General features: G+C 38.5%; 4 protein-coding genes across 4 annotated transcripts; 2 read left to right on the top strand and 2 right to left on the bottom strand.

The window, feature by feature from the left end:
- Positions 1-5,676: 5,676 nt before the first annotated feature.
- Positions 5,677-6,663, bottom strand: LOC142446417 (olfactory receptor 5T9-like). Its single transcript, XM_075548169.1, has one exon. It carries the CDS (start codon positions 6,661-6,663, stop codon positions 5,677-5,679), a length of 987 nt encoding a protein of 328 aa, XP_075404284.1.
- A 19,381-nt stretch (positions 6,664-26,044) lies between these two features.
- Positions 26,045-27,014, bottom strand: LOC142446416 (olfactory receptor 5T3-like). The gene is given in 2 exon segments (XM_075548168.1): positions 26,045-26,068; positions 26,070-27,014. Coding segments are annotated over 2 exon segments (969 nt in total).
- Positions 27,015-41,270: 14,256 nt separating this feature from the next.
- Positions 41,271-42,314, top strand: LOC142445702 (olfactory receptor 5T9-like). The gene has a single exon (XM_075547637.1). The coding sequence runs from the start codon at positions 41,364-41,366 to the stop codon at positions 42,312-42,314; it is 951 nt and encodes a 316-aa protein (XP_075403752.1). The 5' UTR covers positions 41,271-41,363.
- Positions 42,315-56,267: 13,953 nt separating this feature from the next.
- LOC142446415 (olfactory receptor 8J2-like) lies at positions 56,268-57,140 on the top strand. The gene has a single exon (XM_075548167.1). It carries the CDS (start codon positions 56,268-56,270, stop codon positions 57,138-57,140), a length of 873 nt encoding a protein of 290 aa, XP_075404282.1.
- Positions 57,141-68,847: the final 11,707 nt, after the last annotated feature.

Raw genomic sequence — 68,847 nt, 5'->3', positions numbered from 1 at the left:
CATTTACAACAAGATCTTCTCTTTAGATTAAATTTAATGCTACATTTTTTTCCTAACATGCCTAAAGTGAAGTTCATCCTGTGTTTTAGGAATGAATATGAATATGTCCACTTATTTAAACCTGCTAATTAATTATTTAAATATTTTGATAAAAGATAATGTTTCTCTACTTTATTAATATAGAACTGTGCATTAAAATATTGAGGCTAAATATAATTGTTTAATGATAACTAATATTTTTGCTTTGAAGCCTGTAATGTTTGGATTATACACACATACAAAGGCTTGTGGAAAAATTAAAAGGTAGAGGGAAAATATAGAGAGTCGTATATATATATTCAGAATCTTGGAGCTGACACCTTGTGCATTAGTGAGAGTATATGGGGCTATCTTTAAAATAGCCACAAATCATTGTACTTTACTGGTGTCCCTGCCTCTTTGGCTATGTTCCAGCCAAAATGGCAACTTATGGTGCCTGCTTCCCTGGTGTATCCAATCGACAGCTTCCCTTCTGAATACTCCATTCTAACTTAGGTTAGAGCACCTGCTTCTTGATTCTGTGAAGACAAAAGAAGTCACTAGCCTCCATGAGGTTTGGAGTCAAGATGTCCTTCATAAGTTCTTCCCATCAAAACTCTGCCCACTTCTGTCCCCTGCTCCTTAAACATTGACCAATCCACACAGTTTGAACCACACACTACTGACCAAGAACTTGTATGCAGGATTAAGGGTTAGGGCTCATGAGTAACGCCCACATGCAGCCTTTAATTTGATCTAATGGTAACTTTGCCCCAAATCTGTTTCAAATCATACAGTGTAAGTGGAAGTGTGCATGTCCACTGCCATCGCCAAGGATGGCGTGCTTTAACTAGTCATCCCTATAGCAAGTATCTGCTGGCAAGGGAGCCTGGGGCTACCTTGCCAGGTGTGCTCTCATCTCCCTTGTGATCATCCTGACTGGTAGCACTTTCTATGTTTTATCCAGAATTTTCCATTTTTCCATTCTTGAGACTTTGCTACCGTTCTTTGCTCCAGTCCTGGGAGATACTCTTTTATTGCTCTATCAATGGAGTGTCCACAAGGACTGTGCCAAGTGGAGTATAAAGACCTTCTCATACACCAGAAGACCACAAAGGCTACATGAATTTTAGCATCCTACAGGTGTGTTAAGGGTGTACTTTAGCCACTGTTGCCTAGAGGACACACAACTATTATCTAACAAGACAAACCCAAGGAATTTTACCACCATTCCCAGCTTTAGCATTCTTTTATGGTTATCCTCTCCCCAAACACACAGATGATCAGACAATCTTTAACAGATAAACATTGTTAGAAGTTTGAATAATGTCAATGGACAACAGCGAAATAAGAGCCCCAGGTCCATGCTGTGGCTAATAGTAAGGCTGTGTTAATATATCTCCAGTTCTGTTCCTCCCTGGTGAAGACACACTGATCCTAAGGTGACAGAGCTAGAGGGATGCTAAAGAAGACATCATGGTGTTGTTAGGTACCTTCCCATTGGTTGTCAATAGGGTAGAGACCCAAGTAAAATAAAAATAAGCAATGCCCAGTCCTGCATCATTTCCCATTCATTCTGCTGTTTGAGGTCATTGTTGAAGCATTGTCATTAACATCAATCCTTCTAATGACTTTCTTCATCTTCTTCCTCCTATACCAAGCATGATGTCAATTTTCAAGGATTTGTCCCATTGCAATCCAGATCCACAAGATCCACAGTTGGAAACCCCAAGCTGCTCTGAGGGAGATAGACAAGGCTTGCTTTTCCCATGAACAGTTACACAGTTGGAAATCCACAAGGGTAGTTCTATCTTGTCCTACAGAGTCATTATGAGTTGGCATTGACTCCATGGCAGCGAGGTTCCTTCTGTTTTGATTGTAGGGAAGGGGGCAGCTTGGTCTCTTCTGACAATGTGTCCAAAAAATGAGCTACTGACTCTCACTGCCCTCACTTCCAAAAAGTGTCCTGGCAGTGTGTCTTTCAAGGCAGATTTGTTTGTTCTGTTGGTCGACCATGGTATGTTTAATATTCTTCACTAACACTATAATTCAAATGCATCAACTCTATGCTGGTCTTCCTTGTTCATTTTTCATCTTCCCATGCATATGAACTGATTGAAACTGACATGTCCTGGGTAAGTAGTACCTTAGCATTCAATGTGATCCTTTTTTTCTTTAACAATCTAAAGAGTCCTATTCCAGTTTATTTTCAGTGCAGTATATGGTTTGATTTCTTGATTTTTGCCTCCTTGGCCTTTGATTTTGGGACCATGTAAGATAAAATTCTTGACAAAATTACTGTTTTCTCCATCTATTGCAATTGTTAAGGAGCACTTGCAGTATATTATGTTACACATTAAGCGGCTAAACACAGTGCAGTGGTTCAGTCCCACCAACTCTCTGATCCCATAAAGATTTACAGCATTAGAAATGCTAGAGAGCAGTTCTACCATGCCCTATTTGGTCACTAAAAGTCAGAATCAACTTGATGCACTAGGTTTCGCTTGGTTTTATCACAATATTGTTTATCAGTCCAGTTGTAAGGGTTGGGTTTTGTTTTCTTTATCTACTGGTGTGATCTTCATCAGTAAGAGCTCCAAATCCGTTGTTTTCAGCAAGGAAGGTTCTGTCTGCTGCATATCCTAGGTTGCTAAAGAGTCTTCCTTGAGTTCTGATGCTGCATTATTTAAAGAGGCCAGCCTCTTGGATTATTTGCCCAACATACAAATTGAGTAAGTATGATAAAATGATAAAACTAAGCTTCACATATTTCCTGATTTTAAGACTAAATATCTCATTATCCTGTCTTCAAAGACCTGTCTCTTGATATAGTAAAGGTTCAATATGAAAATATGTAAGTTTTTGGAATTACCATTTTTTATAATGTTATTGATACTTTGTTACTGTTTACACATTCTAATGCTATTCTACATTTTAATGCAAGTTTCAGAGTCTCGTCTGACATCCACTTTTGTATTTTTTGTCCGGTTGTTGTGTCTTAGTAATATTTTGAATAATCTTTTGTTTTCTTTATTTTTGACATTTTTAATGTCATCACACCACTCATCTGGTCTTTGGCCATGTGTGGTTCAATGTGCAAAAATGTGTTCTTGGGATGTTTTCTAAATTGAGATGTTGTATGCTCAAGGTCATTTGCTCAAGCTTGAACTTGAATTTGTATGGACACAGTTAGTTATATGTCCCTAGTTTTGTCTTGGATAATGATTTTGGGTTTCTCCATCATCACATTTCACTGATGTAGACAATTTGATTCTTGTGAACTTCAACTAGCAAGATAAATGTGTATAGATGTTCTTTATGCCTAAGTTGTAGAAAAGAGTTATTTCTAGTGAATGAGTTGTTGATCTTGCAAAATTCTATCATTATATCTTTGGTGTAATCAAGGGCATAGTTTCCAACTACTAATTCCCCATTGTTTTCAACTTTTTCATTTCAACCACTAAGAATCTTGAATGCTTTTTGATTGCATGTTTGATCAATTTCAGACTGCAGAAGTTGGGATATTATTCAATTTTTGTTTTAAATTTTTACTTTAGCTTTCGATTTGTAGATGCTGTAGATATATGGATAGTTTTCTATAATTGACAGCAATTTATCTCAAGATAAATCTTGATATGTTCTTTAGCTTCTTTACACGCATCCTAGGGGAGGTTTTATGTTTGAGAAATTTCCACAACTTGTACCTGCATTTGGGAATTTTCCATAGAGTCTTTATCCCTAGAATGTATTTTGCCATGAAATGGCTCAGATTTTCCAAATATAAGAGTGAATTCAAAGATAAATGTATGAGGTCACCTGTAAGATATCTGCCTTTATGTCTGAAGCAAAGAATACACTTTTGTCCCCTACACTAAGAAGATTTTCATCCATCTTTACTGATTTTAGCTGTATGCACCAATATGGTACTGCTCCATGAGCCCTGAGGGGCTCGAGGGGGGCAGAAGAAAAAGGAAAGGAAAGGGCCAGGTGGCTTCCCTGCAGAGCGCATGCACTGGAGTTTCCCCTGTCTGATCACCTCCTCCTTTTGCTTGCTCTCTCATCATTATGCCTAATTTCATTGCCCTTAAAACCTGAGGAAGGTGGAGAGTCTGAGTCAATTCCAGGGTTGCAACTTATAGAATGGGATGTAGTGTTAGTACGAAGGGATGCTTACTAAAAACAAAAGACAAACTAAACTTAGAAAAATGAGGGAAATGAAAAAAAAATCTAAACGTTTTCAAAGAAGCAAAGTTAATGTCATAAAACAATTGAGCCAGAGCACCTCTAATTACCTGAGATTTCTAAGCAGCAGTATCTCTAAATGAAGGAGAGAGACTCTCATTTTTATTCCTAGAGAACAGTTTAGTCACTTAAGGTGGCACCTCTCATTTGTGTTTCCACTGGCAGACTGCTTCTAGTGGGGGGAGCAGCCCTTCGCCTTCTGGCTCTGACATGCCCTCTGGACACACACACACACACACACACACACACACACACACAAACACAGGCTATCCCCTACACTCCTTTCCTGCGCATCTGACCCTGGAGGAGAAACTCACTCTGCTTATTCTGGGATGAAGGCTACTCAGTTACCCACTGGGTGATATGACACCACTGTTTTGGCAAACCCTCCCCTTGCGAAGTCTCTGGTTTACTTACTTGCATGTGGATCCAGGGGTTAATTTCCTGTCACTCCTGACAGTGCCAGGGATTCTGTCTTCACTGTACCTCAATTTCATAGTAATAGCACAATATATGCAAAATTTTAAAAGGGCAGATGCATTCCACTAAAAAACTACCGTATTATGTTTCTGGTTTGAAACTACAGAATACTTATGTCATTGGAATTATCAAGTAGATTAATAAAAAGAAATTAATGTTCTTATCATTCCATTAATATGTACAAAGACTATTATCACATTCCTTGTTACATTGTAGTATTAGTAATAATGCTTTTTAAAATTTTGTCTTGGTAGATGAATAATACATTTTTATTTCATTTCTTTATTTTTCTGTTTCACTTTTTCAGATTTATTGATTTTTATTCTTCTTATTTCCTTCTGTTTTTTCACTTTAATTTATTATTTTTGTTTTGCCAAAATTTGCTTTGTTGATTTGAATCCTTTATGTTTTGTATCATAAGTATTCATTAAACTTTTCCAAACACCCTGCCATTGAATCAATTTTAATACTTGGGATCCTATTTAGTGAATTAAAATCAAGTCACACCTATATTAATCTTAGAAATAAACAAGCATCAGTTGTTATTTAGAATGGGTCAATTAAAAATAATCTTATAATTTAATAAATGATGCAGTTTATCAACACATAAAATTCTGTCTTTGGTTAATTACTGTTACATTAGGAGGTATTAGAGAAGATAGGGATATTATTAACTAAAATGCAGACATTTTTAATGAATTTTGAATTTGGACTAATAGCCAACAGTAAGCCCAGGGGTTCTCAACCTTCCTAAAGCTACACCCCTTTAACAGCGTTCCTCAGGTTGTGGTGACCCCCAACCATAAGATGATTTTTGTTGCTACTTCAGAACTATAATTGTGCTACTCTTATGAATCAGGCAACCCCTGTGAAAGCATTGTTTGACCCCCGAAGGGGTCATGATCCACAGATTAAGAAACGGTTGTTTAGGCAATGCTAAAAATGTACTTTATTTATGAACCAAAGTTTTTCAAACAATTTTTTTGTTGCTTCTTTTACATCTTTGTTTCTTAAACTGTAAATAATTGGGTTCAACATGGGGATCACAATAGTGTAAAATATAGATACTATCATGTCATGATTCAAAGAATAACTGGAGCTTGGTCGCATGTATATGAACAAGATTGTCCCATGATAAATGGACACCCCAGTGAGGTGAGAGCTGCAAGTGGAAAAGACTTTGCGTCGTCCTTCCGCAGAGCGCATCCTCAGAATGGCCAAAAGAATGAAAAAGTAGGAAATCAGGACAATCAAGATGGTAACTATCTCAATAGAACCCACAAAGTAGAAGAGGAGAATCTGGTTGATGTGCGTGTCAGAACAAGAGATGGCAAGAATTGGAGGGATATCACAAAAGACATGTCTAATTTCATTGGATGCACAGAAGGAGAGGCTGAAAGTGGCGACTGTGTGTAGTGTGGCATGCAGAATACCACCAACATACGAGGCCGTGATGAGTGGCACATAGATTCTGGGTGACATGTTAACTGAATATAAAAGTGGGTTGTAGATGGCTATATAGCGATCATATGCCATTGCTGCCAAGAGAAAAGATTCTGTGGTCCCAAAAGTGACAAACAGCAACATCTGTGTTGCACATCCAACGATGGAAATAGATTTGTTCTCTGCCAGGAAATTGACCAACATTTTTGGGGTGACAACTGAGGAATAGCAGGCATCTAAGAAAGATAAGACGCTCAAAAAATAATACATGGGATTGTGCAGTCGTGAATCCACCATAACTAATACAACCAGCCCCAAATTCCCCACCAGGGTAAAAATATAAATAATAAGAAATAATAAAAAGAGATAAACTTGGAGCTCAAAATCATCTGTGAAGCCCAACAATGTAAACATGGTGACTTCAGTCCAATTTTTCAAAGGAATCCTGTCGGACTCCAGTGCTGACGACAAAACTGACATTTTTGTTGAATACCGCTGTCCTAGATGCAACATCCTGATATCCTCTGAAAAGAGAACACATCCAGTTAGATCTTCATTACTTTTGAGAAGTGGATAATAATTTCCTAGTCAGTGATGCTACTGAAGACTGTCTTTGAGTTGATTTTCAACTCATGGAAACTCCATGCATAATCAGAATCGACCATTATGATCCACAATGTTTTCTACTAGTTTATTTCTCAAAATAGTCCAGCATGACTGCTGCTTCAGCTAGCTTAGCCCTGAAACTATGATGAACATCGCTGTTAAGCCAATGAACAATGACATATGGACAATGGTTACATTTGGAGTTCCTTGGCTGAGAATGATACCTGTATTTCCCATATAGAAAAAAAGCGTTTTACCAGTGAATCATCATCACTTCCTTCTGGAGATGGTATAGGCAGTGACAAAATAGTTGAGACCGCATGCTTGAAATTTTGTCTATAAAGAGAAGGAAGTGTTGGCTTTACTTTCAAACTTACAGTATTAAAAATAGCCATAACGAAAAATAAAACAAAATGAAATTTTAAGTGATCTTCGAAAATTGTATTTGATAATCCCCATTTCTCAATGAATAGGCAAATTGTAATGTTCAGAAACATCATCTTTGAATATGCACAATAGAATGTTTGTCCTGAATGCTCATGAACACCTTCCTTATGATCAACTGTTACAAACTGAGAGCCTCAGCACTTACTTTACAGGATTGGGTTAAAGTTAAAAAGGAAAACCTTTGTGAAATTATTTACCTTATAATATTCTCAAATAACTAGAAAATAGCATTACCCATACATACATTTCAAGTTGTCTGGAAGGCAGTCTTCAATGGCCCATTCATTCTATATGCTCTCTGCTATTACTTATTCCATACTAATGGCATTTTTCCATGGGAGAAAGGTAGGTCTTTCTTCTCCCATAAGTACCACAGTATTGAAAACCCAGATTCCTAACCTATCCTATAGGGTCACTGTGAGTCAACGTCGAGTGTGTTTTTATTGACATTTCTGAAATAGCAGTAAGCCGGGCAGGAGATGGCACTCTGAAGATACTATGTCCTGTGCATGTAAACAAAACAAGTGTTGTCATTTTATTTTTATTGATGTGTTTTCAACACTAAGTTGTCCATTTTTACCTTTGCAATTTATTGCATCACTTTCACCCACCCCCCAAATTTAACTTGTGACAATTTTAAGGTGTTTTCAGTTCACATCGGACTGGTGGAAAATTGATTAAAGACCTAACTTCTAAACTGAAGGTCACAGGTGTATACCCACCTGCTGCTCCTGAGAGGAAGATGTGGCAGTCTACTTCTGTGGATGTCATAGCCTTGAAAGCCCTCTAGGACCGTGCTCCTCTCAAGTTTACTAAAAAGTGGAAGTGACCTGATAGAAATGTGAGGTATTTTTTGCATTCTGTCTATGCGTATGCTCATTAATTCCGGAAGCCATTGGGTGCATATCTGAGGCATTCCTTAATATTCTTGCCCAAAAGAAATCCTGGTCATTTCTATATAAAATAACTGTGCATAAAGTGTCAAAATCAATAAAAAACAATATCACCCACTAATTACTAATAAATTTAACTAAGCTTAATGGTAAAAATCACATACCTTGCTTTAGCCACAAAGTACTATTTGTTTATGCATGTATTTATTTGTTATTTTACTTATTTTTACTATATTGCCAGACTGACTCATTTAGAGAAATGAGAATAAAGAACAGTGCATGGAGGTGGGGGAGATTCAATGAGGCACTTTGATCTCAAGCAAAAAGCTGCTTGATTGAAACACAATTAAACATCAGATTCACCTTATTTAGGACTGCTTTTTCAGGACTCCTTTCCTTTTCGGTTGAGTCAAAGAACGATGTGTTTTATCTTCATGGTTCATAGTAAAATATTGTCTGATACATTGTTACAGGGAGTTCATCAAGTTTGGACTAACTGCAACCCATTCCATTACCACTGAGCTAATTCCGTCTCACAGTGACCCTACCACAGAATAGATCTGTGCCATAGGAAATCCCAGACCATACATAGTCCTTGAACTAGTAGACTGCCAGACCTACCTTTGCCAGAGTAAACTGGTGGACCCACATTTTTCACCTTTCAATTAGCAACTCAGCACTTAGCCATTGTGCCACCAGGACGTCATTAGGTTGAAAGACAACCAATATACACCTTGGTCACAACAATGGACTAGAGTATACAAACAATCCTGAAAGTATGTAACCATTTGTTCTTGGTTGAGCTTATATCAATGTAACAAATAAAACAACAATGGAAAATGAACACTTGTCACATGTAAAGCAGGGTTTCATTCAGACTTCTAGAGATACTTTATATTTATTAAATACCACTTGCTATATAAGGCATCATGCTTTAAAAAATAAAATAACCAGCATTAAATTACTATTGGAAGGAGAGAAAAAATATATCTTTGGTTACTCTAATATATTCATTCATCATAGGTCTATTTGGGAGAGTCTTCTCATACAGAGAAAAAAATAGCTTCATAGATGTGAGGCAAAGAAGCAAAGCTGCTATTTGATCTTCATATTTAAGTCCTGAATATAATTATATAATTAAATTGTATTGTTTATAAGTATTAACATCAAGGAAATTTGTATATATATTTTAGGATACACACACACAAAATATAGTATAATAATTTATAATGCATTTAATTAGATTAATACAATGATATTAACAATAAATTAATCAAGCATCAATAAATTGGGATTCATAAAACTACAGCTTTCTGCATCTTCTTTTATCTATATTTATGTTGACCCCTTTTCCACTCCTTTCTTTCCTCTATATCAATCATGAATTCATGGAAAGCAAACTAAAATATTAATGAAGAAACTTATGGAAAAGCACAGTGAGAGGAAATAAAATATACAAGCAAATTTTGAATAGTCCATAATTGATTTCTAAAGAATAAAAGTATCTATTACCAAGCATATTTTCACTAATATATACTAGAATAAATTTAACTGCATTGTTAAATGAAATGATGCTTAGAGTTGATTCTGATTCACAGTGAACCTATAGGACAGAGGAGAATGTCCATTGCTTACCTGGCTCTGGTTTTCAGAGAAGCAGACTGTCATCTTTCTCTGGAGCAACAATGGTGTGTTCAAGTGCAGACCTTGGTGTGATCAGCTCAGTGCTTACCCACAGGACTCTGAGAGTTCCTCAATGAATCCAAGACTTCAAGGCTAGAGTAGAAGAATTATCCTATGCTATCTAAAACTAAATAAGATGTGACAATAGAGTACCATGCAGAAAAAAATGGCTTGAGCTAAGCCACACCAGCACAGTGATAACACATGTCCAGATTTCTCTGATTCTGCAATTGAAGATATTGCTATGACCATTTTGCACTTCCATTATATATTTTTTATTATTCTGGATTAATCATTCTCTATCAAAATACAAAAAGCACAATGTCACATATCTTAATTCTTTTTCTTAAATTCATGCTGTTTAAATAGGAAATGAACTTTTAAAAATAATCTAATGTTTTCTAAAATAAAATCAATTTACACACCCCCCCAAGAAAAAGGAATTATGATTCAGAAGAGCATTTACCCACATCTAGTTGACACTTCATCTATTAGTTAAATCCTTTCTTTAATTTTTAGATAAAGTAACTTAATTATATTGCTCCTATTCTCATCTTCAATAAAAAAAATTAAAGCAAATTTCTGATGGCACTTCAAGTGGTCTAATATACATTTTTTTCTGTTTTCTATTATATGTGTTCAGGAATATTGCTATTCACTTTTTATTATAGTTCTTAATTAAGTGGTTTCATATGTATAGGATTTTAATACTAAGACATATTCAAATTTCTAGCTTCTACAACATGTTGTTAATGATGAAAATAATTTCTTCTTACCTGTACCCTGACCTGCTCATTCAGTAAAGGTTTGTTCTAAATCTTACATGTTTGGGTTTGTATACCAGCTTTTTAAGGTCTTCTTTAAACTGGAGGGAATTTCCCCAAGGGGAAAACTTACTAACACTCTTCTGGAACAGAAAAGCAACAGGAATTTTTATCCCTTGAGTAAGCAAGAGAATCGTTCTGGAATAATAAACTGCATGATAAAAATAACTAAGTAACTGACTTTTGTCCCTAGAAAAGTGTTATTTTAATAGGAAAACATATGACATAGGATTGGAAAGGAAATTTAATAATAAAGGACAGTTCTTTCTCTGATAGTAATTAGATCTGATTGTTGGATTAATGAATTAAACCCAGTCTCCTAATTCTGGTAATTAAAATTTATATTTTTTAAATGTGTATAACCAAAAATCAACTGCCTCAGGGTCAATTCTGACCATTACCCGTTCACTGCCATTAAGTCAATTCCAACACCTAGTGACCCTACAGAACAGAGTAGAACTGCCTCTGAGTTTTGGGGACTGTAACTTTTTACAGGAATAGAAAGCCCTTTGTTTGTCCAATGGAGCTACTGGTAGTTTTGAACTGCTGACCTTGGGGTTAGCAACCCAACGAGTAGCCACTATGTCTGTAGGGATCCTTATATAAAGTTCCCATGACTGTAAATACATAAGCAGGATGCCTCATCTTTCTCCACAGAGCAACTGGTGGTACCATAAAATATCACTTTATTCCATTTGAAAGGTCAATGATCAAAATCATGCAAAACAAGTATTGGTAGCTTTTCAGAGAAATTGAAACACCCACTCATTATTGCTTAGGAATGTAAAATGGTAAAGCCTTGGAGAAAATAGTTTCACAATTTGATGCAACCAGCTGCTCAACAGGAGAAAGATGAGGCTTTCTATTCCAGCAAAGAGTCACAGCCTTGGAAACAAGGACGGTTCTCCCCTGTTCTGTGGGGTCCGGATGGCAATGTGTGTGTTTTGATGTTTTGTTCTATTTGTACATAGTGTAATTTTGTCTATAGTGTAAATTTTAATCTTTTACATTCATCACTAAATGCTTCAAGTCACCTTAGTTATTAGCAAGCACATTTGGGTCAGAGGCAAATCACAGTGCAGTATGTGGTGTGGAGAGCTTATTTGACCTCCTCTGGTTTCTCTATTGCACAAGGCAGGGGTCCAACATGCCTCCGTGCTCCAAAACCTTCTTTCCCTGACACCAACCATTCTTCCCAGGTACTCTACTGGTGTGCTGCCTTTCATCATCCAGAGCAATGGCCAGATGGAAATCAAAGACAACACGAAGAGTTATGGAGGTTGATTAGAAAGATAATGGATTACCACAAGTCAAGATCAGTCATCACTAAAGGTACCATCTTTGGTTCACAGCAACACTTATCCTCGGCCAGCATTCAAATCCCTCATCCTCAACCTCTCAGTCATGTGTTCACATGGGCTCTCCTTCCCTGGCCTGTCGCTCTGTCTCACATAGTCTAGGGAATGCTCCTCTTACTGTCTTCCATAAACTGATTCAAAGATGGCTCATCATTATAGATGTGGTGGTGTGGAGGGGGTAGTGTAATGGAAGTGGACCAATCCCCTCTGTAATTGTGGCAGTCAACTGTCATATTCTCAGTTTCTGAGATTATTTGCTACACATTCAGATTGAATAAATATGGTGAAAGAATAGCCCCTTACTGTATACCTTTCTAAATGTTCAAGTGTTCATTATCCCCTTGTCATGTCTGAATGACTGCCCTTAACACCGTTACTATTTCCGTATAATGAGGAAGTATAGATTTCTCATTGATATCAGTGATTAGGTAGGGTCCACTCAGTGAAATATATTTGTCTATTGGATAAAATATAATACATATTTTTATATTCACTGCATTAGACCTAGATCCATCTGACAACAATAATGATATCTACACACTAGAGAAAATATCCCTTTTAATTTAAGGAAGAAATCATTAATTTTTGCACATGTATAGAAGGTTTGAAAGGACTAATTCAATTTCCTGATATGACCCATTTTAAAATTTTTTTATTTTATTGGGGTCTCTTCTCACAATACATACTTATATCCATTGTGTCAAACACATCTGTTCATATGTTGTCATCATCTTTTCCAAAAAATTTCTTTCCACTTGAGCCTTTGGTATCATTTCCTCATTTTTTCCCTTTCTCATGCACTCTCTCTTTCCAATGAATCCTTGATAATTTATAAAGTATTCTTATTTATTTGTTTATTTTTTGTCTTACATCAACTGCTATTTCCCTTCAAACACTTTTCTATTGTCTACATCCCTGCGAAGGGGTTAAACATCGATTGTTGTGATCGGTTCCCCCTTCCTGGACCCCCTTACCTTCCCCTCCTAGTATCAATACTCCCCTTATTTGTCCTTAGGGGTTTATCTGAATCCTTGTGTTGGCAGCTCTTATCTGTATCAGTATACATGTTCTGGTCTAGTCAGATTTGAAAGGTAGAATTGGGGTCATGATACTGGGGGGTGAAGGGGGGAAGATGCATTAAAGAACAAGTTTACGTGTTTCACCGGGGCTATACTGCACCCTGACTGGCTCCACACTTCCTTGTGACCCTTCTGTAAAGGGATGTCCAATTGACTACTGATGATCTTGGGGGCTCCACTCTGCCCTCCACCTCATTCACATCAATATGATTTTGTTTAATTTTCTTTGGGTTTTTGATGCCTGATAATTGATCCCATTGATACCTCATGATCACACAGTCTGTGTGTTTCTTCCATGTGGGATTAGTTGCTTCTCAACTAGATGGCCACTTGTTTATCTTCAAGCCTTTAAGATTTCAGACACTATACCTTTGATTTGTTAAGCACCCATTTTGTCTTCAGCATTCCTATCAGGGAAGATGAGCACCACAGAGTGCCCTGTTAGCAGAACACAGTGTTCTTGCATAAAGGGAGTACTTGAGTAGAGGTCCAATGTCCATTTGCTGCCATTATACTTTATAAATAATTATATGTGCATAGATATATTCCCTTATCATTATATATTAAAGTATTTACATATATATATGCCTGTGTTTAGACCTCTATAAATATCCTTTGCCTCCCAGTTCTTTCCTCTATTTCATTTTACTTTCCCCTTGTCCCACTTTCATGTTCAGCCCTCATTCAGATTTTGGCAATTCTTCTCGGCTACATTGTCCTTGATTGAGCCCACCCCATGCCCATCGACCTCCAAGCATCCTAAACCCTCCTTGCTATCATTTTTATATCACTTGTTCTTCCCTGTCCCTGGGTTTGTTAGTAACCCCCTTCCTTTCCTTCACCTCTCTCTCTCCTGTGCCCCCCTGGAGCCATCGGTCCTATTGTTCTTTCCTCCGGATTGTTCACTGAGGCATCTTCCACAGATAGACATGCATAGATATTTATATGTGCAAAAGCAAACAAAGCAAAACATAGTAAAAAATAAAACAACGAAAACAATGCAAATAAATAACCAACAGCAAAAAAAGAAAAGCTCTCAAATGGTTCCAGGTCTGTCTATTGACCTTTATGAGTGTTTTTCAGTCAAGTTTGCTGGGGTGACATGCCCTGGCCCAAGTCAAACTTTGGCATTCCTCCAGGACTTCATTGTTTTGCAACCCTTGCTGTTCTGTTGGATGCCTTTAGTGTTCCGCTTCAGTGCAGTGGGGTTAGACACAGCACATCCCCCACACCATGTCCCCAATGCTTTCCTTCATATCACTATTGTTCAGTAAGGGACATTGTGTCTAGTGGTGAGGTCAGTCCTGCAATCCTCTCTGTACGTTAGCTGCTTTGAGCTGGGATATTGTCCTCAGAACTTGTTGGGCTGGTGTGTTGCACTCTTTCTCCTCCTCCTTTGTTTGCTCCTTATCAGATGTGCCCCTGTTCCTGAGATGCAGCTTCAGTGCTATCCTCTGAAGTGCATTCCTCTCGAGTGGGGGATGGGGGTGCCCTGGTAATTGGGATGGGTTCCGGCCCCACTGACCTACCTATTGTGTCCCTTGCTCATGCCTGTATGTTGCATTCACGTCTTGGCACACCAGGTTGAAATCTGTTCCCTCTCTCCCGCTCCTGTGGAGATATAAACACCTTTCCCTTGGATGGGTTAGTGCCCTGCTTCCCCACTACCCCAGTCTCCTTTTTTCTCCGTCTCTCCTTTTTAGTTAGCTGTCATAAGTAATCATGGGTTGGGTTTAGCCCCTGCCATAGTACCTGGACCCCATCCAGGAATGTATGTATATAGTTGCTTTTCCCCTAGACCCCTTTTTTTTTGCTTACCTCAGGACATGTTGTACTCATCATTTTGTGTTTGGCTAACTTTGCTTAGCATAATTTCCTCCAGTTCTTCCCATGCAGCGATGTGTTTAATACATTCATCAATGCTTTGCAGGAAAGTATAATACTCTATTGTTTGTGTGTAACACATTTTTTAATCCAATCATTTATTGATGGAAATTTGGGTTGTTTCTAACTCCTTGCGTTTGTGAGCTACACCTATCATTTCTTTTATCATCTTTTGAAGAGTTTGGTTGACAAATTCCACCAGTCTCTTGTTCAGTGAATATATGTTTAATATGCTCCCTGGTTCTTCGTCTACTGTACCCTTGAGCATTATATAGTGCCCATCCTTATCTCTTGTTATGGTTTGCACCGAGATTAGGATTGCAACGCATGCTTTTTGTGAATTGCTATTTGCCTCATATTTTTTTCTCCAGCCTTCGATTCCTAGCCTATTTTTGTCTGTAATCTTAAGATGTGTCCCCTGTAGGCAGCAGATCAAGGGGTTGTGTTTTCTAAGCCAGTTTGCTAGCTTCTGCCTTTTAAGGCCTGAGTTCATTCTATTGATGTTCAGGGTTATTACATCTATCTGTAGACTCTGTGATGTCATCTTATACCTCTTGTGTTGGGTGTTTACCTCCTTTTCTTTTCAGTGGGCTGTATGTATGTGTGCGTTTGTGTGTGTGTTGTATGTTGTGTTTTTCATTTTTACCTTCTCTTCACTGTTGAGCCAATGTTATTTTTGGTTTTTTTCTCCTTTGTAAACCTCTTGGTAGAGTTGTTCTATGTGGTGGTATCTTATTGGTGCTTGTTGAGTATTGTTCTTTTTTTAAATCATTTTTTGGGGGCTTATACAACTCCTATCACAATCCATACATACATCAAATGTATAAAGCATATTTGTACATTCATTACCCTCATCATTCTCAAAATATTTGGTCTCCACATAAGCCCCTGGCAACAGCTTATTCCCCCCCCCCTCTCCCCATTACCCCTCCATCATGCACCCTTGATAATTTATAAATTATTATTTTGTCATATCTTACACTGTCCGACATCTCACTTCACCCACTTTTCGGTTGTCTGTCCTCTAGGGAGGAGGACAGGGGATCTATATGTAGGAGGATATAGAGATCCCTATAATCAGTATGTATATGTAGGAGGATATAGAGATCCTTGCAATCAGATTTATATGTAGATCCCTGCAATCAGTTCCCCCTTTATACCACACCCTCCCTGTACCCTCCCAGTATTGCCATTCTCATCACTGGTCCTGAAGGGATCATCTGTCCTGGATTCCCTGTGTGTCCAGCTCCTATATGTACCAATGTACATCCTCTTGTCTACCCAGATTTGTAAGATAGAATGGGATCATGAAAGTGGGGGGTGGTAGGAAGCATATAGTTACTAGAGGAAAGTAGTATGTTTCATTGTTGCTACACTGCACCCTGACTGGCTCGTCTCCCCACGACCCTTCTGAAAGGGGCTGTCCAGTTTCCTACAGAAGGGCTTGGGGCCCCACTCCACACTCACCCTCATTCACAATGATATGATTTTTGTTCTTTGATGCCTGATACCTCATCCATATGACACCTCATGGTCACACAGGCTGGCGTGCTTCTACCATGTGGGCTTTGTTGCTTCTGAGTTAGATGACTGTTTGTTCACCTTCAAGCTTTAAGACCCCAGACACTATATCTTTTGATAGCCAGGCACCATCAGCTTTCTTTACCACATTTACTTATGCACCCATTTGTCTTCAGTGATTGTGTCAGGAAGGTGAGCATTATGGAATGCCAGTTTAGTAGAACAAAGCATTCTTTCATTCAGAGAGTACATGAGTGGAAGTCCAATGTCCATCTGCTACCTTAATACTATACCTATAAATATATGCACATAAATTTATTTCCCCATCCTCATATACAAATATATTTACATATATACATACCTCTATTTAGACCTCTATAAATGCCCTTTGCCTCCTAGCTCTTTCCTCTATTTCCTTTTACTTTCCTCTTATCCTACTATCCTGCTAAGCCTTCCTTTGTATTACAGAAATTCCTCTCGGTTACACTACCCTTGATCATGCCCTACCAGGCCTCCTACAACCTCCTCACCACCAACTTGGATCAATTGTTGTTTTTTTGTCCCTTGGTTTGTTAACGCCGCTTCCTTTTCCCCCAAATCTTCCTCTCCCATGTCCTTCTGGAACTGTCGTTCTCATTGTTTTTGTTTTCTCCTCCAGATTGTTCATACAGTCTATCTTGGTGAGTGTTGTTCTATCCATATTGGGTCAGCAAGGATCTTTTGTAGAGCTGGGTTTCTTTTAACATATTCTTTGAGATTTCCTTGTCCAGGAAGACTCTTACTTTTCCATCAACTTGATAAATAATTTGATTGGGTTGAGTAGTCTTGGGTTTCCATTATTTTCCTTCAATTTTTGGAATGTTACTTCACTCTCTCTTCTTCATATTGTCTGCTGATAGGTTTGTGCATATTATTATTATTTGCTTTCCTTTATAGGTGACTGCTTGTTTTTCTCTAGTTGCTCTTATGGTTTTCTCCTTTTCCTCAAAGTTTGATAGTTTAACTATTATATGACTTTATGACTTCTTCTTGGGATTAAGTATAGTTGGTGTTGCATTGGACTCCTGAAATATTGCCTGGTTTTCATTCATTAAGCTGGGGAAGTTTTCCTACAAGAATTGCTTCACTATGTTTGCCATTGACTTCTTTGTTTTGTCTTCCTCCAGCAAACCAATTATTCTGATGTTGCGCCTCTTCATCCTTTTCTGTATTGCTTCCCTCATATACTGTAGGACTAAGCAGCATTTTGAAGATTTCTTTTTGTGGTAGGTCAATGTCTGCCTTTTCTACCTTTTCTATGACTGCGGTTAGGTTCGGGTCATACTCTGATCCTGGATTTTGTTCCTATTTTCTTGTTGAAGCAGCTTGCTGCTTACTTGTCAATTTATTGGAGCTAGATGTCATTTTCCCAAGAGCATAGGGCCCTGGGCTCTCTCTTTGGGAGGTTGGTATTGTTGCTTCTGTAGTCTGCCTATAGCCACCTACCTGAAGGGCTATGTTTCACCTTTGTCCCACTGGGGTTTCCTTCTCACCCTAGCCTATCAGGAGTCTGTTGTTTGGAGGGCAGGTTGAATGACCCTCTCAGTAATCAGGCTCTGAGGTCAGCCTATATCATACTCCAGCAACCCTGAGGCCTCAACAGGGGCTGTTTACACTTGTGTGCTGCACTCTGAGGGAGAGTGCTGACCCAAAAATGGAGGCATGGAGTTTGAAGGTGGAGACGTGGTGAACAGGGATGGTCTGTTCCCAGCTAGGAGCACTATAGACAGGAAGGTGGGTGGGAGGAATGGCCCGGCTACTTCTGTTAGCTTCCTGCTCAACTATTTGGAGCACAGAGGGCAGGGGAGAGTGCACAGGGAAATGGTAGAAGGGAGAATTCTGGTCTCCCAAGGCGAAATGGGAGGTCCCTTGGACTTGAGTCCCTTAACCACAGCTGCATGAGCTTGTTCTGGTGTCAGTCATGCCTAAGGCACAGTGAAAGGGGCACAAGAATCTACTGGATAGCTGGTGAGCCTAGAGTGCCATGAAGGGGGCATGAGCCTCTACCAGGGGACTGGGAAGCTTGGAATTTCACTTTGGGGGCAGGGTGTTGGCCAGCCTGTGGTGCTGTGAAAGGAACATGAGTCTCTGTCAGGTGACTGGCGGCCCTGCAGTGCTGCGGAAGGGACTCAAGCTTCTGTTGGATACCTGGCAAGCCTGGAGAGCTGCAGCTGGGTGAGTGCCTCATTCGGGAGGCTATCAGGCCTGAAGCTCTGCAAAAGTGGAGCACACCTCTGCAGGGGGGTCTGGTGAGCCCAGGACACTGCTGCCAGGTCAGGAGCATCTGTCAGGGGGTTGGTAGACTTGGGGTTCCATGAGAGGGGTATAAGCCTCTGCTGGGTGGCTGGAGGGTCTGATGCAACACAACAAGGTGGCAGCCTCCTCTGGGTAGCTTGTGGACCTGGAGCGCTGTGAGCCTCTGGGAGGGCTGGTGGGTCTGAGAAGACACAATGGGTCAGGAGTTTCTGCAGGGGTGGTTGGTGGGCCTGTGGCCTTGGGAACCTGCATGGAGTGTAGGCTATGGGGAAGAAGTCAGTTTCTGGTTCATAGAAGTGCTCTGGACCATTACAGTAATCAACTGACAGTCTTGAAACCCTTACTCAACCCCCAATTCTCCCCATTCATTGATCTCCATGGATATCCGAGGAGCTCCAATAATACCCATTTAATGAGTTGCCCTTTTTTCCTCCTGATATTAACAACTTTTTAGAATTTCTATTTTATGTAAGTTCCCAAATATTTTCGTGAGGAAATTCTTTTTAATATTTTGACCATCCTACTTACATTGACAATTACTATACGGATAATTTGTTTTCATTCCTGATATTAGTAGTTACTAATAATTAATGTCTCTACTTTTTTCCTACTTTTTTCTTTAATTATATTTATATATGCTCTTATCTTCTTGTTCTGTCTCATTTGCTCTGCCCAATTTGATTTTTTTAGTTTCTTCTGGTCAAAGCTGAGCCTACTTATTTGAATTCTTGTTTGTTTTCTAACATAACTATAAATTCTATGCCACCTTTCTTTTAAACAGTAGCAATGCTACTGTGCACATATTTAAAAAAATTCTATTCTCATTTTCACTCAATTCCCAGTCTATTTTAATTGTCAAATAAGCAGAGTAAAGTTTGAAATTGTTAAGGATTTTTCTTGCTTATATCCACAAGAAATGCTCACTGAGGAAGCAGATAAGAGATGAAAAGAGGTATTTCATTAGGAAAATCTGCTACACAAAACTTCATTAAAGTATTAAAGAGGAAGGATGTTTGAGAACAAAGGTGTGCCTGACCCAAACCATGGTACTTTTTATTGAATTATATGCATGTGAAAGGTGGACACTGAATAAGGATGACTGTAAAAGAATAGATGCACTTGTGTTGGAAGAAGTGAGACAGGAATGCTCCTTAGAGGCAAGAATGACAAGACTTCATTTTATGTACTTTGGACATAGTGCCAAGAGTACCAGTCCCTGGAGAAGGACATCAACTTTGTTAAGTGGAGGTGCAGTGAAAAACAACAAAGACTGCCCTCTACAAGATGAATTGACACAGTGGCAGCATTAATGGACTCAGGCATAGAAACAATTGGGATGATGATGCAGGACCATGTAGTGTTGTGTTGTGTTGTGCAGAGGGTTGCTATGGGTTGGAACCTACTGGATGTCACCTAACCACAACTCCAGGTAAGTGTTACAGTTTAGGAAACTCACAAAGGCCATTTTACCCTGTCCAATAAGGTCATTATGAATCAGAATAGACTCGATTTTGTTTTGGTTTATTTGGTTTTAGGTTTTCAGAAGGATACTGTTTATATTAACAACCCTAAATTTATTTTTTAGTTTCCTCCTATAGCGTCTGCCTGCATTGAACTCTTTCTCACAATTAATTGGCAAAGTGAGAAGCTTTGCCTCAAGGCACAGTCTGTTTCAAAATGCATTACTAACACTCCCCATGCCAATCCAGGGAGGGGAAACCTAGTATTACTCTTGTCGTGTGCTCTTGATGGAATTTGGGGTACTAGAGTACAAATTTAAGAACCGTTGTATTTTTAATCACCTCGTACACATGTGAAAGTTGAACACTGAATAAGGAAGACTTAAGAAGAATGGAAACATTTTAATCATAGTGCTGGCAAAAGAAATTAAAAGTATGATGGAGAGCCAAAATAACCAACAGCTCTGTCTTGGGAGAAGTACAACCAGAATGCTCTTAGAAGCCAGGGTGGAGAGACTATATATCCTTTTTTCAGGAGAGGCGAGTTATTAGCAATGTCCAGTTCCTGGAAAAGGGCATCATGTTTGGTAAACTAGAAGGGGACAGAAAAAAAAAGTAGTAACTCAATAAGACAGATAAAGATAGTGATGCAACAGTGGGTCTAACCTAGCAACAATTGTGAGGCTGTTGAAAACCTAGGCAGTGATTCATTGATCACTGTGAGTTGAAGGCATCCCTAACAACAACAAATAAATCTACATGATCATGATTCTTAAACTGACTACCTTGTTCAGAACTCCCTGAATCAATTTTATACGTTTTTCTTTCTAGAATAATATATGTTTTCCAATCATGGTCTTTTCCCACTTCTGTAGTCCTGCCTGGAACTCTTATTTGTTTACCACCAGTAATGCTTTTTTTGAAGATTTCCTTAGGACATCGTATCCAGTTGAAGAGGCCAGATTCTGTAAAGCCTTGGACACCATTGTGGCTTAGTACTGGAAGTCTCCTTTACATGGATGAATTCTTTGACTTGTCTTGTTTAAGACTTATTCTCTATATCTCTAAAATTGAGACTATAACTCAGTTGATCTCTTTTTTTTCCCCCTGAACTCTGTTAGGATGATTACGCAAGTCACATAGTAAAAGTTTTTATGTCATTGTAATATCTAATTATTATCTAATAAATTGTCATTATGTCATTATCCAACAAGCTGCATATAAGTTCTACTATAGCAATTACTCATTCAAAGACTCTATTGATTCAATAAATATGTCCAGGTAAACTATATGGTTCCTGGTATCATACTATGGCATGAGGATTCATTTGTGAAGATAAGAAGACACGATAACTGCCTTTATGCTATAGTTTCAGTGTAGTGATATAGCTTTAGAGAATGTAAATATTCAAGAAAATAAATATCAATGTCATTATTTGTTATGTTATAGACCATTGTGATAATTTCTATGAAAAGAAGGTTATGTAGGGACTGTGGACATCCATTAGGCCACAAGTAATTATTTCTTGTGAGGAATGTATTTCACTGAAATATCAAGTGAAAACTATTTAGCTCGATAATATATATGTATATATATATAATTTGTTTGATATTGACTACCAAATTACAAATTTCGTACAATTTGTTTTCCACTTAATCTGAGGAGAAAAGGGGGTACATGAATTTTAATGCAGCTTAATTTGAAATGAATTTTTGTTTAAACATTCTTAGGCATAATTGTATACACTTTTGTTGTTTGTATATTGATTATGTTATAAGGATAAATTAAAATAAGACATTACTATACTGTTAACCTCAAAAGGACAGATAAGTCATCACTCAGGGGCAAGAGGCATCACACAAAGTGTAAGGTAAAACACTCCAAATATATCATCATTCTTTTAAATCACCTTCCTTTGGAATGGGTAAAAAATGTAACTTTTTAAGTCAGTTGGTCATGTAACTCTTTTCCAAATTTCTTGGCATAATGAGTAAGTGTTTCCAGCACTTCATCAGCCTGTTGAAACATTTCAATTTGTGTTGCATCAATTCCTGGAAACACTAGCCTTCTTTTTGGCTAATGCTTTGAGTGCAATTTGAGTTTATTCCTGCAGCAACATTGATTCTTATTCATATGTTACTTCCTGAAATGGTGGAAAGTCAACTAGTTCTATTTGCACTGTAAATATGTGTATTCTTTCCATCTTTTGATCACTCAAAATTTTTGCTATTGAATCCTTCAGTATTCCAACTGGAGGCTTCTATTTTTTTTTTAGTTCTTTCAGTTTAAATTTGCTGAATGTATTCTTTTTAAATGGCTTTTTAACTCTAGGTCTTTGTACATTTCATTATAATATTTTACTTTGTCTTCTCAAGCTGCCCTTTGAAAATTTCTTTTCAGGTCTTTGATTTACCATTTTTTCCCCATTTGCCTTTGCTACTCTCTGATTAAAAGTAAGTTTAAGTGTCTTTTGACATCTACTGTAATATGTATCTCTTGTCTTTTTAATTACTTTTTGCTTTCTTCATCAATGATGTTTTTGACGCCCTCCCACAGCCCATCAGTTTGCCTGTCATGACTGTTCAATGCTGCAAATATGTTGCTGAAGTGTTCTTGAAATTCAAGTGGGCTGAATTCAAGGTCACATTTCGGCTCTTGTAGATTTGTTTTAATTTTCTTCAGTTTCAACTTCGATTTACATATGAGCAATTGATAGTCTCTTCCACAGCCAGCGCCCGGCCTAGTTTTATGTGCTAATACTGAATGTCTCCAGTGTCTCTTCCCACAGATGTAGTGAATTTTATTTCTGTGCATTCCATCTGGAGAAGTTCATGTGTTTAGTCACGATTTGTGTAGTTGCAGAAAAGTGCTTACTACGAACAAGCCATTGGCCTTAAAATATTCTATCATGTGATCTCCAGCTTAGTTCCTATCACCATGACCATAGTTTTCAACTCCTCCTCCCTCCTCTTTGTCTCCCACTTTTGAATTCCTATCACCTATAATTATCAATGCATTTAAATTGCATGTTTGGTCAAATTTGGACTGCAGATATTGGTAGAACTCATCAATTTCTTCATCAATAACTATGTGTTCAATGCATAAGTATGAATAATTGTTGTATTGACTGGATTTTCTGAAAGCAAGTAGATATAATTTTATCAGTGATCGCAATGCACTTCTTGGTAAATTTTGAGGTGTCCCTTTTTGGCAATGAACATTGATATTTGTGCATTCTATATTATTCTTGACAATGTCCAACTTTCCTAGATTCATAGTTCATACATTTCAAGTTTTGATCATTAATTGATGCTTTCAGCTGTTTCTTCTACCCATCTGTTGTGCCTCATCATCAAACAAAGATCCCAAATGATTCACTCACACAAGATTTACTCCATTTAAGCGGCTGTGGTCAGAGTACTTTGTGGAGGTAGCCCTTTTCCTCAGTCATATTTAGAGTCTTCTCTGACCCACGGGGCTCATTCTCTAGTACTCTCTCTGACAATGTTCTGCTTTGGTTTATAGGCATTCAATAACTGACAATGTGTAGATTCTATGAATTAAATATTCAGTGACTACTTCTTTCAAATTGGGCAGCTGATTCCTTCTTTGTAGTCTGTTCTTAGCCTGGAAGCTCTGCTGAAACATCTTCATGTTTTGTGACTCTGCTTGCAATTGAAATACCAGTGACACCTCTTTCAACATCACGCCAACACATACGTCACTACCATATGCCCAACTGATGAACAATGGCCCCAAGGTGTGGTATTTTCAATCAATGCATATACATATGAAGGATGGATATCGGATAAGAAAGTCAGAAAAAAAATTGTTGTTTTTGAAAGATGGTGCTGGTGAAGAATATTGACAATATCATGTGCTACCAAAAGAACAAGCAAATCTGTCTTGAAAGAAGTACAACCACAATGCTCCTTAGAGACAAGGGTGGCGAGACTTCGTCTCTCATACGTTGAACATTCTGCCACACAAGATCAGTCCCTGGAAAAGGACATCATTCTTGGAAAGGCAGAGGGACAACTGAAAAAGAGGAAGGCCCTGGACAAGTTGGATCTACACAGTGGCTGCAACAATGGGCTCAAGCACTGTAACAATTGTGAAAATGGCACAGTACTGGCAGTGCTTCTCTATGCTGTGCATAGGCTCCCTTAAGTGGGAACCAGCTTGATGGCATCTAACAATAACAACAAAAGCCAGATAAAAGTAATGAGCCTTTTGCTTACTAACAATCAGGCACACAAGACTGCATTCTCAGACTTATCTGGTCCTGCCAGGAGATATCTTTTTCTAACTTGTTTGCCTGGGAGCATTGTAGCAAGTTATAAACCTTCCACAGAGGCTGAAGTGAGGCTCAAGGAAACCTGGCCTGAGTAAGACAATAAGTAGGTAAGTTGAGTCAGTAAAGCTACATTTTGAAGCAGCTTATCCCTTTCTTATATAAAGACCATTTTATTAGAATTAGAAATGATTTTAAATTACTGTGGCTCCAAACTGTGTAAGTTTCATTAGATAAAATGTCTGTACTGTATTGCAAAAAAGAAAAAGTCTGTATAGCATCTCTGTCATTTAATTTACTTTTAAAGAAAAATTGAGCATAGATTTAAACCACACTGTCCAATTGTCGCTTTTGCTAATAGAAATATATATGTTCTCTTTACATATTCATTCAGAAAAAAATTATAAATTAAGTTTCTGAAATTTTATTATAAACTCACACTTCAGACCTTCTCCTACAGGAATACGGTCTTGATGACTTGGTTCTGATGATTTTGTTGTGGTATAATAACAACATAACCAACAGAGGTAGGTGGAAGAAAATGAGTTTATTGATGAAACAAGATATTATATTCTTAATTACTAGTAAAAGAAATGAATATTGAAATAAAAGCATTAAAAGTGAATTGGCAAATGCTGCAGAGTTGAGGTGATATGGAAGCATGTTCTTTCTCTGGACCATGTTTACTGGGCCTAATGTATGATGTTCATACAAGGTGGGCCCTCATAGTCAGGGAGTAAAAGTAGCACTAGTAACTGAAGTAGAATATGAAAAAGGGTCAACTAATGATAAGTTAGGTTTACAGATTTAGGAATAGCCACCGTTGTAGGTCATTCTTTAAACTATGATTTTGTTTTTACTGAACCTTAAATATGTTCTTAACAAATATTCCCATCTAGTCTCTTACTACTTTCAGGATAAATCTAATCAATTTCTGTGACTGAACAATGATCAAGAAACCCTCCAATAATGTAACCAAAGTCTGTAGTTCTGGGTAAAGCAATGCAGAAGGCGTATCCAAACACCGAAATGGATTTGAAGGTGTAAGGGTAGAACGGTCTAGCCATCTTCTGGAGGTCCTTCAAAGAATGGGATATTAATTTTCAAATATTTTTTGAAGACAGGATAAATATTGTGAGAATATGTAGTCATAGAATTCTTAAGACATCACAGTTAGTGGAATAAAAATGAAGCTAAGCAAACGACTATACATAGTAATATAAATGTATCAATTGCTTCTCAGCATTTTGACTAACACCAATGGTCAAGATACATATGCATCAATTATTGTTCAATATAGGTCAACTTGTAAATAATAATAAGGATATACAAAGGATACAACTTCGCTACATTTACAAAAGTCTGATTTGAAAGACTGATATTAATCAGCTTTTTTTGGAAAGAAGACAATTTTAACTAAAGGCAAAGCCATATTTTGCTCTAGCCACAAAATATAGAAATATGGATTGATACTCAACATTTATTTTCAGTTCTACAATGCTACAAATGTACTGTATTTATGAGCCAATTTCTATCAAACAATTTTTTCGTCGCTTCTTTTACATCTTTGTTCCTCATGCTATAGATGATGGGATTCAGCATGGGAATCACAATTGTGTAAAATGTAGACACTATCATGTCATGGTCCAAAGCGTAGCTGGAACTTGGGCGTACATACATGAAGAGGATTGTCCCATGATAAATGGACACTCCAGTGAGATGAGAGCCACAAGTGGAAAACACTTTTCGTCTTCCTTCAGCAGAACGAATCCTGAGAATGGCCAACAAAATGAAGCCATAGGAAACCAGGACTATCAAGATGGTGACTATCTCAATAGAGCCCACAAAGTAGAACAGTAGAAGCTGGTTGATGTGCGTGTCAGAACAGGAGATGGCAAGAAGTGGAGGGATATCACAAAAGACATGTCTAATTTCACTGGATGCACAGAAGGAGAGGCTGAAAGTGGCGATTGTGTGCAGAGTGCCATGCAGAACACCAGCAACATACGACGCAGTGATGAGTGGCACATAGACTCTGGGTGACATGTGAACCGCATACAGAAGTGGGTTGTAGATGGCTACGTAGCGATCATAAGCCATTGCTGCCAAGAGAAAGCACTCTGTGGTCCCCAGAGTGACAAAGAGCAACATCTGTGCTGCACATCCACTGAAGGAAATGGATTTATCCTCTGCCAGGAAATTGACCAGCATTTTGGGGGTGACAACTGTGGAATAGCAGGCATCTAACAGAGATAAGACACTCAGAAAATAGTACATGGGATTGTGCAGTCGTGAATCCACCATAACTAACACAACCAGTCCCAAATTCCCCACCACGGTAAAAATATAAATAGCAAGAAAGAGTAAAAAGAGATAAACTTGAAGCTCAAAATCATCCGTGAAGCCCAACAGTGTAAACATGGTGACTTCAGTCCAATTTTTCAAAGGAATCCTGTCTGACTCCAGTGCTGACGGCAAAACTGACATTTCAGTTGGTCTTTGGACGTTTGAGGGCAACTTTTCCTTCCAGGTAGCTGAAGTGGCTAACCTGTTTTTTGCTCAGCAGATGGGTGGTGGTTAAATTCCATACAAAGATCCTTCAGAAGAAAAGAATGAGGATCTACTTCCAAAGAGCAGTCTTGAAAAGCTGTGGAGAGCACGGTTCTACTTTGAGTTGGAATTGACTACACAGCAGCTGGGTTACGCTGCAGTCTGTGAATCAGGGTGCACCTGATGGCATGCTGTGTTTCTTAACGGGGCATGACTTCATAATAAGCAAGGATGGCATAGGTAGGAATAAATTAGTCAGGCCCATATGGATGTGACTCCCTTTAACAATAAAGGAAACGTTTTTTTTAATATCTTGACCAAACTTTTGTGTTAAAAATCAACAGCTAAACAAACACATCTGTCACTCTACATGGTTCTCGAATTAGTACACTTTACAATTTCAAGAATGAATGAACGGAGGTATTTTCAAGTCCAAAACATTATACATGAAAGGTAATTAAAATAAAACTTTCTTCTTTATTAGATAAAATAAAACATAAGAGATCAATAGTTCTTAATTATCTGCAGAATGGATGAATGACTTTTCCTAATGTTTAAAGTTTAAACATTAAGCCTTAAAATTAAACATTAACTAACAAAAGAAAAACCCCAAACCCTAAAGCTGTCAAGTCAATTCTGACTCACAGAGAACCAACAGCCCTGAGTAGAACTGCTACAGAGGCTTCTGAGGCTTCAGATCTTGACGGAAGCAGATGGTGTCTTTCTCATGAATTGTGGCTGGTGGCTTCAAATCATTGCCTCTTTGGTTAGCAGCCTAATGCTTAACCTTTGGGGCTACCAATGTTCCTTTGTGTCTTACAAGAGTGAATACAATTTAAGTGAGAAAAATGATTGAGAATGATTGAGGTTTAAAACATTCTTAGCTAATTAGAAAGTTGATGAAGCTAGACTGACCTTTCAAGTTTTCATAGAAGCTGTTATACTTATTACTCAGTAACCTTCTGTCTCATAAACATTTTGCACTTATATTTATAGTTAAAAATTGATTAACTAAATGGTTTGTCCATTGAACAGTGTTGTCTGGCAGTAACCAATTCTAAATCGTGAGGCAAGTCTCACACTGATTATGACGGTAAGATTAAATTGTCTGGTGTCACGTACGTATGGGTTTGGTAGTTCTATTATAATATAATTTAGCTGTTGTGTAATTATATGAGTTTGCAGCTTTGCAGTTATGTAATAGTGTAGTCAGTCATTCCCTGTAGTTTATGGTGTGAGGTAATCATCCTTTTGTTTTTGCTTTTTTTGCATAATCTAGATTTCTATAAACAACCTGTTCTTTGGAACTTAGCCTAGTTGATAAGTGTGAAACTGAGTGCATTTCTATGTAAATAAGTATTATTTACACATAAATATTTATAATACTCACAAATATCTCATAATAATCTTTAATTGTGTTGATTTCATTAATAAGATAGTTAAAGTTCATAAAATGACATCTTCATAGTTTTGGGGGTATCACAAAAAAATAAAGATATGCTTTAAAATTTCTCCATTCTATCTGTCTCCCGTCTATGTTTTTGCGTCCTTTTTTTGAGAATCTATGGATCACAAACAAAAAAGATTTAATGGAGAGAATCAGAACACAAAAGAAATGAGATGGGAAGACATACAGTGAAATGAAAAAACACTGAAAGAAAATTTGTAGGAGACATGTCCATTGATAGCCTACTGTAGAAATTTATTGTAAACTCAACTGCAAAACATACTTCTCTATCATCAGTAGGAAATATGGCTGCTAGACTAATTTTTACCATCACTCCATCACTCCATTGATGTGTCTGCATTAAGACAGCTATGGTAGAACATTAAGAAATTTATATGTAGGCTAAAAACTTCTATTAAAATCTCAGATATAGCTCCTATTGCCAGAGTAAGCTTGGGAAAGTAATGTCCTTCTTTTTGTACCAAAGAATAGGCAAGAGTGGCAACATTTTCCCGAGATAATTTGCTCACTTAAATTAATATGACATTCATGCAACATGGCCATGTAATGAAACATATTGACATAATTTATTTATTAAATTAAATTTGACTATGTGTGAAAACTACATGACTTCTACTTTTTATTCATCTGAAACAAAATAAACAGAAATTCTTAAATCTTTTTAAAATCAAAGCATTGAGCAATGAATGAGCCACAATAATAAATGTAGGTGGTTTTCTTTTACACGTACATGTTTAACATATAAGTATATATTAAAATATCATTGCATTGAAGGTAAGCTAATGAGTCCCAGTGGTCCATGATTTCAAGTATCGTAAGACCGCTCTGTACTGCATCCTGCCTTCAGACTCATGAAAATAACAGCATATTTTCCTTAAATGTTCCTGAAACTTTCAAATATGTAATTTTTCAGGCACCCTTGATGTTTCATCCATAAAATATTCACGAGCATATATTTTATACCAAACCAGGTCCCATTAGAGTCATTATCTACTTCATTGTAGGGAATCGGTGATTTGATAGAGAAAATACTATGAGTTTAGTGACTTCAGCTGAGCTTCTGCAAAAAGGTATTGTGTATGAATCTATTAGAAATTAGACAGTTTGTCTTTCTGACAGTGTTAAAAGGGAAGTGCAAGCAGAAGAGAAGAAGCTTGCCTTGTAAACAAAAGTGTGGAATGTGAAGTTCACTAAGAAGCAGCTCAGAAAAAAGACCTGGTGCTCTCCGAGTTAGGATTGACTCGATGGCAGTAAATTTTGATGGATTCCTGGACAACGAGCCACTGAAAATGTACGGAACACAGTTCTACTGAGACACGCACGACTCCGTGGTAATCGGTTCTGTTTCATAACGAGCCGATATTACTTTAAGAGAGTACACAAAGTAAACTGTTCATGAGAACAGCAGTGCAAACACTAGACTTGAGAAGAAAGAAAACTGTGATGGTTGCCCCCTTACATTGTTAAGTGTATTCTAGAACTAAGGAGTTTTGTGAACATTATTTTTCATAATCGACATAGCCCAAGCCAAACTCACTGCCATGAAGTCAAAGTCAACTCGTAAGGAACCTATAGGACAGGGTAGAACTGACTCCCATGAGTTTCCCAGACTGTAACTCTTGATTGGAGAAAGCAAAACTAAACAACAAACCTCTTTCTCTCAGGGGGGTACTGGTGGCTTGGACCTTGCAGTTAGAAGCCTAACACAATTAAAACAGAATAATTTAATGCTCTTCTATAGATGAGAGAAATGAGACTCAGCTAAATGTAAAACTTGACCAACATCCCATAGATAATTACTTACTAATGGAGCAAAGATACAAACCTCATTTCTCTGATTCCACAGCTTAAACTATTTTCACTTGACTATATTGTAATCCAAGGAGCGCTCATTATGTGTTGGGGCGTTAACTTCAAGGTCAGTAGATGTACACACCCTGGGAGAAATATGAAGTTTTGTACCCTGTGATGAGTTACAATCTTGCTAACCAATTCGATAGCAGTGAGATTGAGTTTATACTGCAATCTCATTTGTCATGTCATAACTCTGAAATCATAATCCTCTCTACAAATAATATAAAACTATATTTTCATGTATTTTAATTTATTTTAAACTCATTCAATTTTCATAGAGAATTTTAAAATATATATACTAAATTGATGCCTAGAGGAAAATAAGCTATATACCTACATAAGGAACAATGAAATTCCTAAAGTAGCACATAACCAATGTTAGTTAAAATATTATTTTTTTTCTCCATTTAATAATTTTCCTTATTTCAAATAGAACTTCTTAGTTCTATTGCTCATAATCTGATTATTAGCTATCACTAACTTGAAAGCAATTTTCTTACACTTCTATTGACCAAAATATGTAGGTCTCTTTTATATTTCCTTGCTTTCTGCTTAGGAAGCATTCAACTTCCAATGTAAGTCTTAATTAATTTATTTTGAATTAAATGAAAATCACCAAATATAAATTTATATGTCAAGGCATATATTATACTTAGGCATTCAAGGCTCAAAATTCTTAAATATATATATATATATTTAGTGAAGAAATATGTTTTCTTCTTATCTATGTTTTCTTCTTACCTTCTTAACTGCTTACTCAAAGTATGATGTGATTATGTTTGACTACTTATACCAACTTCTTCAGCTGTGTTCTTCTAGTCCACCGAGGATTTGCCAAGGAGAAGGAGTGGGAACTCTCTCTGGGACAAAAAGATAAGCCTTTGTGGGGGAAGGGGGAGAAGAGGATTCTTTTCCCTGGCAATACCAAGAGAATGGTTCTGGAACAATGTGTCCATGAGTCACTTTGGCCTCTGGAAAATGGATTCCTCCTTGGAGAAGTTCATCATATAAATTTGGAAAATAAATCTAGTGAACTGGAATGTGCACTTAGCTCTGATGTCAATTAGCTGTGTTCATTGGTTACTAAATTACATTTCCTGAAATGCAGCTTTCTTCTGGGAATATCTGGTAACCTGCTTAATTACCTCAAAATCTTGTAAACAAGTATATAATTAAATAATAATAAAGTATAGCATATTGCAGAATTTATAACTGTTTAATGAAATGAATGTACGAATCTGGCTAATGAGGAGCTGTGGGTTAAGTGTTGGACTGCTACTGAAAGTTCAAAGCCAACAGCTGCTCTCCAAAAGGAAAGCAAGGTTGATTGGTCCCTTAAAGATGTACATCCTCGAGACATTTAGATAAGGGTCACGACACATCTGAATTCACTTGGTGCCAGTGTAAGCTTCCTAAATGACAGGGCCATCGATGTAAGTTACCTGTGTACTGTGTATCCAGGGAGAGGAAATTAAAAGCAATTTTCTGAAATAAGCAAGGGAGCATTTTATATACTAAAATCACACGGGTCAAATCTGACTCATAGTAAACCAATAGGACAGACTAAAACATCTCCAGTGGGTTGCCACTGTAAAAGTTTTTTAGCAGTTTTATTGGTTAATTTCATTTCTATAACAGATAGTAGCTTCTCAAAAATGCTTTGAAATGAATTCTTGAATAGGTACACAATTTATTTCCTTACTGCAGCTAGATTTGTTGCTTCCAATCTGACTGCCCCTCGGAAGCATCTGTAGAATTTTTAAAAAGCAAACGTGCTGTTGATATTTGCTTGTGTATCAATGTTAAATTTTTCTTTGGCTCTACATTGAGCCCACATGTGTATTTGTGTGCATGTATTTAGTGTACATGTATGGATGTGTGTGATAGTAAACAGAATTTTAGGATCATTAATAAAAAAAATGCCTTTACTTTTCTTCAGCTTGCTTTGTCTCAAATTCACGTAATCCTTCCTTAATACTTATAGATTTTTCTTGCTCTTTCATTATGGAGGAATGTCAGTCTGTTTTCTCTAGAGGAAGTTAAATCCAGTGATATTTATATGTGTACCTAAATAGAGAAATTCTTATCAATGTAATGACACACAGTTAGAAAAATGGACAAGACCAAGTCCAGGCAGGTTCCAGTTCCATGGGTCACACGGCCGGAGGCTTTTCCTTACTCGCTTGACTTGAAGAGGAGATAAAGCCGCGGAGCTTGTGGATGCGGAGGTGCATGAATCCTAAATCAATTGGCAGGTTTATGGCTACTTTCAGGATTAGCTTGCAATCGGGCAAGCCTTTGGCTCCAGTCTAAAGAAACCAGGCTGATGAGTTAGCTGCAGGATCTTATCCCGTTATGGAGGGTTACAACTGATTGACTATGATTACATCATGTTAGGTCAGGTCCCAGAGAATTAATTGGTGTTAACTGCAACTCTACTCAGAATCCTAACCTAGGGAAGAGATAGACAACCTTAAGTACCACAAGGGTTTAAGCAAATTTCATTGTTTCTATTGGTCAATATTACTATTTTATTTTAATATTTTTGTTTATTTTAGTGCAAAAGTTTAGCCAAGAAATAATAAAATTGTTTGTTTTATTTTTACAGAAAATTATATTCACATGGGTCCAGGTACTTTCTCCTGACTCGTGAGTACAAGAGAATGAAACCCTACTGACTATAAAGGGAACAGAATTCATGAAACACATGACATATGGGATACTCCAGATCAATAAATATTTGTTTCTTTTCCTATATAAAGTATAATTTTTATAGTTTTCTATCATTTGTATGATGCACCATTTAATAAATACAAACTCTATAAGTGATCATGTCAAACACTTTAAAACTTAATACAGTAGAATATAATGAATCTGAATGACTACACATGCTTGTGCCAGGTATTGAAATTGCTATATCACAGTTTTGACACGTAATAATCTTAGAGACAAAGGGATGGTGCGACATACCTTTGCTAGCGGAAATCGGCTGGCAGGGCCATGATAAATGTGTTCAAGGAAAGGGGCACCCATCAGGAACCTATGGGAAAACTCCTAGGCCCCAGTGATGTGACATCACACAGGTGCACCTGAACTCAGCCAGTAAAGTCAACCATTACCCTCAACCTTGCTCCCTCAACTAGGAGGATAAAGGTAGAGCCCAAAGTGCGATGGGTCTCTTGCTTGGCTCGCTTAGCTCTCTGATTTCCTGCTCTTGGTTCTACATGCTTGGTTCTGTGCCATCTTCAGTGGAGAACTCTCGCGCAGACACTGTGTGGCCTTACATGCTGTCACAACAGGTTTTAAGTTCATAAATCTCTTCACACATTTCCCGCGTTTATAGTGGGCTTGCAAACTACGCCTGTCAATCTAGTGTTAGCACCTCCTGAGATTCCCTGTAGAGTATTTCAGTATGAGACTAACCTAGACTTTAGTGAGTCTTGCCATCCCATAGATCTTTCCCTAACCTTACCTAAATGTGCACCTGTTTTAGTTCTTCCACAAGCCATCAGTTTACATACGACATCCAGCCAAGATTGCCATTCCCAGGATCATAGATGCCTGAACCACCACTTCAACCCCATTCACCATGAGCCCCACATGGATGACCCCTCCCAAGAGAGCAGGAAGGATGTGGACCCAAAGCCCCACTTTGTATCCACTTACCAGCAGGATGTAGCCAAAGGACTGTCTACTCCCAGTATTCCCCATTGTTACTGGGTCCATACTCCTTCAGTGGGGAGTGACAAGTAGAGAAATAGTTATGGTTTATTGTGCCAACCTGGCCAATTAACACACGTGGGATTAATTGAAGGGCAGAGAGATAAATGTCTCAGCCAGTCTCGCCTTTCTAGTTCTCAGGTTTCATGCTCCTTCATGACTGGACAGTGTGCAGCTGCCTTAGCGTTTTCTCTTCCTTGATTTGCAAGCTACACTACCTGTGGGACACCTAACCCCGTGGACTGTGTCGCTAGTTTGAGGTTCAATCAAGACCTGTTTTGCCACGCTACTGAAGCTTGAGCTAGGGACTATGAGACCCTGTCACCTGGCTGACTGTTGGTGACCTGCCTTGCTGTTTGCTGCATGTGCCCGGATAGCCTGAATTGCTCTACAGAGGACTACCCAGTGGCCCTCAAGACATGCGGGCGCTGGAGGCAGGTGGGGCCGCTGACTCCCCTAAACGCCTGCAGTGGAAATAGGCTGGCACGGCCACAATACAAACATTTCTTGGAAGTCAGACACAACAATTAGACACTGATGGGAATATCCAGAACAGAAGCATGCACAGATTAGGGCCGCATAGGTGTAGGTGAAACTGTACCTGGCTACAACCTAAGCACATGACATCACACAGGAGTGCTTAGACTCCACCGATAAGATCTGCCAATACCCTCAACCACGCCCCCACAATGAGTGGGGATAGGGGGGACAAGGACAAACACAGCCTTGCGAGTAAGCCACGCCCTTTTCCAGATACTCTCTTCCTGGTTGGACATTGGATTTCTCCCGCCTGCACTGCATGCAGACACGTGTGCCTGCTCAGGTCCCCACTCTTGGGCTCTCTGGGGATTTCCTGCTCTGTGGATTTTCTGCATGGCTGGTTCCGCACTCCTGTTTCAGAGTTCTTTTCACGTGGTTTTTGGCACTCCTGAGGCCATCTTAGGTCATGAACTCTTGCATGGTCCCCGAACACCCGAACAGCCTTACGTGCTTTCCAGAAATAGTGTGTACCTTGTGAGACTGAAAACCTTGAAGCTTCCCCTTTCCCTCTTAAAAGTCACAGGGATTAAAAAAGTGCGTCTGCCTTGTGAAATCTTTCAGCTTTGAGAAGTAAGAACTGAGGTAAACCATCCCAGGTAACTAACAGTTTTGCCTTATTATGTGTCAGTATATCTGCTGGTTTGTTTGCAATTTAAAATGGTTATATTGCTAATCTGAGCGTATGAGTCTCAGAGACGTTAAATGCTAACAATGCTAACTCTCCCCTTGTGAGAGTTATGAAGTGATATGATATTATGCCTGATCTTAAAAATAAAACCACAAAAATTAGTGTTAACGGACATTTTTCTCTAAAGCATCATTGAAAATCAAAGTTCAAAGAATTTTATTTTTTCAACAAACATCAAGATTTGTTATCCTACCCAAGAAGTATATATCTCTGCATCTTTTAGAAAATCATCAGAGTGCTATTTTTAACCAGAAGATAATTGGGGAATATTCCCCTCTGGCTATCTCCTAGGGGTTTCATCAATAACTAAGCAGATATAAAAGATCCAACTGAAACATATTCATAACCAAAGCATAACATATTTATGCATCTGACACTCTACAGGCAAGGGAAACTATGACTTCATTGACATAAATTTAGGACAGAGAACCTAAAAATCAAGGTAAAATATTCTATGATATTTCTAATATTAAATATTTTAGCTCTTTCCCATAACATTAGTGAATATCATGAATCTATTAAAATCTATGCAAGCATATTTCTACCCAATAATTTAAAATACATGCTTTCTACTAAAAACAATCAAGCTCACTGCCATCAAGTCAATCCTGACTCATAGTGATCCTATAGGACAGGACAGCTCAACTACATGAGTTTCTGAGACTGACATTTCACAGCAGTAGAAATCTTCATCTTTCGCCCACAGAGTGGCTGCTGGTTTCACCCTACTAACCTTGTGATTATCAGCCCCAATTGTAGCTATTATAGAAAATAGTCAATATTAAGTCCATACTTATAGAGTGAAACAAGATCCTCCAAATTGAAAAGTTATACTTTCCTGACAGATGAAGATAATACATTTCAAAGTAAGTAAAATGGGAATGGGAATAAAAGTCTCGACAATGTATCAATAGAAAGCAAAAATATTTGAAATATTCACCTCCCTAGTAGCTGATATTTATATATGCATATTGAAAGGGCAATAAATTGGGTTTATTTTATTAGTTACTAAATGTAAGTCTAGAAGTCAGCTAAGGTTTTTACTTCCTTCATTTATAACCTTTTCTCTAGTATTGATCCCTTAAAGGTAGCCAAACACACCACGGATTTTCTTTTATTTATCAAGGGAGGAGGGAGCAGGTTGTAGCATTACACTACAGTGTCACAGTATGCAATATAGAAAGATGGAAAGTACCTACACCTTGGGGAATAAGGAAAGCTGGGTTATATCTTGAATCTGGTGCTTATTAATGAAAATTCCTGCAAAGTATCATAAAGCAATGTGCCAAATATTCCATTATTGTAGCAGATGATAAGTAATAGTTATTATAAATAAATGATAGTTATTATTATATATATCCTTATTATTATTAATGATTTAATATTGTGCTCCAGATAGCTGGATTTATCACTCCCTTAAAACAATATTCATGTGACTTTATATTATTTTCTGAAGGCTGATCATAGAAGATCAAGAAATTTAACTCTGTGCTTACAATTTGTTCTTTTTTCTCTTTTCTATTTAAAAATAACAATTTTTTTTATAGAAAACCGAATTAAGGCCACTGTGATGTGCAAACAGTGTCATTGTTATCTGTGTGAGCTTTGCTGCCAATGGATCATAACATTAGCCAGCCCTTACAAACGTTGAATCCTGGGGGCATGGTGGCTTTGCATGGGCTGGGATCCACAAGGTCAGCAGTTCTAAAGTACCAGTAGCTCTGAGGGAGGAGGATGGGGTTTTCTACTCCACTGTCTCAAACTCATAAGGGAAGCTCTGTCCTGTTCAATAGGGTTGCTAACAGTTTACATTGACTAGGTGGCAATAAGGTTTTCATGTTTTAAATACACTCTTGTTAAACAGTAAATCAGAAGCATAAAACCTTATTTTATATTTATGAAGCTTTACTCATAATACTATTTTTAATCTATTCAATGGAGCAGTACGTGACCGAACCAGCTTCACAGCCCTTTGTTATCATTAGGACCCATTATATTTCATCCTAACAGAATAATGTTGAAGTGCTTATGTATAATCACAAGACAGCTTGTATAAATATATTTATGATAAATTTCTAGATACATGTAGTTTCCAATTATTTTGCTCATGATAGTCATTTTGTGACCTCAAATTTGCTAACTGTTAAAAAAGATACTCACCTGATGACAGAAGTTTAATTATATTTATCTGGTTTATTGATAATTTAAATGCATATTTTCTATTTAAAGAGACTAACTTTGCTTATTTTTGAGGAAGACTGGGCTTACAACTCAATTAACAGTTACAGACTCTGAAACCCACAGGGGGTCATTATGAGTCAGCATTGACTTAATTGCAGTGAATTTGTTGTTTTTTTGGCTTGGTTTTGCATATTTAATTTGTTTGCCAGTGTGGGAATGTACATGTATCTGTGATTGTATATACATATAACCCAAATGTACTGGATAGATTTGCCATAACTTTTTCTTTACCAATTTAAAAATGAGTACATGTTCAGAGGGAACATGTAGGATCACACAAAGGTTATAATCGTATAACTTAGGTGATGAGCATATGTTTTCAGATTCCATATCTCATTTATTTATCCTGTGTCATTTTGATGTCAAGAATTATGTTTCTTCTCATTTTTCTTTAGACTCACAAAAATAATGTTGTAAATATAATGAATTGACTATCTTCACTGAAGTAGGGGTTTTGTATAATTCTAATGACTCACTTCAGCTACATAAATGACATTTTTTCAATATGATGCCAATGAATATTCATTTTCATCCCTTCCACATGGACTTTAAAAAATATCTTTAAGAATTTTCCATTTAAGCAAGTAAAATAGCTTTATGTTCTAAGGAAATGATTTAGTTTAACATATTTTATAGTGTTGTAGCCACTAAAACAATTGGGCAATTTAAAAGTTGATGACTTCTGATACATTTTATCCTAAACTTTTATTTTGAATAAAAAAATTCAATCTCGAATAGATTGTATTTTCCGATAAATCATTTTAGTGAGTTTCTACTCTGACTTTGATTTTAAATAAAACTCCTATGGAAATATTTTTCTCTAAATATTGATATTTTCTGGGTAGTCCTGAGTTTATCTTTCTGAGAATGTTGTATTTGAATTTATGCTCCTGCAATCACTCCAATCTACATGGCTTTTCTTACTGAGAGATCATTATCAATAAATTAAAATTAGAGTTTGACTTGGATCTATTATTTGTAGCAGAGTATGCACCCAAATTCTTGACTTCAACTCAAGAATTAGTAAATTAGAGTAATTTAAGAGGAAGCACAGACAATATGTTAAAAATTAAAATTTGCATTGATGTTTTAAAAGTTTAAATTTATTTTTAAAATTCAAAATTTGCATGAAATATATTATACTATGAGTTAATAATGTTATATTATGAGTTAATAATTTTAAAATTTGGATTCTTATGTAGGCAATGCTTTCTTATGACTTGTTTTTCCATGAGACCAGGCCAAAAATAGACCATTCATTTTATAATCCATCTCTTTCAGAACTTTTACTCTCAACTATTATTTTTAACTTCATCTTTTATTTTTACCAACTACTTTACTAATCATATACTTATTAATTATTTCACTGAGCTCACAATAAGGAATATATAAACTGCTTTACAACCATGAGAGAAAATATTTTGCAAGACTGAAGATCTTGATTTCTTTTTTCAACTCTCCAATAAGTTCTTAAATTTCAGTAAGTAGAAAAACTTGTAAAGATCCATGTTACAAATGGTAAAAAAGTCATGTATCGCCAAAAGAAGGACCACAATTATGTAACTGAAATATAAACGGTCTTACATTTTTAACTAGGTCGTGGTGAATTCCACCCTACCCAAACGCTGATAGACTCTTTCCTGCAAAAGTCCATAGTTACTCTGAAACTGAAAGTATTCAGGGAGAAGTTCAGTAACTGCTACTGATGGGGTTTCTTGAGTAGGGAGAATGAGCATGGAACCAAACAGACACACACACACACACACACACACACACAATACAGGACTACAGCACGAAGTAGACACAGACAGAGACGGTACAAACTGCATCCTTGACAGACTGCAGCGCTTTATTTTTATGTACGAAATACTAGTGTTCCCGAGACAAGTTTGGTATTCCCACATATGAAGTTCTCATAACCCTGAGAGTGAGTTCCGTATCTTGGCCCATACTGTTTTTGTTTACTCACTCCCAGGGAAACACTGTTTGCCTGCTCCCACAAATTCCTTACCATTTGCAGTAAGGAAGCAGTTTATGAGAATCAACTAGGACAAATGTTTGCGTACTGTCCTAGACCGATACATGACATGAGACACAGCTCTCCTTTCATGGCTCCTTCATATGCCCCTTATTTATTTTTTTCTTTTTCCCTCCGCGAAAGTCCCTCTAGTTATTACAGACACGCTGCCTTTCTGTCTTCCCTGTTTTACACAAGTTTATTATTTAACTCCGAAGTCCCTCTAGTGGATTTTCACTTACCACAGAGGCAAACCTTTTCGGGTTTTTCCTACTTCTATTTCTTCCGAAAGTCTCTCTAGTGATCACCGCTTACCACTGAGGCTCTTCCCTTTCGGGTTCTCCCTGCTCCTGTTCCTTTCCGGTCCTTCGTTGGGCGCCAAATGGTGCCTTGGTTGCTTGAGCAGGGAGAATGGACATGGAACCAAACACACACACATACACACACACACACACAAACACATACACACAGAGAGAGATAATACAGGACTGCAACACAAAGTAGACTAGACGGTACAAACTTCAGCCTTGATGAGCCACAGTGCTTTATTTTTATGTACTAAATACTGGCAGTGTTCCCAGACAAGTTTGCTATTCCCACACTTGAATTTCTCATAGCCTTGAGAGTTAGTTCCATATCTCTGCCCATACCGTTTTTGTTTACACACTACCAGGGAAATACTGTTTGCAGCTGCTCCCACAAATTTCTTACCTATTGCAGTAAGGAAGCAGTTTATGATAACCAACTAGGACAGATGTTTGGATATTGTCCTAGACATGACATGACAGGACATGACATGTTCTAGACATGACATGAGACACAGCTATCCTTTCATGGCTCCTTCAGCTACAATATTGGCATGAGGCCGTTTAATCAGACCAACTCCATTCAGCATATTCTCTATATAAAATTATTCTAAAGGGAATTTCATTAGCTTTTCTTTCTCAGTGTTAACCACAGACTTGTGAGATAAGCATTAATAATTTATTCTACAGGTGAGAAGATTACACAAATAATATTACACAATGGATGAATAACCTAAAATTCTAGTGTTTCATTCCAGTGTGCTGTCCAATCAACCAACCAAACAACCGACCATCTGACCAATAAATCAACCAACAAACTCACTGTTATTGAGTTGATTCCAGCTCACAGTGACCCTATAGGGCAGGATAGAGGTGCCTGTGTGGTTTCAGAGACTGTAACATTTACGGGAGTAGAAAGCCTCCATTTTTTCCCAGAGAGCAGTTGGTGGTTTCAAACTACTAACCTTGCAGGTAGCAGCCCAAAGTGTAACCACTACACCACCAGAAGTCTCAGTATTCTGTATATTGATCTACTATCACAAGTGTTTAGACATGAGAAGAAATATTTTAATTAATAACTGATGTTACTAAATAAACCAGTTTGCTCAATTATTTAGAAATATGATTTAAACCAGTGCATTTTAATTAATAATGTGATTTAATAAATAAACCAGTAGACCCAATTATTTTGGAACTGACATGATTCTAAAAATTGAGCATATGTCTTTACCTTTGATTTGTTCTGCAGGAAAGGATATTGAATTACCCAATGTCTGGTCCTTGCCTATACATTAATCTTTGGAAATCATGTGTTTCTCCATGAACCAACATGAGAAGCCACTAAGAAGACAAGGTAAACATGCCTTAGAGTTCCATTATTATTCATTCCTGTCATGGAAATACATGCTGTGATTTCATTAATATTTTCAAGTCTGTTTCATGAACAATCAATATGAAAAATTTCACAGAAATCGCCATGTTTATATTGACGGGCTTCACAAACAATTTTGAACTGCAGGTAATCTTATTTTTTGTATTTCTAGCAATATATCTTTTTACTCTAATTGGGAATTTAGGATTGGTTGTATTGGTCATTGGGGACTCCCAGCTCCACAATCCCATGTACTATTTCCTGAGTATATTATCTTTCTTGGATGCCTGCTTTTCCTCCATAATTACCCCAAACATGTTAGTAGATTTTATGTCAGACAGTAAAGCCATTTCCTTCCTTGGATGTGCAACACAGATGTTTCTCGCTGTCACTTGTGGGACCACAGAGTGCTTTCTCTTGGCAGCAATGGCTTATGATCGCTACGTAGCCATCTACAACCCACTTCTGTATGCCGTTCACATGTCACCCAGAGTCTATGTGCCACTCATCACGGCTTCGTTTGTTGGTGGCGTTCTGCATGGCACTTTGCACACAGTTGCAACTTTCAGCCTCTCCTTCTGTGCATCCAATGAAATTAGACATGTCTTTTGTGATATCCCCCCAGTTCTCGCCATCTCCTGTTCTGACACGCACGTCAACCAACTTCTCCTCTTCTACTTTGTGGGTTCTATTGAGATAGTCACCATCTTGATTGTCCTGGTTTCCTATGGCTTCATTTTGTTGGCCATTCTGAGGATTCGCTCTGCTGAGGGAAGACGAAAAGTGTTTTCCACTTGTGGCTCTCACCTCACTGGAGTGTCCATTTATCATGGGACAATCCTCTTCATGTATGTGCGACCAAGTTCCAGCTACGCTTTGGAACATGACATGATAGTGTCGATATTTTATACTGTTTTCATAACCATGCTCAATCCCATCATCTATAGCTTGAGGAACAAAGATGTAAAAGAAGCAATGAAAAAAGTGTTTTCAAAAAACTGGTTTCTCAATAAAGTATATTTTCAGGACTAAAAATTATGGTACTAAAGAAATATTTCAGTATTACAATATAGAAATATATATTTAATACACAGATGTGTGTATAACATCATTTAAATTTGCATATTTTTGTTTTCTTTCTTTTAACCTGCCCAAGGGTACTTCAAATATGTGTAGAAAATATTTTTTTTGTATTTTATTTCCATTTTCCATCGAAATTTTGAAGCCTCCCTCTGTACTGGGAAATTGAAACTATAGTAAACATATTGATCAAGTATAGTTTGATTTAAATAATTAGAAACTTAAGAATTATAATGTATAAAAACTTATAATATAAATAACTCATCACCGCCATCAAGTCATTTTTTTACTTACAGCAACAAGGGCTCTTGTGGCAGTAACATTTATGGAAGCGGATTATAACTTCTTTCTCCTGCAGAACAGGAGAAAGACACAGCACTGAAAAATTATCTGTAAGGGTTACCTAAGATGAAGACAGCCCTGGGTAGATAATGTTAAAAGGTTGATGGCGTTAACCCACTCGGACATATCAAAGAAAACCTTCCAGATAAAGGGTTATAGTCTTGGAGTGGGAGCCAGATGGTGACCAAGTAGCACGCACGGGAGGGACTCCACAGAAACCAGTGCAGTGGGGCTATGGAGAGGTAGAGACTACACTTTCAGACTTCGGGGTCCTCAGCATAAAGGTAAGTAGTCACTAATTTATTAAAAGATCAGTCATTCCTGCAGGTGTCCTCTTCCAACCATGCCCTTTGTCATCAGCCCTTGGCATAAGCAAGTGAAGTGCAGATCCCTAACTCTCCTGACTGGTTTTCCAAGGCTAGGAGCTAGCTTGGGTGACTGTCCAGCTGAGCTGCAGGGACATCGCTCTACGTGACCACTCTGGGGTGGGTCTAAGCACAAATAGGCTTGGTTCTCAGCTTAAGTCCATGGAGCTTTGGTCTGAAACCCTTGCACTACCACCTTCCTAATAGCACAACCTACTCAGCTGTGTGGAGACACACTAGGACAACCTAGAGCAGGCATAAATAGTGAGTAAAGTAATTTACCACACATGCCAGGAAGCTCCAGTCCCACTTGTATATGGAAGAATGAATAAAGAAATGAAGGTACATACAACGAAATACTATGCCTCTCTAAAACACAGTAATAAAAGCATGAAGAAACAAAGAGCCTGAAAACTATTATGCTGAGTGAATTTAGTCAATCACAAAAACAAATATTATATATATATTCCTCTAATATAAGGAGAAATATCAATTAACCAAACCTTAATAACCAATTCCCAAACAAAAGAACAGAACTTCTGTCTTCCTGAGATGAATCATACATCATCCCCTTATGTGCATTTCATAGAAACCCACCTCAAAGGAAGAGACCTCACATTGGCAGGAGTCACTCCTACATCGGGGGTGATCAATACGTCTATCACAATCTACTAGTCGATAGCAAATGTAGTGTGGGGAGATTGCATGGCATTAAAAAAATAGATGTAAGCCTATCATCACTCCTGTCAGTTAACTGATATACAACGCAGCCAATCAGATGCAATTTTAGGTTTCAAACACATGCAAAAACAACTGCGCTAAGTGCAGCAAAACTGACAAGCTAAGTTATTCCCAACTTTTAGACCTTGGTTTTTTTTCTCTTAAACATAAAAAAGGATATTAAAATTAGTGGAGGAGCTGGACCAAGGAAGAAGACAAAAATGTACCACTTTCATGCGGAATGGGACATTTTGAGAATACAAGCCAACATTCAGCTGAAATCCAGAGCGCATGAGCAGTTCTGGAACTTACAGAGGGATAGTACCCAAACATGAAAAAATGTGCTACCTCCTTGACTGCATTATTTGTCTCTACTTATTTATGTGAGTCAACCTTTTCCCACTTAAAGATCATTAAGTCCAAGTACCATTCCACCATGACTGATGACAATTTGGAAATGTACTTGCTGCTGGCTGTCAGCAGATACTGTACGGACTATGCATGCCTGGCTCATTCCATTCAGTGCAAGTCATCAGAGTAAACTCGGGTAATGACAAAAATGTACATAATTAATTGTGTTGTGTTTTTCAATATGAACTCATGTGGTTATGCAAGGTACATAAGTATACATTGTACAAATAAAGAATTCTCAATGCATTTATGGATAAATGCAATAAATAAATAAAAACAAATGTGCTTTGCATTTTTGTAATTAGTAGATCATTTTGACTTGATCACTATATAAGCAGCTCGCATGCTGGAAAAGTGTGAGCACCCCTTTTCTAGATCACCCACTTTATGCTATACAACAATGAGACAACATTGTGACAAATGAACAGACCCTCCACACGATGAGAGGAGAGCCTTAATGGAAAACCAAGTTAAGACCAAAGGAGGGGCGCATCTACATTTCAAAGCAGGCACGGATATTTTGTTGGTGAGTATGGTGGCTAAATGGGGTGGAGCAACCTCACATCTGGAAGGGATAAACAATAAATGTAGGGAACCCAATGGGAGTGTAAACCTTGTTCTATGTTCCTGGGTACACACTTCAAATATGTTTCTACCCAATCTTTAGTGAACCACATCATGAGCTAAGTACTATGATGACCTTAGAGGGACCATGTCATCCACCAAGGGCCACACCAGAAGGACTCACATAGGAGCTCAACTCAATGAACGGACCCTACCTCAAAATCACCTGTACCCTTGGATTTAGGACTGAAATACTCCTTTTGAAGAAGAAGCAACGAATGGCCACCCCAAAACTGTGGAATGGTGGTTATTGATTCTTTGGTGGGACCCCTGACTTAATATGTGCCCAATTAAAAGGGATGCAGAACCAACATATATTTAGTACTGCAATGCTCCCCTTGCATTAATATAACAGATTTTAATCTGGTAGACAAGGATCTGCCCTTGTAAGAAGTAGTACAAGAAAATTTCCCCTAACACTAACCTCCATGCTCAATGTAAACAGAGCTCAATAATTAAGAAAGCAATCTGTACAAAGCAACAACGCATGGATTACTGTTCACAGTTGGACTATACTCACCTAAACTCTTCATATCAACCGTACTTAATTTCTATGCCATTGTATAAATTATAGATGTTATCAATGCAATCTCTTTATACCACAGGGGGGATGATTGACAATGTTTTTCTTTTGTTTTTGCTGTTGTTGAACCAGAGTCATTCATAACCCTGATCTCCAACAATTATTATAGAGTCAGTAGAACAACCCCTCCAATAGCAAGAGAAAAGAAATAATAAAAATCAGGGTGGAATTAAACCAGTGGGAAGAAAAGAGAACAATGCAAAAGATAAATGTAGCTAGAAGCTGGTTCTATGAAAGAATTAACATAATTGACAGTCCTCTGGCAAAGCTTACCAAGGCTCGAAAGGAGCAATCATGAATAGCCAGGATGGGGGTTGAAACAAGGGCAATAACAACAGACCCCAATGAGATTAAAAGGATAATCACAAAGTACTATGAAGGTCTGTATTCTAGTGAATTCAGAAATATAGAGGAGATGGATAAATATTTAGAAAAACAACTCTCCTTAGATTATCGAGATCAAGAAACTCAACAAACTCATAGCGAAAGAAGAAATAGAGGATCATCAGGAAACTACCACCAAAAAAAGCCCCAGGGCCAGATGGCTTCAGAGCAAAATTCTACCAAGCATTCAGGGAAGAGTTGACACAGATCCTTCACAAAGTATTCCATAGCATAGAAAAGGATGGCAAACTCCCAAACTCATTTTATGAAGCCAGCATTACTTTGATACCCAAACAGGGAAAAGACCCCACAGGTATAGGTAAATAAAACATATCATCCACCACGACCAGGTAGGATTCATCCCAGGGATGCAAGGATGGTTTAACATCTGAAAATCAATCAACATTATACACCAAATCGAGAAGAAAAAGGATAAAAACCATATGATAATATCCGTAGATGCAGAAAAAACATTTGACAACTCCCACAAGCATTCCTAATCAAGACACTCATGAAGATAGGATTGGAAGGTAAGTTCCTCAAGCTGATACAAGCTATCTGTGAAAGGTCAAAGACCAACATCATAGTAAATGGAGAAGAGACCAAAAAAAAAATCCCACTGCAAAAAAGAGTACAAGACAAGAATGCCCCCTGTCCCCACTTCTATTCAATATCATTTCAGACGTTCTGGCTAACAACATAAGACAGCAGAAGGACATCACAGGGATTCAAATGGGAGAGGAGGAGGTGAAATTATCATTATTTGCAGACGACATGAGCCTGCACATTGAAAACCCCAAAAGCTCCTCAGCTGGAGTACTTACAGTGATAGAGAAATATGGAAGAGGGGCAGGATACAAGATCAATAAACAGAAGTCAGTAGGTTTTCTATACACATCGGATAGGACCATGGAACAGGGATTAAGAAGGAAGTAGCCTTCACAGTAGCTAAGAACAAACTGAAATACCTAGGAATATATTTAACAAAAATTACTAAAGACCTATACAAGGAAAGACCCTACTACAGGAAACCATAAATGACCTCCACAAATGGAAGAAAATCCCCTGCTCGTGGATTGGAAGGCTTAACATGGTAAAGATGACAATCCTATCTAAAGCACTTTACAAGTTCAATGCTATACCAATTCAGATACCATCAACCTTCTTCAAAGAATTGGAAAAACTGACCACCAATTTCATATGGAGAGGGGAAAAAAACAGAATTAGGAGAGAACTCCTCAATAAGAATGGCACAGTTGGAGAACTCCCCTTAACTGATTTTAATACCTATTGCACAGCTACAGTGGTCAAAGCAGTGTGATACTGGCACAACGACAGACACTCAGAGAATTAGAAAAGAATAGAAAGCCCAAGAATAAAACCATCAGCATATAGTCAACTGATCTTTGACAAGGATCCCAAACCATCAAGTGGGAAGCAGATGCTCTTTTTAACAAGTGGTGCAGGAAACAATGGATAGCCACATGTAGAAAGATGAAACAAGATGTTTACCCCAACCCATTCAAAAGAATAAACTCAAGGTGGATCACAGACCTAGAAGTTAAACCCCAAACCATCAGGACCAACAAGGAGGGGATTGAGACTCAGCTCAGAGTACTGGCCCAGGGAACTCATAGGCTCACTGCAATAAGGAAGGGTACACACACAGGTGAACTGGAAATCTACAAATGGAATTTAATAAGAATAAAGCACCAATGCACTTCAAAAGACTTCACCAGAAGGATAACAAGACAACCCACAGACTGGGAAAGGACTTTTAGTAATGACACATCGAACAAAGGGCTCATTACTAAAATCTACAACACCATCATGATCTGCAATAAGAGGAAAACATTTAACACCCTAAGGAAGAGGGCAAAAAACTGAAAAGAACTTTCACTAGGGAGGAGACCCATATGGCCAATAAGCATATGAGGAAGTGTTCCAGGTCATTAGCCATAAGAGAAATGCAAATCAAAACAACCGTGAGCTGCCACCTAACACCCCTGAGGCTAGCCCAAGTCAGCAAATCAGAGAGCAACAAGTGTGGAGGGGCTGTGGTGAAGTAGGAACCCTCATCCACTGCTGGTTGTCGTGTGGAAAGCAATCTGGAGATACTTAAAGAAAATGGAAACTGATCGACCTTGTGATCCAGTCATCCCTCTACTGGGTATATACCCGGTGGAAGCAACAAATAAAACATGACCAATCATCTGCGCTCCAATGTTTATTGCGGCACAATTCACAATCACAAAGACTTGGAAACAGCCTAAGTTTCCATCGATAGATGAGTGGATTAGCAAACTCTGACACATACACACAATGGAGTATTATGCAGCACTGAAAAGCACAGACAATCACATGAAACACGTTTTGTGGGAAGAGCTGGAAGGAATCATGTTAAGCGATGTAAGTCAAGCTCGAAAGGACAAGTATAACATGAGTCCGCTGAGGCAAGTGCAATCAGCATGCCAGGAATAGAAAAATAAATACCTATTTTGCAATAAACGGGTGGAAGCAGAGATAGTTGGAGGGAGGAGAGCCACACCTAGGGAGGTACATGAGAGCCCAACATAAAGAAGGGGAAGGGGGCAGGTGGAGGGAGAAGGGTGGGAAGAAACTGAGTGGATGGCACCGGGGGGGAACAGGGCACTAAACCACCCAGGGGGAGAGTATTGGTTGTGCCTCCACAGAACTGGAACGTGCATACAGACCTCACCATGACAAGCCAAACCAGGAGGACAACGCAACATGTGGAGGAATACACAAAGAGACGTGATCATAAGCTGGCCCGAACCAGAATTATCCCGATCCCCACCAAGAAAGGGAATACCAAAGAAAATGAAAATAGATCATCTGGTGTGGGAAAGGAACTGACCTACCACACCACACCCAGAAGGAAGCTGAAGCAAAGGAAGAAGGAAGAACGGAGCGGAGAACACCAGGGCCCACCAAGCTCAGAGGACAATAGTCCACCTCGGAGGGTCCAATGTACAGAGAGGACCATATAGCCGGCCCCACGGTGAGATGCGACATACTGCTCTGACCCATGGCCCTGCACAGAACAGCACCGGAGACACAGTGTGGGATATGCAACTGAGCTGACCCCACCACACTGAGGCAAAACACTGGGATGTGCAATGGAGCAGTGGGGGAAGCAGAGCAAGGAGGTCCCAAGTGAGTATGAAGGATGGACTTTGGGGCCAGGATGTGGCACCCCATCAGTCGTCTGGAAAACACTCCTAAAGGTCAGCAAACAGACCTCGAACTACTAAAAGGTTTGGGTTTTGGCTTTTTTTGGTATGTTTTTTTGCTTTTTTTCTCTTTTTTAAAATTTTGTGTCAGTGGCTTTTTTGTTTGTTAGTGTGTCGGTGTTGCTGCTGTCAATGTCATGTTCTTATGTGTCACTTTGGTGCTGTCAAAGCCATCTGCATTTTTATGCACACATTACTATATCTGCAGGTCCACCTAGATAAGATCGGCTGGACAAGCAATGTGAGAAATAAAAACGGGACCAATGGTCCTGGAGGGAAATGAGAGCGTGAGAGATGGGGGAAGGGCGGAGGTGTTGGCCAACCCAGGGACAAGAGACCAACGAGTGGTTCAAAACCAGTGGAGGGAGGGGATGGGAGGACTGGTAGGGAGTGACCAAGGGCAAGGTAACTGAGAGGAATTACTGAAACCAGAATGAAGGCTAAACAGGGTAGTGGGACAGGAGGAAAGCATAAGGAAATAGAGGTAAGGAGTAGGAGGCAAAGGAGATACATAGAAGCCTAAATACAGACATGTACATATGTAAATATACTTATGATTATGGGAGACATATGTGCATATATTTATAGGTTTAGTAGTAGGATAGCAGGTGGACATTGGGCCTCCTCGTGTGCATTCCCTTGATACAAGAGCACCTTCTTCAGCTGAACGGTCATTTCATGATACCCACCTTCCTGACATGATCGCTGAAGACAGAGATGTGAATGAGGAAACGTGTTGAAGAAAGCCGACGGTGCCGGCTATCAAAAGATATAGCTTATGGGGTCTTAAAGACTTGAAGGCAAACAAGTGGCCGGCCATCTGGCTTGGAAGCAACAAAGCCCACAGAGAAAAAGCACACCACCAGCCTGTGTGAACACGAGGTGTTGAAGGGATCAGGTAGCAGACACGAAAGGACAAAAACCATCATTGTGTGATCATCTTCCCCACATAAATGCTGAAGATGAACGTGTGCATAAGTAAGTGTGGTGAAGAAGGCTGATGGTGCCTGGCTATCGAGAGATATAGCATCTGAGTCTCAAAGGCTTGAAAGTAAACAAGCAGCCATCTAGCCCAGAAGCAACAAAGCCCACATGGAAGCAGCACACCAACATGTGTGATCATGAAGGGTCAAGGGAACCATGTTTCAAGCACCAAAGGTGGAGAGACAATATCATATCATAGTGAATGAGGGGAGCGTGTGATGGGAACCCAATGCCCATCTGTAGACAACCTGACATCCCTTGCAGAGGGGTAGTGGAGAGGAGATGAGTCACTCAGGGTTCAGTGTAGCAATAATGAGACTCAGAACCTTCCTCTAGTTCTTAAATTCTTCCTCCCCGCAACTATCATGATTCCAATTCTACCTTGCAAACCTGGTTAGACCAGAGGATGCACAGCAGTACAGATGGGAATTGGAAACACAGGGAATCCAGGACAGATGAACCATTCAGGACCAGCAGTGAGAGTGGCAATACCGGGAGGGCAGGGGGTGTAGAAAGGGGGAACGGATCACAAGGATCTACATATAACTTCCTCTCTGGGGGACGGGCAACAGAAAAGTAGGTGAAGGGAGACACTGGTCAGTGTAAGAAAAGATAAAAAATAACCCAAGCGGAAAGTGTATTTTGAGAATGATGAGGGCAACGAATCTATAAGTGTGGTTTACACAATTGATTTATGTGCGGATTGTGTTAAGAGTTGTATGAGCCCCCAATAAAATGATTAAAAATAAATAAAAAGAGAATTACAGAAAAAATAAAATCTTCTCAAAGATCACAACAATCGAACACTATATGGCGAACTGTTCAACTAAGATCCGTTTGTGATTATCTTATTTTTACTATAGCATTGGAAATAAAATCCTGATGCTTGATTTCAGATTTTAGGATACATATTTCACTCATTCGTTCACTCCGTCAGTCACTGAGTTAGTCAACATCTATCTTTTGGGCATCTCTTCTTTCCTTGGCATTGTCTTTGAAACTGATAATAAAGAGGAAAATATACATACATATCCCCTTCTCTTATAAAGCTAGAAAGTGTCAGAGAGAAAGAGAGAGAGAATTGTTATAGATATTGAAGTATAATGTTTCATATATTTTGGAAACAGATTTCAATTGATTTAATACATATATGTATTCCACTCAAATTAATAACAAAAATAGAAATTACAGTAGATGTGATTTCTACAGTGACTATTTTAATAATAGTGACTGTCTCTTTATAATTGTCACATTCAAAATTTGGTGTATGTAATCTGATTCAGCAGTGAATGCACAAGGGTTTGTTCTTAAAACCAGAGGGGAATCTTTGGGCTGAATTCTATCCTTAATATTCACATTTATAGCACCCTTTGGGGTTTCTTTGGGGAGAATTTTCCAGAGAATATAAGCCTACATTTGGAAAATAAAAAAGTTGGAATCATTATGTGTACTTGTTATTCAGTGTAATGATGACTTGAATATCTCCCTTTGGATAGCTCTAGGCAATTCCCTAGAATATCAGCATATTTCCATTCTTTGGGAGAAATGTTTAGTGGAGCCTTTCCTAATGAGCATTCCATTTGTCTTTCTTTCCCCAGAGATTCCAACATGTATCTGGGAATTCTAGTCTACTGTTCATATGAACTTGAAGGTCTTCAGAGACCTCAGTCGCTTGTAAAACACTCCAGGAAAAGCAGGAGTGGTGCTCAGCAGAACTCTTGGCACAGGTAGGTTACACTGAGCTTTTTACCTATCACTAGGTTTAGATGTGGTGACTAAGTGTCTTGAAACTTATTTCAATTCAAATCAGATTCCGAAGTGCAGTGACTCCTTCTCAGTCCTTTTTTGCCAGTGAAGGCAATCCCTGCCCACAAAGTGCTCAATGGAAATGACAGGCACGGAACAACAAGTAACAGTTCCCTAGTCCTGCTGATAAATTAGGCTGCGCATTGAAAGGAAACTGTAAGCAAACAAACCAAAAAAAAAGAGACAAATCAAAGTGATCCATTTGATTATCTAAAGAAATGGCAATGTAGCTAATGCCTTTTTGCATATGGAAAAAATGGATAATTTTAGGATATCCATTTTACCGAATAGTCTTCCACCAGGTAGAGTGAGGGTACAAAGATCAAGAGTCACGAGCTGTGACTGGGTCCTGAATAATCTGGAGCACAAAACATGAGCTGCAAAGTCTGTTGCACCACTGAGATAAGAAAATGAGAATTTCAAATGGTCTTTAGGTAGATGTCCATGTTTGGGAATTTTTTGAGCATTTTGGGGAAATTTTAGTTTATTTAACCCTACTGGCAATATGTTCTCATATTTGCAGCATTAGGATTTTGATATAAAAAGAATGATAGTAATTATGTGCCATAATTTATTCCAGTGCAGATGCAAGACCAGGACATGCAATGATGTGGGGGAGCCTGAAGCATATAGTTGATTCTTAGTCATAGTCTAAAGCAGTGAATGTGATCATATTTCATCAAACAGGGATGCATGCATGCATATGTATGTGTGTGCGGTGGATATCCGTGTCTAAGTATATGTATCTTGCACAGAGAGCAACTGGGAACTGTTTTTAAAATAGTAATGAAAGATTGCTATTGAGGCATGGAGTTCACATACATGCTAAAGGATCAAAGAGATAAGAGTTCTATGAGTATAAAAAGGAAGGAGGAGACATTCTTTATATATCGAAAGTTTGTACTCTCCAGAGAAATACAAAATAATCAATATCCATCTATTTGGTATATATTATCTGGGTATGAAGAGAAACCTTTTTGCCCTAGAATATGCAGAACAGGTGAGAGTGTTAGGGGGCACATTATTGCAGCTAAGAGCAGTGGTGTCACAGTGGTTAAAGGTTCAGCTGCTAACTGAAATTTCAGTAACTTGAACTCTGGCAGAGAAAGTTCTGCTTCCATAACTAGTACAGCCTCAGCAAGCTACAGAGCAGTTGCTCTCTGCTCTGTAGAGTTACTCTAGGTCAGAATTGACTTGACAGCAATGGCTTTGCTTTGGTCTTTCATCTATACTAGAAAAGAAATATATTTTGTGTCTCTGAAATATGAGATTCAATGTTTCCAAGAAAGATCTACAAAATGACTTAGAGTCAACAAAATTCAGATGGTGTTCCTTCCTGATTTTGCATCATCTAGAAAAGAGGGCTTTCCTGCTGCTCACAGTTGGGCTCTGTTGCTGCAGACACAGAACTCTTCCTGAAGAGTAATTTCCTCCCACAACACACCTCCATTTAAGTTAAATGGAATTAGACTCTGTCGATCAGCTCAGAAGCTGTTTGAGACGAGCTGGAAATACCATTTTTATTATGACACCTTTGAAAGTAAGCAAGGATCATTAAAAGAAGGGAGACATTGGTCAGTGTAAGACATGGAAAAATAATAATAATTTATAAATTATCAAGGATTTGTGAGGGAGCGTGAATGGGGGAGGGAGGGAGAAAAATGAGGAGCTGATACCAAGGGCTCAAGTAGAAAGAAAATGTTTTGAAAATGACGATGGCAACAAATGTACAGATGTGCTTGACACCATGGATGGATGGATATATTGTAAAAAGAGCTGTCTGAGCCCCCAGTAAAATGATTTTCCAAAAAAAGAATTAGCATTAGGTATATTGTTCCCAAAATTTGCTTACTGACAAATTATTATGTGAATATATCTATAAAAAGTGTCTATTTCAAAAATTAAAGTTATTGATAGACAAAATAATATTTTAAGGGATGAATGCTAAATCAGATAAACATCAGTTTAAAAAAGAGAGAGATACAATTGGGGCTATTTTACAGAAACGGTATTTTCTGACATGTACTCATACATAAAATAATAATTCTAACCCTCTCGCCATCAGTTATACACCAGTAGAGCATGGGAATAAAATCAAATTAGAATAGTAAATGTATGTAAGCAAACTCCCTACACACAATGAGTTATACAATGTAGAGTAGACCATCAATAATTGAAACTTTGATATTCTAGCTCTTGGGAAGGTTATGTTTATGAAATATATTTTAGAGCCATGAATTGAGGAGCATTATGCATAGCAAGCAAATAGGAACTCTTTTGATCAGAGTGAGTGGGGCCATGAGGGTTTCTAGGGTAAGCTTAACTTATTTATAAAACTGTCATTCCTTTTGGTTTCATGGTAGGAGACAATAGTCATGGAAGAGTTGGCACAACACAATTGGATTAGTCAATCAGAAATATATTTAGTTTAAGAAAAAGTACCTTTCCATGGAAAACAAAGAAACAAGAACACATTTGGGAGATTCATGTTTGTGAACGAACATATTTTGTTTTATGAAACATAAAATTAAATATATAATGGTAAAGTGTTTTGCGTAGACCCTAATAGGAAAAAATCCTCAAACCAAGGTATTGCTGTTTAATTGAATTCTGACTCATAGTGAACCTGTAGGACAGAGTAGAATTGCTGCATAGATTTTCCCTCATTATGGAAACCAACTGCCACATCTTCCTCCAGTGGAAGAATTCGTGGTTTCGAACAGTGAAGCTTTTAATCAGCTGTGGCACACTTACCCACTACACGATGAGTGCCACTCATTTTATATCTAGAAAACTATGCTTCAATTGCTATTTGTCTTTTAACTGCAAGACTCTTCAATTGGACTGAAGCCAGTGCTGAAATAAAATGTTAAAAAAGACTAGCAACAAATAAAGGAATCATCCAGACACATAAAACATACAAAATCTTCAAAAGCAAACTAATAATAAAATTTGACAATAAAATATTAATCATACCAACCAATGCCTACAGACAACATCTCTTTTGAAATCATGACACACCAGGCTTTGTTCTCATTAACCTGTATGTGTGCAGGATGCCATCTAATCTGCAAATGCAAAAATATCACTCTTTGATCAAAAGCACAGCGCTAGTACTTGGTGAAATCAAACAGTATTAACAGTAACAGAGTAACACCCTCCCCCCAAAAAAAGAATTAAAAACAATTAAAATTATACATTTAGCATAAGGCTTTTTTCCATTTTACATCCTATGTAGATTCTGAGTAACTAAACTTCATTGAACCTCATTCACTTTACTCCTTAGATATGGAACTCTTTACATCTCCTAAAATTCTAATGCAGAATAGTGTGATAGCCATCGCAAAGAATTCAGCTGAGTTCTAGGAACATAATGGGACTCTATGGGCAGCACAAAAGAATACGTCCTCCTCTATTGGCTGAAAGGCGAGCTGCTCAAAACTAGTCAAAGAAGAGAACTAGCAATCTAATTCTGATTTGAAGGCCGTTGGAGCACCGAGTGTAGGAATCTACCAGACAGCAATTGACAAATGAAGGCGCACATAATGGGCCTGGAGTGCATAGTAGCATTCCAGCCTACTCATTTCTCTATAAGAGTACAATGATAGCACCTTAATCAATCAAAATTATAATAATGAAAAAATGAACCACAGAACCAAATTCCATACAGGTTAGGTAAAAGAAGAATACAGTATCAAATGGAAGCATGTAGGCTAAAATGAATCATAGAAAACAATCTGTGAACAAGTCACAGTGATTGATCTGGGGTGCTTGGTAGAAGAATAAAAGGTGGTTAAGAAAGAATGTAGTCCTCCTGCAACTACAATGGACATAGTATTGAGATGTAGCCCTATCAGTGGATATCTGAAATAGAAGAATGCGGTAAAATCTGTTAAAGGGAAAACAGGGTTCCAGAAGTGCTTTCCATGATTTATTGAAATACGTAAAGTATCCAGGGATGATTCCATAGGGTGAAATGGAGGGGAAGCAGGTGACTGTTAATTAAGAAGATGGATGGAGTTCATTCCAACTCATCAACAGTAACTCCTTTAAAAGTTATTGTTATTACTGGAAACAGTGGAGAAGATAAAATATATATCTTATTCAATATCATCAGAAAAGTATGCCTACATATGCACTATTATATATATTTAAAACTCAATATGGAAGCTATAGAAAACATTGAATAAATACACAGTTTTAGCAAACAATTCTAAGCGCAAAATTCAATAGATCTCTGGTTAAATTGTGTTTCTATAACGTACAATAAAAAAGATGACAATTAAAAACAAGACCTTAATGTTCTGTTTGTAGAAAAACTAAATTGATTATAAATGAAACTTTAAATAAGAGTAACTCTTGGACAACAAAATTCATGTTACTATTAATCTTTTTCTATTTTCCCTGTTTAAAGACAAAAATAACACAAGGAATGGTTCCAGGCAATCTTACCAGGGTGACTGAGTTCATTCTCATGGGACTCTCCGATCATCCAGAGCTCCAGATCCCCCTGTTCTTTGTCTTTCTAGTGATCTATGGGCTGACGGTAGCAGGGAACCTGGGCATCATCACCCTCACCTCTGTAGATTCTCGGCTTCAAACCCCCATGTACTTTTTCCTTCGACACTTGGCTATCATCAATCTCGGCAATTCCACGGTCATTGCTCCAAAAATGCTGGTCAATTTCTGGCTTAAGAAGAAAGCCATCTCCTACTACTGCTGTGCAGCTCAACTGGGTGGATTCTTAGTCTTCATTGTGGCTGAGATTTTCATGCTGGTTGCAATGGCCTATGACCGCTACATGGCCATATGTAAACCCCTGCTCTACATGGTGGTGGTGTCTCGACAGATCTGCCTTCTGTTACTGTCCCTCACATACCTCTACAGTTTGACTACAGCACTGACGGTCTCTTCTTGTGTGTTCTCTGTGTCTTACTGCTCTTCCAATGTAATCAATCATTTCTACTGCGATAATGTCCCTTTGATGGCATTGTCTTGTTCAGATACCTACATTCCAGAAACGGTAGTGTTTATTTTGTCAGGGATCAATTTGTTTTCCTCTCAGATCATTGTTCTAGTATCCTACTTCAACATTGTCCTGGCCATTTTGAGGATACAGTCCTCAGAGGGGAGACAAAAATCTTTTTCCACCTGTGCTTCTCATATGATGGCAGTCACTGTGTTCTACGGAACTCTGCTTTTCATGTATTTGCAACCAAGGAACAACCGGTCATTAGATACTGATAAAATGGCTTCAGTATTTTATACCCTAGTAATACCAATGCTGAATTCCCCTCATTTATAGCCTCAGGAACAAGGATGTGAAGGATGCACTGACGAGGTTCCCGAGAAACCCATGTCAATTGCTCAAACTAATGTAAATATTGATCTATAAGAATCTTATTTTCAATGTCTTTATGTGTGCTCCTGACAAGTCTGCTGCCAAGTAAGGAGGCAGTGAATGGTTAAAAAAATAATCTATTAATTTCAATGGGAACAATCCTATTGCATTTCATTCCAAATCAAAATTCCTAATCTTACCAGATTAAAAAATGTGATTCAAATTGACAATTTTATGTCAAATTGAAGCTATATGAAAGTGGATGAGTGTCACTGGATTTGTTTCTCTAGCCAACCCTGGATAACACACATTATATAATGAAAGCACGTTTATATATGAAATAAGCAACAATTTGAAAATAGCGACATATTACAAATATAAACAAAGCTATTAAAAGGTTTGATTTTTCCAGTCTTTAAATAAATTATCTCAGTGGTAGAAAGAATTGATGCTAACACACAACTTCATAGATCAAAACTACACAGTGGTACCATGTAAATAAAAGTCCTGCAGAAGTTCTACTCTGTAGCACATGAGATCTTTCTGAATTGTGATTGATTTGATGGCAACTAAAATTAAAGACAGCATCTCTAAACAAGGATTAAAAAGTCTAATGATAGGGGTGGAGATAAATGAAAATTGCTGTTGTTTTTTTTAAAGCATTTTATTAGAGGCTCATAAAACTCCTATCCCAATCCATACATACATCAATTGTGTAAAGCACATCTGTACATTCGTTGCCCTCATCATTCTCAAACATTTGCTCTCCACCCAAACCTCTGACATGAGGTCCTCTCCCCACCCTCCCAAACCCCCTCCCTCATGAACCCTTGATAATTTATAATTATTTTGTCATATCTTGCTCTGTCCCATGTCTCCCTTCCCCCACTTTTCTGTTGTATATCCCCCAGGGAGGAAGTCACATATAGATACTTGAAATAGGTTCCCCCTTTCCAACCCACCCTCCCTATGTCCTCCCAGTATCACCACTCACACCACTGGTCCTGAGGGGATCATCTGCCCTGGCTTCCCTGTGTTTCCAATTCCATGTTTTAATATGACAGTAAATCAGATTCTTCAGTGTGATTCACTCAGATTTTTAATTCAAGGATTAGACATTTTATAATAACTTTACTTTATTCTTTTCTTCTGTATGCTATGGTCTCCATTCATAACTGATTGTAAAATTGTCTTCAACTTTCACCCATTTTTTGTAAACGATTTAAAATAGATTTGTATAGCAGAGCAAATGTATAGAGGAAAATGAAACATATGCAAGAGTGTGTGAGCATAGGACATGTGCCACAATAGAATTAGATAAACATACACATGTGCTACCATTTATGTTCTCTGCCTTACCACATATACACGGAGTAAAAATTTCAGCTCATCATTACATGTAATTAAAGGTTTTTCACATGATATTCTCATACTAAAATCTGTTGTGTTTTTATTATTATTGTTATGAAAATATAACATTAAACATTACTTCTTATGGTTTTCTCTATGGTGTGTTGAGATGAAAATGTTACTGAACAAATATGTTATTCTCTTAAAAGTGGTAACAATTCTCAGGAAACCTCTGCAGGAAAATCTAAGCAGTCATGTACCCATATAATTCTTCAAACATATGATAGAGTGAAGGAATGTGAGCATGGTATGAGAAAAAGGACAGTGACTGGTAATAAAATATGTTTGAAGCTGTGTTATTTGTTTCCCTATTTTTTGGTAAATGAAACTTAGGTACATTGAGCCTCTAGGGAAAGCAAATATAACAAGGTGGGGAATAAGTGGGACATGAGGTCAAGCAGACTAGGAAAGAAAATGTGACAGTTAAATAACCTCCTGTCAACTGAGCAAAGGGGTGGAGTCTAGCCTGTCAATCAAGTCCTAGCCAAAGAGGCCTCTGTTTGGGCATACTCCAGAGGATTCTGGGAACTCCTGCCTTCCTCTTTGGAGGCAGGACACACATTCCTGTTGATAAGCCACATGGAGCTACATTGATAGAGCCAGAGCCCTGGAGGAGGAGGAGATAGATGGAGATCCACACCAGCGTTGAGATGCTTCCACTGCCATAGGATTTATAACCCCTTCTACCAGGAATAACACAATATGGTACCTTGGGAGTGGGATATTAGAGAAACAAATGATGAAAATGGAGAGTGGAAGCTTGTTTGACCTCTGCCTCATGGTAGTTTTTATTTTTGGGCTAGCCAGAGGTCATATATGGCCATGCAGTTTACTGGCTATTTTCTGGAAAGAACATGGGTAGGTATTGTTTTGATTATTTTCTTTGGCTGTTGTCTTTGGTTATTCTGTTTGAAATGGCAAACAATAAATGTGATTAATGTAAATTTTGAGCTCAGGGGGAGATATCGCCCAATGAATCTCTCAGAGACCATGGTGCTTAGTGAAAATGGCTGACAGAAGGCCTCAACTGGGCTTGATGCAGTCAGCTATAAAGCCTTATTTGTATCAAGGGGAGAATTTATATAAGGATTAAGTTAAGATAGATGAAGATTGAACTTGACTGCTTTAAGACTTCAGTTTAGGATCTGATTCTACCACATTTATACTGATTTCTTCTGCTTATTGTTATTGATATAACAATTGGTAGAAATGATTCTTGGGGAATATGAAAATAGAAAGCTTGTAAGCCCACTTGCCTTCAGTGATTAATTTGAATCTTTAAATGGGTTTGGACATGCCTGCAAAAAATGCTCCGAACAGATAAGCACCACCCAGTGTCTTGAGTGTTCAAGACATTCAAAGGTGAAGAGACTTGCCTAGAGGGTTGATGACAGATTGAAGGAACAAAAGGAACCCCTTGTTTTCTTAATTTTGAACTAGTGGTTTGTGCCAGAAGCTGGGTGGAAAATTTGGAACCATGAAGAAACAGTTCTCTCTAGGACTGAACATTAAAGAAAGCCTGCGGGAAGTCTGCAATGCTTGTTAGGTGACCACCTGGATCCACATGTTGAGTAAAAGTGAGAGAAATGCAGCAATAAAGACGCAGATTTAATCTGGCAACTGACACACATGGATCTGCTTTACAGGAACTAGAGGAGAAGATGAGAGCAGGTTGACTACCCTGAAGTGCATGACCTAGCCCCGGGGGAATAGAGCTGTTGAGAATTTGTGACAGGGCTCATGGTCGAAAGCAGCCAATGGGCATCTTAGTGAGGTTAACTGAGGCAGCCCACATTCTGTTGACTGTTGAGCAGAACCCAAACAGATGAAAAGAAGTTTTTTGAGCCTGTAAACTTATACATATTGCTGCTAACTTTATGGATGGCCTGCCCTGATTTGACTTTGCTTATACATGCAGACTCACAAGGTTCCAAGTCGAATGAAGATTTTTCACATCAAGAACATGCTTGTCTCCTCAGAACACTGGGTTGATATAGGCTGGCAGCATAGAAATTGGACACCCAAAACGGGGCAGATAAAGGTATGAAGTGGCTGTCTTATAAACTTTCATAGGTGGGGGAATATGCTCAGAGGATTATCATGTAGTGTTCACTTCACTGAAATTGTTAGGCATAGTATATTTTTTGCTCATTTCTAGAATATTATGCTTAAATGAGCCTGGCACATATTGAATTGTATGTATTTTAGTTTTATCCTCTTAGATACAGATATGATTTTATTGTTTTGTTTAACAATTATATGGCTAAAGTGTTGTGTAAAAGTGTCCAGTTGAAAAGGGATGGTCTGTAGTAGTTAGATAATCTCCTGTCAACTTGAGAAAAGAGATGAAGTCTAGCCTATCAGTTAGGTCATTTCCAATGAGGCCTCTGTGTGGGCATGGTTTTCTTTAGGATTCTGGGAACTCCTGCTTCCTCCCTGGGGGTAGAACACACAACCCTGTCGTAAACATTCCTGTTGACAAACCACATGGAGTTTCACTGAGGAAGTCAGAACCCTGGAGGTGGAGAAGACACATGGAGACCCACGAGGAGACCCACGACAGCATTGAGATGCTTCCATTGCCACTGGATCTACAATACCTCCTAACCAGATTAACAAAAAATAGTATGTATGACGGCTGATTATGGAAGGAATTGTACAAATCTGCTTGATGTGACTGACCTATGGAATTATATGACACATGTATTAACTCCCAAGTTATTGCAAAGTAATAAAAGCATCATAGATCCAGAAATGGATTTTGGGCTTGCGCTAAATCCTAGTTCCAACTTAAGAACAATTATTTCTTACCAGATGGTTCTGCTTGATACACATCCTCAGGAAGGAAACGCAAAAGATGAGGGCACTGTAGCAAAATGTGGCAAAAATTTTAGATGGTGCTCGGGTATCAGATAAAAATAGCATCCGAACTCTTAAAGGCCTGTCTTCCAACAAGTGGCCATCTAAGTGAGATTTCAACTAAATTCATATAGAAGGACACTATCATCAGTCACTGAGGGATTGTAGTCCATATAATCCAAAGTCAAAGGAGGAATCGGTACTAGTGCCGAAATGGTGAGAATTCAGTGAGCAGCAGGTGATGGATGACAGTTGGAGCCCAAGGTTCCTTTGCAGAACTTCCTAGAAAATAAACTTCTGGATGGGAGGAAAGAGGCCCCGAAACAGAGCTCCTGAGAGAGGGGGATATATATTATCAAAGGCATGAAGCTGACCTAGAGAGTTAAAGAAACTTTGTCAGCAGTTACCACCTATGATGTGGTCTGGACCAGATCTGGTTTCCAAAATGTTCTACATTTTTGGTGTGTATTGTTTTGTTCGTTCATATTAGATTGTATCTCAGAGGTTTTACTTTTTTAAAAAACATAATTACCCTTTTGCATATCATTGTCACAAATCACCACATAATTAATGGCTTAAAACCATGCAAAGTGTTCTTTCACAGTCAGAAGCTTTGGAACTCCTAAATGGGTCTCATTGCTCTAAACCAACATGCCAGCTCATTATATTCCTTCTAATTTAGCAGATAAGGTTTCTTGTCTTTTTCATCTAGATATGGCACACACTTCATGGCTTGTGGTACCTTCCAGCTCACTATCACAACTGATTTTTATCTCTTTCTTAGATTTTCCTGTAATGCTTTTTGTTTGTTTGGTTGTTTTTTGTTACAAGTACTTTGATGATTACACTGGCTTGCCTTGAGAATACTTGAGCATATTAATAATATATTTACAGTTAATGGAAATTAGGTCTTGGACATCTTTGTGATTTTCTTAGTTATTATTACCGAGAAGAACTTCCCCTGTAGGTATTTAAGACTGCAAATCTTTATAGGAAGAGAAAAATCTTATCTTTTCCCTGTGGAGCAGCTGGTAGGTTTGAAATGCTGACCTGTAGTTAGCAGCCCAACTCATAAGCTACTACACCACTAAGGCTCCTTATAAGTGTGCACATATTGGGTGAAATACACATTAATCCCCTCAAGAACTTCAGCATAAGAAATGTTAGCTGATTTCTCAGATTCAGAAAAATACTGTGTGCCATTAAACACATTTAAAACTTTCCAGCTGGTAGCAAGGAATTGAAACACTTATTAATAATGTTCAAATAACAGAGTGTTTACTCTGGATTACATCTCAATGTAAATAAATGGAAAATCTTCAATAAATCACATGGTTATACACAGAGAAAAGACTAAAGTTGTCAGATAAAAGACTAAAGTTGTCAAGGATTTTATTTCACATGGATTCATAATCAACAACCATGGAAAAAGAATCAAGTGATATATTGTACTATGCAAACATTTGGCAAGGATCTCCTTAAAATGTTAGAAAACAAAGATGTCACTTTGATGACTAATGTGTGCTTGGTTCAAGTCCTGGAAAATAAATGATGAAAAAGGGAAAGGAATTAATGCCATTGAATTATAAAACTGTCAAAACAATATTAAACATACCACGAGCAAACAAATCTGTTTTGAAGGAAGTTCAGGTCGAATACTCTTTCAGAGGGATTAGTCTCACCTGATAACCTACCCAAAGTAATTCAGATGAAGTCTAACCATCCTTACCTCTAAGGAACATTCGGACTGAACTTCTTCGAAGACACAGCTGTCCTTTTGGCAGTCCAGTGTTAGACAATTAATTGTAAATTCCACCATTTGTCTAGCATTTTGTTGTATTTTGGCAGCTTCTGTGTTGCTGTGATCCCGAAGGCTATGTCACTGGTATTTCAAATACCAGCGGGGTCAGATAAAGCAAACAGGTTTCAGCAGAGCTTTCAGATTAAGAAAAGACTCCAAAAAAAGTATAGGGTGTAGCCACTGAAAATCCTGTGTATAACATCAGAACATTACTGTCAGGTATTAAATGATCATTGCTATTAATGTATTAATTAATTAAGACATAAATGACATGGATGTGGCCTCTGACTTATTCTGAATACTACAATAGAGAAGAGGAGAAAAAGGCTCATCAGCATCGATAGCAGCAGCTGTCAAAGGCTGATTTGCCCCACCCACTAACCACTCCTGACACCAACTGTCCCTCTCACAGCTCTTTTTAGCTGGTTTCATTACAATGACCACCCATAACTCACAGGCAATACTCACAATTGTGGGGTTTATTAAGAAATATTAACAGATAAGTTTCTTCTCCGCTATGTCCATAGACAGGCCTCTATCTGGTTTTGTTCTCTAAGTCACAGTCCACCGACCAAAGCCATGTGTGTACACTGTTACAAATGCATCTTTTAGGTCTACAAATAAATGCCCCAAAGGCATGCCATTTCACAATACTCCTGTCTGCAGGTAGTCAACTCTAGCTCCAGGAGTCATTAAGCTGAGCTCCCTCCTTGCACAAGCAAGTTACCTGCCTGAAGGCATTATGGTTTTCCTGCTCTGTGAGCCAGGAACTTCTTTGCTCCGTCTCTTCTTTTGGCTTTGGGTTCTGCTGCTACCATTCTTCTGCTACTCCGCTTGTGTCACAGCTGCCTTCGGAATTTTGAGCAGGGTTCTTGGGATCCTAAGAACACACTCCATGCCTGGATGCTCTCTCTTGCCAGTTGTAGTGCAAAGTTGTTTGCTCCTTAGGCAAAAGGGAGAGAACCATGAAAGAATGATGATGGCTCAGCCCTGGGAGCTGATGATGCAATGATCGTTTTCTCTGCCTGAAATAATAGACACTTGCCTCCTGTTCCCTGACTCGAGTTGTAGAAGGCAGCAGCCTGCAAACTTACCAGTGACTTCATGTTTTGGTCAACTTCTGGTTATCCCTTTTGTACATAGCCTTTGTCCTTACAGATCACACCCTCTTGAACCCCATCATTTTGTAAGATAAGAGTTGGTCTCCACATTATCTTACAGCTGGACATTTCTGTTCCTGTGATGACTCATTTTATACCCAGCAGGATGGGAATCATAATTAAGCCTGCTAATAACACACAACCGAATGCTATCAATGGTTTCCTCCACCATTTCTTACCCAGGGAGTCCTGGTTGGTGGCATAGTAGTTTCATGTTGTACTGCTAACAGCTACATCAGTAGTTTGAAAACACAAGCTGCTCCTCAGGAAACCGAAACAAAACAAACAGGCCTTTCTACTCCCATAAAGAGTTACAGTGTCAGAAACTCACAGAGGGCTCTCTACCCTTTCCTATTAGGTCACTATCAGTCAGCATTGATTCAATGGCAGTGAGTGTGACTTTGAGTTTGGTATGAGTTTGGACAATACCAGAAAATTGCCTCATGTTCTTCATAAAGCTATCTCTGGCCATTGCTTGAAAAAGTACACCATTAGCTCCTTCAATCAGGATGTTTTGGTCTGTTAGCTTTCCACATGGATGACCTGGGTGGTATACAATATCCCTATGACATTAGTGGTATTAGTGGTTGATTCATAAATTTAATAACAGCCATAGTCACTGATCTTTATTTGTATATGGGTATTATCTCAACCCCAATAGAATTGTACATCAGGATTAATCTTGAAATGTTGCTTTTGATGATGAATAACATTAATCTTCAAAATGTCATTCTCCACACAGTAGATGAGTTATTTGATACAACATGGCCTATTCCAGTTCATTTCAACAAACTGATGTCTAGGATTTCTATCTTCAATCATTCCATCTATTTTAGACAACTTCTAATAATTTTAGATTCACATTTCATAAATATCACATTCATATTAGTAATGGATGTTTGGAACATTTCTATATTCAGTACAGTATCAGAAAATTGCCTGCTATTATTCATAAAACTCTCTGTGGCCATTGTTTGAAAAAGTAAATAACTAGCTCCTTCAATCCAGACTGTTTAAGTCTGTTAGCTTTCCACGTGGGTGACCTGGTTGGTATACAAAATCTATATGACATAGCTTCTAGCATCAGAGAAGTTTGACAAACTGACAGAAAAGTTGTGGAAGCATTACATACATATTCATAATTTGTATTCTTTCAGTATCTTTGTAAGCAATGTGTGTCTAAATGATCTGGCTGTGTCATCAGATGTAATATTTGGAAGAAGCACCTGTGGAATATTCTGAATATTACAATGAGATGGTGAGTCAGAGTCCTGTGGAAAAATCTGCCTAGCCCAGATGCTCAGGTGGAGGCTAGTGAAAAATATTACCTTACTCAAACACAGAAAACAGAAAGACCATCTGGTTTTGGTTGCGATAATGAACAAAATTGTTGACATTCTTGCAGTTAAGCTAAGACCCCCCAGGGCACAAAAATATTCCCTCTTGCTAACTGTACCATCTACTTCTATTTCCTGCTTGATTGCTTGCTTAGCAATTTATGGAAATTTATGGAAAAGTCCCCATTGTGATTGATCCCTATATAATTTCCCTCCATTGCTTGGTCAGGGCAGGTTTCAGTTGCCTCTGCGAAGGAGTGTGAGGTCCATCAACCGGTAGGTAATAGACACTTAAAATTTAAATTGAACCTGGTGGTCTCCTGACTCAATGACACCGTAACATTTAGGAACGCATCCGGGATATGAACACCACTTGCAGGCCCCAGAGACCATCCCGGTCCCTCTGGGCCAGTGTAAGTTCCTTGAGATCTAGGGGAAGGCCTCTGAGAGATGTTCCTGGGCCCCAGATTTTCTGAAGGGAACCTAGAGATTGACCGGAAGGACTCTGGACAAACTGCACAATTTAATCCTTTGGAGTCAGTCACCTGGATAACCTCACCAGTGAAGTAATTTCTGTTTCTGAGGTGCCTTTTAGGGTAGACTGTTGGAAAACCAGACATAGCAGCACTTCCACAGTCAGGTCCAAGGGAGAGACATCTTCCTGGACCACTGGTAAATTGTCTTGACCAGGATTTGAGGGAAAGATTTTAAGTGAGTTGATGGAAATAGCACAGTGAGTCTATAACAGTCGAAATAATCCAGCCATAAGCCAAACCAAGCAAGTGGCTAAATTTTGGCTGTTGCTATGACTGAAGCTACATTTAAAGTTAACAAAGAAAGAAAATCCCAACCCTGGAGACAGGTGGGGGGTGGGAGAATGAGAAAGGCCACCTGACCTGGACTAGGAAAAAGCAGTGTGTGTATTGCAAGGTGGAAGGACATTGGAAGAACGAGCGCCTCCAGAAAAAGGCCAAAGAAAGGGTGCCAATACTTCTAGAGGACATCATCGAATGACAGGGCCACGACTCTATTACAAGTTGCCGCAGGAGCCCAGGGTCACACTAGAGGTTGGGGGCAAGCCTGTCAACTTCCTGGTAACACTGGGACCACTTGTTGCAGGAGCTTTGTTCCCTGGCTACCAAGTTTCCGCTAAAAAGGCCCAGTTGGGCTCCACCGGTAAGACTTACCCAGGCTATGTGCTGCGAGAGGGGCAGCAAGAACTCTCCAACCATCACCATTACATTGAAGTCATACTCCAGATCCCTCGACCAACCACTTAAAGGCAGATATGTGAGTTCCTGGGGACAGTGGACACTGTTGGCTATGGATTCACAATTTTGCGGAGACTGCAAAACCTCTCTATGTGTCCACTGGAGGGAAGGAACCGGAGTTAAAATGGACTCATATAATAGAGAAAGCCTTCTAACAACTAAAGCAAGCCCCTGTAAGGACTCTGGCACTTGTGCTTCCAGAGATGTCAAAGCCACTCCAGTTGTTTGTCATGGAGATAAAAGGCATTGCAAAAGGAGTATTAACCGAAGCCCTAGGACCCTGGAAAGAGACCTGTCGCCTACTTATCCAAGCACTGGACACCATAGCCTCTCGGTGGCCGCCACTGTCATGCTTGCTACAGAAGGCTAGAAGTTAACCCTCGGGCAAGACTTAACAAATAGTGGCCCCACATGCTGTGGAATCTCTTCTCCGGTGTCCACAGAGATGTGGGTTTCTCACCCATGAGTTTCCCAGTATCAGGTACTCCTCCTTGACCCTCCATGAATCCAATTCCCGAAAACTGCTGCCCTAAACCCAGCCACTTTGCTCTATGATTGTGTTCCAGAGGTGCCTGTTCATGACTGCCTAGACCAGTGGTTCTCAACCTGTGGATCATGACCCCTTTAGGGGCCGAACTCTCCTTTCACAGGGATGGCCTAAAACCATTGGAAAATATATTTCCGATGGTATTAGGAACTGAGACACCGCACCTCTATCTGTCTCTGGGAAGGTCTGCCAACATACAGATATGCCCACAAATGAGTACCCAACATGATGACATCATCACACCAACCCCATCACATACACCCCGTACAAATACAGGTGTATTCAATAGGATTGATGCCATAATGTACTTATGCAGACCAGTCACTCATGCGTAGAGAGCTGCTACTGTGTAGAAAGCAGCTACTCTGCTAAAAGCAGCTATTGTGTTGAAAGCAGCAGTATTGGAGGTAAAATGACACTTCATGAATTATAATTATTTGGTAAATGCTTTAATTAATGCTTTAATCACTATGTTTTAATTATGTCAAATTTGTAACAATGAAAATGCACCCTGCATATCAGATATTTACATTATGATGCATAACTGTAGCAAAATTACAATTATGAAGTAGCAACAAAAATAATTTTTTTTAACAATTTATTGGGGCTGATACAATTCTTTTCACAGTTCATACATATACATACATCAATTGTATAAAGCACATCTGTACAGTCTTTGCCCTAATCATTTTTTTCTCTTTTCTTCTTTTACATTTTATTAGGGACTCCAACAACTCTTACCACAATCCATACATATACATACATCAATTGTATAAAGCACATCCATACATTCCCTGCCCCAATCATTCTCAAGGCATTTGCTCTCCACTTAAGCCCCTTGCATCAGGTCCTCTTTTTTTTCCCCCCCTCCCTCCCCTTTCCCCCCTCCCTCATATGCCCTTGGTAATTTATACCTCGTTATTTTGTCATATCTTGCCCTATTCGGGGTCTCCCTTCCCCCCTTCTCTGCTGTCCCTCTCCCAGGGAAGAGGTCACATGTGGCTCCTTGTAATCAGTTCCCCCTTTCCAACCCACTCACCCTCCACTCTCCCAGCATCGTCCCTCACGCCCTTGGTCCTGAAGGTATCATCCACCCTGGATTCCCTGTACCTCCAACCCTCATATGTACCAGTGTACAGCCTCTGTCCTATCCAGCCCTGCAAGGTAGAATTCGGATCATGGTAGTTGGGGGGAGGAAGCATCCAGGATCTGGGGGAAAGCTGTGTTCTTCATCGATACTACCTCACACCCTAATTAACCCATCTCCTCTCCTAGGCCCCTCTATG

Source organism: Tenrec ecaudatus, chromosome 4 (assembly GCF_050624435.1).
Source record: "Tenrec ecaudatus isolate mTenEca1 chromosome 4, mTenEca1.hap1, whole genome shotgun sequence".
NCBI lineage: Eukaryota > Metazoa > Chordata > Mammalia > Afrosoricida > Tenrecidae > Tenrec > Tenrec ecaudatus.
This window is presented reverse-complemented; position numbering and strand designations above follow the sequence as displayed.

Coding starts and splice junctions, on each gene's coding strand:
- LOC142445702 (XM_075547637.1), top strand. CDS start 41,364: ATGAAAAATTTCACAGAAATCGCCATGTTTATATTGACGGGCTTCACA.
- LOC142446417 (XM_075548169.1), bottom strand. CDS start 6,663: ATGTCAGTTTTGTCGTCAGCACTGGAGTCCGACAGGATTCCTTTGAAA.
- LOC142446415 (XM_075548167.1), top strand. CDS start 56,268: ATGGTTCCAGGCAATCTTACCAGGGTGACTGAGTTCATTCTCATGGGA.